Raw genomic sequence first — 72,089 nt, 5'->3', positions numbered from 1 at the left:
TACTGTGATATGACCGCCACTGTGATAAGGGGCGGTTCTGAGGCTTTAAAAATGCTGCATAAATGTTTTTAAACACAAAGCATTGATGCACATGTGAACAAGCCCTAAAGCTGTACATCTTCATTTCAGAATAGTTCAACTTTCTTGAATAGCCTCAGCAACAGACAATGGCAGTACATAGTTGGCTGTGAATTTTGTTTTCCTTTTACAATTAGCTTGGCGTTTATACAGCAGCAGCACCCTAATCTGATTCCTTTCAGTTTAATAAAAAAAAAAGGCTTTCTTTGAGGTAATTGAAAGCCTAGTACACACAATCAGAAATTTGGAAGAAAAATACTGCTTTCAAAGCAGTCGTACGATAGTCTGATTGTCTTTTGAGAGCTAAACACGACAGTTCATCAGAAATTACCTGAAGGGACAAACAAAATTTTTCTCGTACGATACCAGAACATAAATTTTTTTGTTTAATCAGTACAGTATTCATCCAAAAATAATTAGAAGAGCAAGACCACACATGCTCTGAAATGAAAGAATACATTACAATACAATAAATTGCTTCCAAAGTTCTATTATGTCATACAAGAATTTTTGAAAGTTTAGTAACCTCTTCATTTTTGAGATTTTAAGATCAGCATCCCAAAAAAAAAAAAACAGACAATCATTCGTCCGATAATCTCATCATGTGTACGAGGCTTAGGAAACAACACATACTCTTTAATCAATCAGTAATAAACCAGCTTTGGTTAGCAGATAGACATTTGTCATTGGTTTCCTATGGATGTTCCAGTTCTCACTGGTGCAAAAAACTGCCTGCCATTGGTCAATGTCTATCAAGCTCCCGTTTAGAATTAAGAGACTGCAGATGACACAGCAGTATAAAACTGTCCAGAAGCAGAACAATTTTAAATAGCAAAGCTAGGCCAAAATTTACTTGAGACAAAGAGCACAGGCTGGTCCTATTAAGACCGTCCCCTATATCAGGACTACAAATAACACAACACAAGATTATGGGGCTGGTGCATTGGGGGCGCAGGGGCGCCGCCCCTCCCCCCCTATCCATGTGTCCATTCCCCTAATATACATGCAGGGCGCCGGACGCATGGATTCCAATGGTTTTTTTTTTTTTTGTTGAAGCATGTGATTAGAGCCAGAGGCTCTAATAGGCATCAATAAAGGGTGGGCTGGGGGCACAGAGCACTGCGGCCCGAGCCCACCCAGTTGTGTGACAATAGCGAATTAATATTCGCTATTGCCACACGGATTCTACTCCTGGCCAATCAGGAAGCGGGTTTCCCGTTTCCCGATTGGCCGAAAGGAAAAGCCATACTATTGGCCAAGGAGCGGAGGTGGAGGAGACTGAGGGGGAAGCCGCCGCCGCTGCCTGCCTAGGGTGAGTGAGCCGGCGACCCGGGGGGGGGGGGGGGACAGTGTGGGCTGGAACTGGTGTGGTTGGGGGGGTATGGTGTGGTCCATCTGCCGCCCCCCTCGGCCCGTGGAGCACCACCCCCCAAATGATGATCAGTATACAGTATTAACTGGTATGTATGTAGTATAGAGTTTCAAATTTAAAACCTAGGGAAATATTAAATATATAAGATATAAAATGATTTAACCACTTGCCGACCAGCCACTGCAGTTATACGGTGGCAGGTCAGCAGGTTCACGTGAATCGTCATACCTATACGTCGGGTTGGCAGGAACGGTCCAGTGTGCGCGCGCCACTGGAGGTGTGCACCCACTCACCAGCAGGGAAGCCGAGGCACGGGGCCAGCGGCCGCTAGTGCCGCCGGGCACCCACGATGGCTCCCTGTGAAGAGATTACGGCGGTCTGCTGTTGAAAAAACAGCAGACCATGGTTCTCTCTATCAACACAGAGCCCCTGTGTTCCTGCTATTTAGGAACGCAGGTCTCTGTCTTGATATTACAAGCCCATTCCCCCAGAGTTAGAAAACACCTCCTAGGTTCACACTTAACTCTTTGATCGCCCCTGGATTAACCCCTTCCCTGCCAGTGTCATTATTACAGTAACAGTGCATATTTTTAGCACTGATTACTGTAGTAATGTCACTGGTCCGCCCAAAAGTGTCAAAAATGTCAGTTAGGGGGTCTGATCAGTCCGCCGCAATGTCGCAGTCTCACTATAAGCCGCTGACCGCCGCCATTACTAGTAAAAATAAATAAATAAATAAATAAAAATGACATAAATCTTCCCCTAGTTTGTAGACGCAGTAACTTTTGCGGAAACCAAGCAAAATACACTTATCGGGTTTCTTTTTTTTTACCAAAAATATGTAGCAGAATACAAATTGGCCTAAAATGATGAAAAAATTAGATTTTTACATTTGGGGGGGGGGGGGGGGGGGGAGTTATTCAGCAGAATGTGAAAAATCTTGTTTTTTTTTTTTCAGAATTGCCACTTTTTTTGTTTATAGTGCAAAAAATAAAAATTGCACAGGTAATCAAATACCACCAAAAGAAAGCTCTATTTGTGGGAAAAAAAAAAGAAATTGATTTTATTAGGGTACAGCGTTGTGCGACCATGCAATTGTCCGTTAAAGTAACGCAGTGCCGAATCGCAAAAAATGGCCTTGTCATCTTCTGGTCATCTTCCGGTCCAGAAGTGGCTAAAAATAAAAAATAAAGGTTTACAGATCATATAAGTAAAATATACAGTAGATTGCTATATAGATTGAATTTAAAAAGTATCAGTAAATAGAATTGGAAAATTACGAAAATTCATGTACATATATAAGAGCTTTAAAAAAAGGATGGGAATCTGTATATTTTATAGGATTAATAAATTATAGAAGTAGAATACACACAATTATTAAATTGGCACCAGAAAATTTGACATACACTCCATACTTGAATGCTCCTCACATGAAGTACATTCTACAATGGTTTGCGGTCCACACAACTAAAAAATGGTATCCCAGAAACTCTATTTGAAATTTTGGCAACTATGCACTCTGTACGTAGCACATTTCTGAATTCTGCACCCTGTATGTAGCACAACCCTGAACTTTTCACTCGGTTTATAACGCACTACTGAACTCTGCACCCTGTACATAGCACATTCCTGAACTCTGCACCATGTACATAGCGTACTCCTGAACTCTGCCCCCTGTACATAGTGTACTCCTCAACTCTGCACCCTGTACATAGCGTACTCCTGAACTCTGCACCCTGTACATAGCGTACTCCTGAACTCTGCACCCTGTACATAGCGTACTCCTGAACTCTGCACCCTGTACATAGCCTACTCCTGAACTCTGCACCCTGTACATAGCGTACTCCTGAACTCTGCACCCTGTACATAGCGTACTCCTGAACTCTGCACCCTGTACATAGCGTACTCCTGAACTCTGCACCCTGTACATAGCGTACTCCTGAACTCTTTAGTTCATGCAGGAAAAAAGGGGGGGAGATTGGCGCAATCGGATTACACGAGCTGCTGCGATAATCTAGATATGGGCAAAAATGCAGATGATTGAGTCCAGTGGGATTGCTAAACACTTTGATGGCTGCAGGCTTTGTAGGGTGAAGCAACCCTGTATGGATCCAAGACAAAAAGAGAGAGAAGACCAAGCGCCAATCTAAGTGTAGCAATGCAGTTGATTTATTAGCAATAAAAAGAGTATTACTCACAAACGTGCGTTAAAAACAGGCATCTCAAATAGTACAGGGCATCTGGGCGCTATTCATCCAGGGTGTCATTCCGGATCCCTTGTGGAGCTGGCGCTGTGGGGGATGAGCGGCGATCTCCTGTTGTGAGGCAGGGGACGTGCAGATCCTTCAGCGGTGGTGTAGCAGCGTGGGTCCTTGGGTCGGAGGGCTATGACATCACTTCCTGGGGATGCTGGTGCGTAGAACGGCGACGCGTTGCGGAGCATGCACTCCTTCTTCGGCCTATTTGAGATGCCTGTTTTTAACGCACGTTTGTGAGTAATACTCTTTTTATTGCTAATAAATCAACTGCATTGCTACACTTAGATTGGCGCTTGGTCTTCTCTCTCTTTTACTCCTGAACTCTGCACCCTGTACATAGCGTACTCCTGAACTCTGCACCCTGTACATAGTGTACTCCTGAACTCTGCACCCTGTACATAGCATACTCCTGAACTCTGCACCCTGTACATAGCGTACTCCTGAACTCTGCACCCTGTACATAGCGTACTCCTGAACTCTGCATCCTGTACATGGCGTACTCCTGAACTCTGCACCCTGTACATAGTGAACTCCTCAACTCTGCACCCTGTACATAGTGAACTCCTCAACTCTGCACCCTGTACATAGCATACTCCTCAACTCTGCACCCTGTACATAGCGTACTCCTGAACTCGGCACCCTGTACATAGCGTACTCCTGAACTCTGCACCCTGTACATAGCGTACTCCTGAACTCGGCACCCTGTACATAGCGTACTCCTGAACTCTGCACCCTGTACATAGTGAACTCCTCAACTCTGCACCCTGTACATAGTGAACTCCTCAACTCTGCACCCTGTACATAGCGTACTCCTGAACTCTGCACCCTGTACATAGCGTACTCCTGAACTCTGCACCCTGTACATAGCGTACTCCTGAACTATGCACCCTGTACATAGCATACTCCTGAACTCTGCACATAGCATACTCCTGAACTCTGCACACTGTACATAGCATATTCCTGAACTCTGCACCCTGTACATAGCGTACTTCTGAACTCTGCACCCTGTACATAGTGTACTCCTGAACACTGCACCCTGTACATAGCGTACTCCTGAACTCCTGAACCCCTGTACATAGCGTACTCCTGAACTCTGCCCCCTGTACATAGTGTACTCCTCAACTCTGCACCCTGTACATAGTGTACTCCTGAACTCTGCACCCTGTACATAACATACTCCTCAACTCTGCACCCTCTACATAGTATACTCCTCAACTCTTCACCCTGTACATAGCGCACTCCTGAACTCTTCACCCTGTACATAGCGTATTCCTGAACTCTGCATCCTGTACATAGCGTACCCCTGAACTCTGCACCCTGTACATAGCATACTCCTGAACTCTGCACCCTGTACATAGCATACTCCTGAACTCTGCACCCTGTACATGGCATACTCCTGTACATAGCGCACTCCTGAACTCTTCACCCTGTACATAGCGTATTCCTGAACTCTTCACCCTGTACATAGCGTATTCCTGAACTCTTCACCCTGTACATCGCGTATTCCTGAACTCTACACAGCGCACTCCTGAACTCTGTATGTAACACATTCCTTGTAATTAAAACATGCCCCTTAAAGACCCTCATGCAGTTTGGCCACACCTACCATTAGATGTGGCTCGTTCTCCCCCGCGACCAGGGGGTGGCTATGGTTGAGTTCCTACACCTATTGTTTGAGAAAGAAAGCCCCAAACCTACCATCATATTGATATTCTACAGCACCGATACCTGCTGTCCTAAAAGGGCCTATTCACTCATTGCAATTTTCTTTCCTGCAGTAAAAGAAATGAGCTTTTCTGCAAAAAAGAAAATGACTAAAAACATTTTGTTGCCATTCATACTTTAAAAAATTTAAGCAATTACAATAATTCTGTTTATTTTTTTAAAATATGAATCACAAGTATTATGTATATGATTAAAACAATGTTTTAATATATGCAAGCATATGGTAAAATCCATTCAGTAGTGTGTAAAATGTGCATTAAAGGATAAGCTCATCATATTCATTGTGTAACATGTTACTAAAGCAGCAGCCCCACACCCCCCAATTCCTCATTAAGACAGCGGACAGGTGATTGTCTCCCTGCACCCTCTGTCACAATTTAAAAACAGTGTGACTATGCAGGGCTCCACCTACACAGCTAGTCATTTATTCACAGAGTTCTGTGAATGTACGAATCACAAATGCCAGTGGCAGATGGTTTGTTGTTATAAACTAACTTTGAAGGCACTGCGGAGTGCTTTGTTAGTTTAATAATTCTTGCTGCTCTTTAGTAACTTTCTGCCTATATGGGAGGGATGGACAGATAGCTGTACTCAGAGTCTGCAGGATTCTGCACCCGCAATGTGCTGATTATAGGTGCCATGCTCCTAAGAAAAAAGTAAATTTACTTTTTAACCACTTCAATACTGGGGGCTTTCACCTTCTTCCTGCCCTGGCAAATTTTCAGCTGTCACACTTTAAATGACAATTGTGCGGCCATGCAACACTGTACCCATATAAAAAAAATTAACATTTTTTGGAGATAGATGGAGCTTTCTTTTGGTGATATTTAAAGCGAAGTTTCGGCCACATACACATTTTTTAGCTAAAAATGCTCTCCTAATCCTAAACTAACCCCAATTACACTAACACTAACCCCACATTACAGTAGCGTACAGTAAATTAATATAGATAAAATCTTACCTTTAAAATTGATTGAAGAGCGTGGCCATCTCTGGTGTGGGGGTCTGAAGCCGATGTGTCCCTCGCTGTGTACTTCTTCCTGGTTTCAGCTACCCAGAATGCTGGTCGCAATCTCGAGCATGCTCTGTAGATTGCAATCGGCAATCAGAGTAGCGGCCGACCATTCCCATTGCATCCTGGGATTGATGACGCTCATCTCCCAGGACACAATGCAAAGGAGGAAGTGACGTCGGGGGCCGCGGCCGCATAAGGAGGAAGAGGAAGGAAGGTAAGTTAATTTTCATTAAAAACAAGGTAAGTGAAACAAAACAAAAAAAAACATTAATTATCCAATTCTTTTTCAGGTTTTTTTTTACTCTACATGATGCTGCAAAGTTTTTTTTTTAGGGTGGAACTCCGCTTTAATCACCACAGGGTTTTTTTTTTTTGCGCTAAACAAAATGAAAAAATACTGAAAATTAAAAAAAAAAAAAAAAAAAAAAAAAAAAGAACACCACGTATTTCTTAGTTTCGGTTTTAAAATGTTGTAAATAAGTAATTTTTCCTGATGTGTGCTGATGAGGCTGCACTAATAGGCACTGATAGGCAGTACTGATTGGCACTGATGGGGTTGCACTGATAATCAGGGCACTGAAGATCAGTGTATTGTGTGCTGTCAGAACTGCTGGTTACCGGCTCTCCTCTCCTCACGCTGTGACAGTGCGTGAGGAAAGGAATGCAGATAACCGACACGTTTGTGTACATGTGATCAGCTGTGATTGGCCCTTTATTACGTTCTGTGATTAGCACACCATCGAATGACCTCAGTGCAACAAGCCTGTCAGGTTTTTGCCATGTGATCATTTCCGGTCGGCTATGGCAGTCAGCAGTGATCATTATGTTCTGACAGCTGGGTAACCACCCACTGTCAGGCTATAATAGCGCAGCAGGGGAAATTCCCCTATCAACACTAACTGTGCTGATGTGGGGCTGTGTTGTGGTTGAAGAGAAGAAAATTGTATAATGTATGGCTTACCTTAGATAGTTGTCTCAGTAAAAGGTATTCACACTGGAAGACTGATCAGTTCTTGATCTGGTGATGATTGTAAAAATTTTGATTTACTGTCCCTTTCTGATAATAGTCTATTCACCAGGACAAATAGAGAGGTTAAATCTACCAAGTGGGGACAGCAATAACATTTTACAAGGATTGCAATCTTTCCATATTCTACAAAACAAAATTGCTGGTCAAAACTACAAAACAAAATTGCTGGTCACACAAACTAACGCTTTTCCATGAGTGTTGATTCAACCCTCCTGAGTATTTTGTGACTAGTTGGGGAATTTGTAGCAACAAACAGCAGTGGCTGCTGGAGCTGGAGGATTTTGTGGGGGCGAAGACAGGCCCTTCAGGTCCGCACTTACCCTACGGGTGGAGCCCTGCAGAGATCACAGCTCCCCTAGTGACTGGGGCCATGGCTTCTGTGTTGACCCAGTCATCTTTCTGGGCTCTGGGTCTTCGGCCTCCTGTCTAGATCGGGCGGGAAGCTGGAAGACCATGTTGATTCGCTGAAATCGCAGGGTGGGAGGGTTTTAGGCACTGAGCACTGCGCGCCGGGGACAACATGGAACAGGCCAATTGGGGCCCCCGGACTCTGTCCATGTGCTTGTACGGGGGTGACGGACCTGGTAGAGACCTGTTGGTTTTGTGCCCCGCACAGTGCATTGATTTTGCGGGCTGGGGGGGGGGGGGGGCAGCACCTCTTATTGACCAGCCACAGCTGCCAAACGGAAGGGTTTACTCCATGCCAGAAGTGCATTGCAGGGCTTTTTCTGCCCACTTTTATTTGAAACAAAGCAAAATGTTCACACTTGAATAGTTTCCCGCGCAGGGGGTTCTCACCATCAATGCAACAAACCATAGAATTCAGCTTCGTGGCTCTCTTTGCAGCTTCATTGCTCCGGCCATCTGCCTTGGTCCTCCAGACTGTGAAACACACAGTCCCAGTGCTTATGCACAAAATGCTGTACCTTTGTCAGCTTGACTTTCTCCTGCAGCTCCCAGCTGCTACAGCCTCACAGTCTCTGACCTTTGTCTGTCCTGACATGGACAGTACAGTGGGATGTGCACCTCACACACTGACCCCATCTATAGGGTGGGGCCACTGACCTCTTTCTTTAACTTAAAGCGGAGTTCCGGCCTATTTTGCAACTTTAGTGATTCCTGAAATGCTCGCTATGCTGATCAACAATTGGGCAGTTTCAATTTTTTTCTGGGGTCCCTTACCTTATTTTCAGGGCATTTTTTATTGTACTTCCTCCTTCTCCCCTCTCTGTGGCCACGGCCTCCGACATCACTTCCTCCTTTGCACTGCATCCTGGGAGCTGTTTGTCATCACTCCCAGGAGGCTGGAATCAGGAAGAACTCCCAGAACACTCCCTGGAATCAGGAAGAAGGACACAGCAGATTACACTGCGGCTTCAGATGCCCACATCCAAGATGGCCGCGCCCAGACAGAGTGTTTAAAAGTAAGATTTTGACTAAAAGCCAATACCGTACACCTTGTAAGTATGAGAATAGCGGTTCTGTAAAGGACGATGGATTAGTATTATAGGGGTATTTTTAGTTAAAGAAGATATTTGGGGCCGGAACTCCGCTTTAAACCCAGCACACACTTGCATCATTAGTGTGCCTGTTTCCTGCAAAATCTGACCTAGACTGCCATTTTAAGCAGGGGCACGGGCTTGACCTGCCACAATTTATAAGGCATAGAAATTTGAGTAAAACATCTACATCTTATCTTTTTCCTCTGCATCACTACCAAAAAAGATATGATTGTAATACACACATTCTGAATTAATCCTATGTTTAACTACAGAAATCAGAAGGTCATAAGTAAAATACATCAGCATTAAACTATCAGCGACAGATCATAACAGCTTGAGCTAGAGACAAAATTTCCTCTGCAATGAAACTGGATCCACTCTGTGAGCGGGACTGTCTACTAGTAAATCATTGCTCTGATGACATCCTCTCTCCCACCTAAATAAAATCATTTTTTTATATGGGTACTTAGTAGATAATACTTAAATATATTGGGCTACTACAAGGACAATATCTTCCCCGTGTAGATGAAAAGGGATAATCAGGCCAAAGTCACCAGACTGCTTGCAGGGCAGAACTGGTGGCTGGCACCATAGAGGAATGTTAGATTTTAAATTAGACTCGGCTGCAGTAAATTTGGTCTCTGTAACACTACCACTGCTTAGTTATCTGTTTCCTTATTCTTATTTACTGCTCAGCCTAAGTTTTCCACTTTCCCCACTTGCTGCCCCCAGCACACGAGCTGGAAAGTTTAGATTCCAGAAACACAAGAGAACCTTTTATTTAACCCAATGAAGTTAAGTGATCTATACTTCCTTTTTCGAGTGTAAAGAAAATGAACCGTTTTCACTGCTGACATTTTGTTTATATGGGAAAGTGAGAAGGTGTAGCTGGTCAGGAAACTGTATTGACGTATAATAACAACATAGGATGCATTCAATAAGCATTGTGGTTCCTAAAGTGTTCTTGTTGCTCACTTCCAAAATTTCATTTTGCCATGCAAGTGTAAAGTAAGGTAAGACATGGTCGATACATTTGTGCCTGCATTTTATGGGTTTGATTTTTGATGCATGCTTTTTGGGCATTGCCATTGAGGTCTATAGGGATCAAAAAATAAAAAGAAATAAAAAAAAGGACCTGTAGTGTTTTCCCCAATTCACAGCAGCACAATGCAATATGTGAACAAGCCCTATAAAAAAAAAAAAGTGGAAATCCTCTTGTTATACGTCACACCTCAGGCAACACATTAACCACTTAAGCCCCGGAGGATTTGGCTGCTAAAGGACCAGGGGTTTTTTTGCGATTTTTTACTGCGTGACTTTAACGGACAATTGCGCGGTCGTGCGACGCTGTACCTAAACGAATTTGACGTCCTTTTTTTCCCACAAACAGAGCTTTCTTTTGGTGGTATTTGATCACCTGTGCGATTTTTTGATCACGCGCTATAAACAAAAAAAGAGCGTAAATTTTGCAAAAATAACAATATTTTTCACATTTTTTTATATGAAATTCCCCAAAAAAAAAAGTAAAAATCAAAATTTTTTAACATTTTTCGGCCAATTTGTTTTATGCTACCTATGTTTGGTAAAAAAAAATCGCAAAAAGCGTATTTTGATTGGTTTGCGCAAAAGTTATCGCGTTTACTAACAAAGAGAAAGATTTTTGTCATTTTTGGTGTTTTTTTTTTTAACGCGTAATGGCGGCGATCTGCGATTTTTTTTCGGTACTGCGACATTGCGGCGGACAGATCGGACCCTTGACTGACATTTTTGACACTTTTGGGGTTACCAGTGACATTACTGCAGTAATCAGTGCTATACATATGCACTGTTACTGCAAAAATGACACTGGCAGGGAAGGGGTTAACTTTATTGGACAGGGAGGGGTTAAGTGTGTCCTAGGGGCGTGCTTTCTACTGTGTAGGGACATTCCTATTGGTGTAAAAGCAAAGATCAACCGTTCTACATAGTAGAACGGACAGATCTTCACTTTTACACAGGGAGAACTGACAGGCAGCTTGTTTACACAAGCTGCTCTGTCTTTCTCCCTTCACAGGAGCGATCGCAGTGTGACTGGTGGACATCGAGTCCGCCGGTCACACGCACTGACTTGCCTGTGAACGAGCCGCGGCGGGCGCGCGCCTCGGCGGGCGCGCGCCCGCCCGCGATAGGATCGCAAGTCAGTGACAGGCGAGTGACGTACCGATACGTCACTCTGCCTGGCCGGGGCTGACCCCCGCAGTATATAGTCGTGCGGCGGTCGGCAACCGGTTAAATTGCAATAGTGTGAATGTGAACATACTGATTGGAGCAACAAGATTCATTTTTATTAACCTTTCATTGCAATTCCTGCTCAGCACATTTAACCTCAAGCCCCTTTCACACATGGAGTCCGTTCAGATTTGCCTGTTAGTTTTTTTGGGGGATCTGAACGGACGCCCCATGCATCCCTATGGGGCATCGGATATCAGCGGAGACTCTCCGCTGACATCTGATCCGATCCGACACAACCGGACGGATGGAAACCCTATTTTCCATCCATCTGGCGGATCGGATCGGATGAGAATGGACAAATGGTCCGTTCCCATCCGATTCCCCCATAGAGATGAATGAGGACCTGACAGCTGTGTCTCCGCACACAACGCGGAGACACAGCTGTCATCCGCCTGCTCAGCGGGGGATTGGCGGATCGATCCCCCGCTGAGAAAAACGGAGTCTGCCTGGCGGACTCCATGTGTAAAAGAGCCCTTAAGGTGGCCATATCATTTTTTGCTATTTTTTTCACTTTGTTAACATGTTTCGCTATTTTATTATTATTATTTTTTTTTTTACTTACAGTTGTGACAATTTGTATGATAAATCCCCAAAAAATACATTTTCTGAAAGCACAGAACCAGTATATAAAAAGGCAATGCTAGTTATTTTGTACATCCTGCTATAATTGCGCAAATGTTTATCTAAATATTTAATGGGTAGATGTATAGATGCGCTAAACCCGGATGATAAAAGCAGCACCTGAATTCCTGAACCTTTGGAATAGAAAATAAACTGATATATGAAGGTGCGCGTATAGAAAAGGTGATCAAATACATAGACTATATAGTGACACAAAAATTAGTCATAAATTGCTACAAAGCAAATTAAAAAATATATACAAATAAGAGAAAAGTGTTGCAAATACAACATATTTTCAATTAAACCAAAAATAGTAAAGGAATGAAGTGCTGAGTGAGATGAAAAAAGTCCAATGCAGCACTAGAGGGGTTAAATAAGTGAACCACCTTTACCCTGATTGCAGTCTGAAATCCTATGGACTTGCCTGAAGATTTCCCATTCTATAGCTGGATACACACTATACAATTGTCTTTAGATTTTTTCCTTTAAATTTACCAAAACTATATAATATGAGGTCAAACCTAAAGACTTTCAATTTGTATGCAATCAGGCAGACCCTTGCACTACAGAGTTGAAGGTAAATCTAAAGAAAATAAAAAAACAAGCTGTATGGTTACATAGTTAAGGGCCATACACACTATAAGATTTTCTGAAGACTTTTTCCTTCAGATTTACCTTTTCTATGTAGTGCAAGGGCCTGCCAGATTGCATACAAATTGAAAGTGTTTAGGTTTGACCTCATATTATATGGTTTTGGTAAATCTAAAGGAAAAAGTCTTCAGAAAATCTTATAGTGTGTATGGCCCATAAGTCAGGTTGAATAAAGACACAAGTCCATCCGGTTCAACCAAAAAAAAAAAGAAAAAGACACCAGTATTGAAAACCTAACCATACAATCCCATATACACAATCCTATACCCGCAGTTGATCCGGAGGAAGGTGAAAAAACCCCAGCAAAGCATGATCCAATTTGCTCCAGCAGGGGAAAAAAAATTCCTTCCTGATCCCCCAAGAGGCAATCTGATATTCCCTGAATCAATTTTACCTAAAAAAAAATTTTTTAGCACCCACTTACTGTATATTAAGTACACCCAGGAAAGATTCCAGGCCTTTTTTAAAGCAATCTAGTGAGCTAGCCAGATCAACCTCTGGAGGGTGTCTATTCTACATTTTCACAGCTCTTATGGTGAAGAAACCTTTCCGTATTTGAAGATGATATCTGTTATCCTCTAGACGTAAAGAGTGCCCCCTTGTCCTCTGTGTTGACCTTAAAGTGAATAACTCAACACCAACTTCACTATATGTTCCCCTTATGTATTTATACATGTTGATCATATCCCCCCTTAATCTCTTCTCAAGAGAGAATAAATTCAGTACCTCTATTTCTTTTCTCATAGCTGAGCTCCTCCATGCCTCTTATCAGTTTGGTTGCCCTTCTCTGCACTTTCTCCAGTTCCCCGATATCCTGTGTATCTTGCTTAACCACTTAAGCCCCGGAAGATTAGGCCTCTCAAAGACCAGGCTCTATTTTGCGATTCGGCACTGTGTGATTTTAACGAACAATTGCACGGTCGTGCGACACTGTACCCAAACAAAATTGACGTCCTTTTTTTCCCACAAATAGAGCTTTCTTTTGGTGGTATTTGATCACCTGTGCGATTTTTATTTTTTGTGCTATAAACAAAAAAAGAGTGACAATTTAAAAAAAAAAAAGACAATATTTTTCACATTTTTTTAATATGAAATTCTCAAAAAAAATGTAAAAATCAAAATTTTTTAACATTTTAGGCCAATTTGTTTTCTGCTACATATGTTTGGTAAAAAAAAAATCGCAATAAGCGTATTTTGATTGGTTTGTGCAAAAGTTATTGCGTTTACTAACTACGGGAAAGATTTATGTCATTTTTATTTTTTTTTTACTAGTAATGGCGGCGTCTGCAATTTTTTTTTGCGGGACAGCGACATTGCGGCGGACAGATCGGACCCCTGACTGACATTTTTGACACTTTTGGGAGTACCAGTGACATTACTACAGTAATCAGTGCTATAAATATGCACGGTTACTGTCAAAATGACCCAGGCAGGGAAGGGGTTAACTTTATTGGTGATCAAGGGGTTGTGTGTCCCTAGGGGCGTGATTCTAACTTTGGGGGGCGTGGCTTGTGATGTAATCACAGAGACATACAATCCTACATAGCAGGATCATACAGTCTCTGCACTTACATCAGGGAGAATGACAGACGGCTGTGCTTACATCAGCCATCTGCCTTTCTCCCTCTCCAGCTGGAGATCGCGAGTGACTGGCGGACATCGGAGCCGCCGGTCACTCGCGCGGGGATCTCAGTGAACAAGTGGGGGTGAGAGCGCGACTCTGGCGGCACGTGCACACCCCCTACAGGCGGCTGAGCGGGTGACGTACCCCTACGTCACTTTGCCCAGCAGCGGCTGCCTGCCGCAGTATATCTGCGGTGGGCGGTTGTTATGTGGTTAAGACGCTTCTTACTTTGGACTTTTTTCACCTCACTCAGCACTTCAGTCCTTTACTATTTTTTGGTTTAATTGAAAATATGTTGTTTTTGCAACACCTTTCTCTTATTTGTATATATTTTTTAATTTGCTTTGTAGCAATTTATGATTAATATTTGTGTCACTATAATCTATGTATTTGATCACCTTTTCTATTAGCACACCTTCATATATCAGTTTATCTAACTATTGGCTACAAAATGCCTACCAAAATCTTATAGAAAAAACGATATTGGGTTAATGAACAAATATTTGTAAAATTTAAGTTATGCCTTTTTGCAGAAGGGTGAAAATCTGAATGTACGTAAAACTATAAATAAGCAACTTACAGAAAAAATCTGGAGGTTGCCTTCACATTTTTCCCTTGTGGTAATGCCTGATCTGCAGTGCTATTTGTGCGCTGTGTTGATGTGCATTGCAAAATAAATGATCCAGTAATACAATTTATTGCAACACATCAAGCACTGTGAGGTTTTTTAATCACTTGCCGACCACATACTGTATATATACGGCGGCAGAGTGGCTCTCCCAGACAAAAACACCTATGGGTACGTCATTTGCCTGGGAGGAGCTAGGGGGCGGAGGTGGGGTCCCACCCCCGACTGTCAGCTGGGAAGCCGATGCGTGTGTCAGGCATCTCGGATTGCCGCTTGACGCCCGCGATCGCTCCCCGCTGAGAGAGAAGTGATCACAGAGCTCATGTGATCCTTCTATATAGGATCACGTCTCTGTGACCATTTCACAAGCCATGCCCCCCCCCCCCCCACTTAGAATCACTCCCCTAGGCTCACATTTAACCCCTTGATCACCCACAGGGTTAACCCCTTCCCTGCCAGTGTCATTATTACAGTAACAGTGCATATTTTTAGCACTGATTACTGTAGTAATGTCACTGGTACCCCCAAAAGTGTCAAAAATGTCAGTTAGTGGTCCAATCTGTCCGCCTCAATGTCGCAGTCCTGCAAAAAATCGCAGATCGCCACCATTACTAGTAAAAAAAAAAACTATAAAAATAACAAATGTTTACGGGTAGTTAGTAGACGCGATAACTTTTGCGCAAACCAATCAAAATTCGCTTATTGCGATATGTTTACCAAATATATGTAGCAGAAAACAAATTGGCCTAAAATGTTAAAAAAATTTGATTTTTAAATTTTTTTGGGGGGAATGTTATATAGCAGAATGTGAAAAATATTTTTTTTTTTTTTTTTTTTTTCAAAATTGTCACAATTTTTTTGTTTATAGTGCAAAAAAAAAAAATTGCACAGGTGATCAAATACCACCAAAAGAAAGCTCTATTTGTGGGGAAAAAAGGACGTCAATTTTATTTGGGTACAGCATCGCATGACCACGCAATTGTCCGTTAAAGTAACGCAGTGCCATACCGCAAAATAGGGCCTGGTCATTAAGGGGGCAAATCCTTCCAATCTGAAAGTGGTTAACAACTCACTGCAGCACACATGCACAAAGCATGTACACTTTATGGGCACCATTATTCATGTATGCTGTGGGGGGTACTGGCCCTTGGTGTGCATTACCACAATATGTGTGTGTTGTGTGTGTGTGTATTTTTAAACTTTCCCCATCTGTATTTTTTTTAACCAAGTCGGGCTTTGTGGAAATATCAGGGGTCTGAACAAATCCCTGATATTTCAGTTTTGAGATTGAGAAAGAGACTGAGGACACCCAATCCTCAATCTCCTTTTCCTTTGCAGCCCTGCACTTTCAAACATTAAAGCGGAGTTCCACCCTCAAAAATAACTTTTCCCTATCCGCTTGCTCTAAATTCCCTGAAAAAGAATTGGATAATTACAATTTTTTTTTTAATTCACTTACCTTGTTTTTAAAGAAAATATACTTACCTTCCTTCCTCTTCCTCCCTCTGGGGACACGGGCGCCGCCCTCACTTCCTCCTTGCATTGACTCCTGGGAGATGAGCATCATTGATCCCAAGAGTCAATGCGCCTTCAAAGGTGTACCTCGTTACTTCCGGGGCAGGCGCATCATTCCCTGCTAAACAGCTTCTAGGCATGCCTAGAAGCTGTGCAGGGATGACGCGCTTGCACCAGAAGTGACGAGCAGGGCATTTTGGGACTCCAACGTCACCGAAGAGGACGCTCCGGCTTCAGCTGCCCACACCTGAGATGGCAGCGCTGGACAAGAAATTTTTAAGTATTTCTTCTAAAAGGTAAGTGAAACGGGACAGTTCAGAGGCTATTGTTGCTTAAATGCACTAGCCCTGACTGTCCCGGGGGTATTTTTATCTAAAAAAAATTTCAGGCTGCTCTAAACACAGAAATGTTCAGCACTGGGAAAACAGCAGATTGGGGGGGGGGGGGGGATGACAAAGAGAGGAGCTAACTGATGGTGCACAGTGGGGAGGACAGTTGTGTCAACAGAGAAGGGGATTTTTAATGAATGTCTGCAATCAGTTGTATGTTCGCTGCTGATCACAGCTATTCAAAAAATCATACATTCAGGATGAAGTAAACAGATACTATGGGCTATGCATGTTTTCGGCTGGTATCCCAGGAAAATGGATGTCTTCTAGGAGAAGCAAACCTTTCCTACTTTTTCTCAGCCTTCTTTGACACATTATCGAACATGCCTAGACTTGGAGCTACCTGTGTTAGCTAGACCTCAAGTTACCAGCTTGGGTTCTTTAAAAAACCTCAGCCTGTTAATACTTTTCTAGTTAATTCCCTGATCTTGCATAGCAATTTGCTTAACCCAGATAGTGTCTTAACCCAGATAGTGTTTTTCCCAATACAAAATGAGGGAGGGGGTCTTAACATGGCTGTCTCTGAGGAGGACATCTCCATGTTTAAAGTCTTTGTGGCTAAAAGGCTTATCCTCCCTGACAGGTCTTGCCCTGCACTCTGCCATATTGGCAATGTCCATCTGCCAGACCTGTCTGGCCCAAGGTTATGTCTTACGATCCTGGATATATCCTAGCAAGCAGTGTCTTCGGTTCTATAGCAGCTGGAGCTCATGTCTTTAACCCTCACACTTTTCACACACCTGTGCTTAGTTAGTCATTGCAAACTAAGCACAGGTGTGTGAAACACGTCTGCTGATTATTCAAGCTAGCTGCATGTCATGTCATGTCCTCGTTTTTAATGGTAATTGTTCTGTCTCAGCATCGATTGTACCTGTGACCTTCTTGTAGACCCCCAGTCTCTAAGTGTGTGCAGCAGGTTGAATGATGGCTTTAACAGATAGTTTACTCAATGAATAAAGACTCCAGAGGTGTTCTCCAATGCTTCTTTATGCTTCAAGTTAGCAAAGGCATAAACATAGAGGCTTTTCCATAGGTAAATTTACAATGAAGTTACATAGCTTCCACACTCTGCAGTCTCCTCATAACAACTAAACAAAATGGCAGTTACAGCAGGAAAATGGAGATGGGAGAAACCATCTAGCCAGAAACAGCAGGGGTGCTAGGAAGATACCAATATCATAGCATAACGTAACATGTAATAACAACTGCTAGACAGTTAAAGCTGCGTGGCAGCACACTCCCCGCCTGGTATCGTGAGATACCACTACACAATTATTTTCCATAAACATACAATTAACATTGCATACAGTAGAATGCTATGTAGCCCTCTCCTCTAAGCTAACTATGCTAGAGATCTAAGTGACTCCTTCACATAACACTGAATCAGAATTTTTTGGAAGCAGGCATAATTAGGACTGTCTCAGTGACTGGTCTCAGGAATGTTTTTGGGCTCCTGTCCTTTACAATCCTGACTTCCACACTTCGGACCTTTCCATCATCACTAGCAATGGCCTTTGTAATAACTCCAACTGGCCACTGGATCCGATTGGTTTGCTTTTCTTTTAGAAGAACCAGGTCTCCTTCCTTTAAGTTAGGCTTCTGGGTTTGCCACTTTTTACGTCCTTGAAGAAGTGTGAGGTATTCCCTCCTCCATCTGTTCCAGAAACAGTCTGCAAAGTATTGAGCATATCTCCATTGACGTTTATATATGTCCTTTTCATCAAAGATGCTCTTTGGTGCTGGGATCTGTCCAATTTTCCGGCTCAATAATGCAGCTGGAGTTAAAACAGTTGGACATTCTGGGTCTGTGGATACAGCTGTCAGCGGTCTTGAGTTGATTATTGCTGCGACCTCAGCAAGGAATGTAGTAAGTACTTCATGGGTAAGACGTGAAGAACTCACATCAAGCAACATAGAATCCAGTATGCGCCTTGCTATCCCAATCATACGTTCCCATGCTCCGCCCATGTGTGAAGGGTGTGGTGGGTTGAATTTCCACTGGTTTGCAGTGGTGGAGAAGGTGGCCCTTGGAGGTGGCTCTGTCTGAGAAGCTCGCTCCCACAGGGGTTTGTTAATGCTCTGGGACACTTTCTCGCTATAATTGAACTGGTTGGTCAGTTTTCTCTCCTTCTTGTTCCTGGATGGTATTTCCTCACCTTCTGTCCATTCTTCACTAGCCTGAGCATCAGACTTCCCATCTGTATCTTTGTCTCCCGGCTCTGTGGAGTCGTTGGTCTGAGTCTCTTCAATGACTCCCAACTTCGCCATCTGTCGCCGCGCTTCATCAGAGTCTTCGCGTGACATGTTTCCATCCAGGGAGAAGTGTACGGCCAGCTGGTCCACGATGCTAATGGGTTTGTAGGCCCGTTCCTTAAAACTGTACCTCACAATGTTCTGGGGGGCATGAGGGTTGTTTGCAGTCAGGATACGAGTGAATTCCTCCTTAAGTTCAGCGTCACTGAGTTCCAGCTGGTCCGGAGGCTTAACCAGAGTCTTGGCCTGCATCCATTCATCAGCTCCAACCCCCATATCTGTGGAGTCATCTTCCTCCTCCAAATTTCTTCTTGAGCAGATGTTGGAACTCAATGCTACAACTTCAGGCCGGATTTCCGGATCAGTATCTGGATCCTCCAGGTGGAAATCGATATCTTCTTCTGAGTTTGTAGAAGACTGGTCCATTAAAAACTTGGGTTCTGAAAACCAAATGGTTTGTGTGAGGACAACTGCTGGCACTAAAATCTTCTGCATGAATGCTAGAAAGTGCTCTCGCTTCTCAGGTTTGTTACGGAGAGTTTTCTTCAGTGCAGCAAATCTGGTTAAAGCTTGTTCTCGATTGTTAGGGAGAGTAAGCCTTGGTACTCGGAAGGGTACTGGAGCTACCCAATTGTTGGAATTGTCCTTGAAGAACTCTTCATCCGTAATCTTAATGAGCTCCTTGTCTTCGACTGAAGGAGCAATCTTGTTGTCATCACAAGTAGTCTGGTACACTGAATCACCAAAGTCCTTTTGAGAAGTGAGCTTGCAGTTAATGCTTTGGAGTGCTTGATATGGAACTTCGTTCTTAAAATCAAGTCTTTCCTTCACATAATAGTGCGATGGACATTTCATCAATTGACAGGTAACATTAGTGTTGTAGGAAGCTACATCCAAGAGCTTGTGAGATTGGTCTAAGCAGACTTCTCCTATTATCACCCATCCAAGATCGAGTTTCTGGGCCTGAGGAGCATCATCTGGACCGTTACATAACTCTCTTATTTTATGAACTCTAGGAATGTCTCTCCCTAGTAGAATCAAAATCTTAACATCCTTGTTAAGTGGTGGAATGTAGTTAGCAATGTGACTCAAATGAGGGTGATGACGTGCAACCTCTGGTGTGGGGATTTCTTCTCTGTTGTTCGGTAGCTGATCACATTCGATTAGAGTTGGAAGAGGAAACTCTGTGTCCTCATATTCTGATGCAACTACGAAGCCATGGGCTCTTCTTCCAGAAGTATTGACCTTTCCTGCACATGTCTGCAAGGTATAGGACCAGGTCTCTCCTTGAATGTTGAATAGGTCAAAGAATTCTGTACTGGCCAATGAGCGATTGCTCTGATCATCGAGTATGGCATACATTTTTATGGATTTTTGTGGACATCCTTCAGGAAAAACTCTTACAAGACATATCTTGCTACAAGACTTGCTATGAAGCCCTTCTCCACATACCTCTGTACACCTTGTGGTTACGGGGTCTGCATATTGCTCAGTTCTCTCCCCGCCATCATCTGATGTAGTCTTGGGGTTGCTGCCGAGTGAAGGTTTCCTTTTGAACAGATCTGAATGAAGAGCGTCCACATGTTTGGCACTGTTACAGAGAGAACATCTGATGACGATCTTACAGTCTCTAGCTAAATGATCGGAGGATGCACAACACTTAAAACAGATATTATGCTCTTTGAGAAATGACTTGCGTTCTTCAATAGGCTTGTCCTTAAATGCACGACATTTGGAGAGAGAGTGTGGCGCATTATGAATAGGACACTGTTGATTAAGATTGCTAGCTTTAATGTCTGTAGCTAAGACGTTGGATGCTATTGCAGTCTTCCTCACGGCAATAGGATGCCTTAAATCCTTGAATTTACTGTTGGTGGCAATACCCCTTGAAGTACTTAAAGAAGTACTTAAAGGAATGGTGGTTGTATCTGGATAGAAGAAGCTTGGGTCATTCTTGGATCTTGCAACCTTCCGCACGAACTCTGAAAAATAAGAAAAGGGAGGGAAGGAAACACGATGCTCATACTTATACTTTGATCCTACACTAGTCCACTTTCCCTGAAGATAACTAGGCAACTTTGCTACAATAGGATTTACGCCCTGAGCAGTGTCTAAATAGCTAAGACCTGGTAAACTAGGATCTAACTTAGCAATTTCAAGTTCTTGAAGGAGATCACCTAACTCTCTAAGCTTATGATTGTCCTTAACAGAGATTATAGGAAAGTGGTTTAGTCTCTGGAATAAGGCAGATTCAATGACTTCGGGGCTCCCATAGTCTTGTTCTAGACGTTCCCAGGCAGCATCAAGGCCTGCTTTAAAGTTATAAATGTAGACAGATTTAAGTCTCTTTACTTGTTCTGAAGATTGACGCCCCAACCACTTTATTAGTAAGACAAGTTCTGCTTGAGGATCAATGTCCAAGTTCTTGGTTACCGCCTTAAATGTAGATCTCCAACTCCTGTAGTTCTCTGGGCGGTCATCAAATCCAGACAGTCCAGTTGTAATCAACTCTCGTCGAATCATATACTTGCTGAACTCTGCAATGTCAGTGCTTTCAGTTTTTATAGCCACAGGGTCTACTGATGGTGCGCCGTCTTGGACCATGGTTGGTATCTGATGTTGGCTGGTAGGTAGAGAGAAAGGTGTTGCAGATGGGTTTAATTTAGGTAAGGGTCTGTCGTCTGAAGGTCTCTGAGCATTTGAAGTCAAAGAGAGCTGTATCAAAGGGGGTATAGAGTTCATTCTGTAGTCTTCTGCTGTGCCCTTGTAATCTCTATGCACATAGGGTTGTGGTGGCACATGAGCTGCGTAGGTTGATTCACTTGATTTTGTGACGTGCGGTAGTTGTGGAGGGTCTCTGTTAGTAGGTGTGTCTAGTTGACCAGCTTGCTTTGGCGACACATTGCCTTCTGATCCACTTGCTTGATGATTATGAGAAGAATCTCCAACTGTAGGTGGGACTGTATTGTCGTGGTTCTGAGTTAAGACAAACTGTAGGGTCCTTTCCACAGGGTCTTGAAAAGCAGCCAAGCTGGTACAAGCTGCTCCTTCTTCTTCCAATAGGGCTTGTTCCAAGACAGATAACTCTGCTAAAGCTACTTCCTTTTCTCTATTCTTCTGAAGAATTTCTAGCTGAGCCTCTGTTTCTGCTTGTATTCTTGCCTGAATGCGTTTAGCTTCTGCTTCCTTGCATTTAGCTTCTGCTTCCTTGCATTTAGCTTCTTCTTCCTTGCATTTAGCTTCTGCCTTGATGGCTGCTTCTTTTTCAGAGCAGGCGGCTTGAACCTGGGCTACTGCAACCTTTTGGCGAGCTTTGAGTATTTGGTCGCTCAGAATTGACCTTATAGAGCAGGACCGCAATGACTTAGAAGAAGATTTATGATATGAGCGGGCAGACCTAGAAGATTTTCCTGAGTGTCTTGAAGAAGCAGAGTTACAGGATATAGTCTCATATAGCTGTGCCAATCTCCCTTCTATCTGTGCCTTTGCTTCAAGATATGTGCTATGCCTCTGCTGGTCATTAGAAGTAAAGTCCTTTAATTCCAATGCAGCTTCCTCTATGTTGGAATGTGACAATAGGGAATAGTACTTCTCAGAAAGTCTTTTATAATTCTCAAATGCCTTCTTAACCCTTGAGAGAGCAGTGTTCAATTGCTCAGAATTGTTGCTAGTTACATTAGTGGCTGTTATACAACTTAAAGTCTTTTCCCATAATGCAGTCAGGTTACTAGATGTTTCTTCCTTACTTGCTTCATAAACCTCCCTTGCCTTCAAGGATGGATGAGGGGCTCTGACAGGACGAGCAGAATGAAGTAAGGAGTCTGCTTTATCTTGACTAAATGCAGGTAATTCTGTGAGATCTCTGTCAGACATAATAAGTACTGTATTTCTGGTGTCTTGTTAGAAATCTGCCAGAGCTCAGCTCTGTAAGTAGTGACTTCTGTTATTAAGCAGGCTGGCTGAGGTATTTTTTGTTACAATAGTGGCTAGTGCTGGAACTAGTTCAAACTGGATCACCTCAGAAGGCTGTAACAGTAATGAAGCAGTAATAGGTGGCTGGTTTCATATGCAGAGTAATGCTTCTGGTGACTCACAGACAAGTTTGGTACTTACAGTTCTGAAGCTGTATATTACCATGGACATTTACTTCAAGTACTTTTTGGAACTGTACTCTCTGAAGCTGTGTATTCCTGGAAATTTACTTTTTGAAGCTGTGTACTCCTGTAAATTTACTGTTCTGTCTCAGCATCGATTGTACCTGTGACCTTCTTGTAGACCCCCAGTCTCTAAGTGTGTGCAGCAGGTTGAATGATGGCTTTAACAGATAGTTTACTCAATGAATAAAGACTCCAGAGGTGTTCTCCAATGCTTCTTTATGCTTCAAGTTAGCAAAGGCATAAACATAGAGGCTTTTCCATAGGTAAATTTACAATGAAGTTACATAGCTTCCACACTCTGCAGTCTCCTCATAACAACTAAACAAAATGGCAGTTACAGCAGGAAAATGGAGATGGGAGAAACCATCTAGCCAGAAACAGCAGGGGTGCTAGGAAGATACCAATATCATAGCATAACGTAACATGTAATAACAACTGCTAGACAGTTAAAGCTGCGTGGCAGCACAGTAATCTTTTTATGCCTGGAAGTGCCGCCACCTTCTTCCTACTCTGCATTCTTTGGCTCTGGACCAAGGCTGGCGCCTGGCTTGCTTTACATCAGTAGAGACCTCATGGGTTACCTGGAACAATACAACTTCCCTGCTTCATTTTGTTAGTACTGTGTTAATAGCCTAGTAAATGTTACACCAAATATCCACAATAAGCCTGGTTTAAGTACATGTACGGAGGACCCTTTTGCTCAAATGTTGGGCTGTGGAGCATCAGTGCAAATTTTCCCAAATTTTTGGACAGCTTTATTAACCACTTTTAGACTGTCCTAAAGCAGATTTACTGCTACAGAGTGGTCCTCCTGTACAAGATCACGTATATATATATGTGATTCTGCACTTCTGCCTACAGGTGGCACGCGCACCACTGGCGGGCCACTTCTGCTGTGATTAATTACGTCAGGGGGCGATCTGTGTGTGCCAAGCACTGGATGTCTGCCAGGACCTGCTGATTATCGGTAAAACACACAGAATGGAGATCTGGTTATGTAAACAAGACAGATCTCTGTTCTGACTGTTCTCTTCCTCTAGTAAAAGCAGAACCTTCAATACACAAAAACACTGGCTAGGCACACAGTTAATAGTTTTCTCGCCCTAGAGGTTTACCCCTTCCCAGTGTCATTAGTATAGTGACAGTGCATATTTTTAGCACTGATCACTGTATTCGTATTAGTGTCACTGGTTCCCGCAAAGTGTCACTGTCTGATAGTCCGCCCCCCTATTGCAGTCCCACTAAGTTGCTGATCGCTGCCATTACTAGTATAAAAAAATAAAATAAAAACTAGATATATACCATAGTTTGTAGATGCTATAATGTTCGCGCAAACCAATCAATATACCCTTATTGTGATTTTTTGTTTGTACCAATACATATTGGCATACATTTATGAAGAAATTTGATATTTAGATTTTTTTTTGAATATATTTTATAGCTGAAAGTTAAACAAATCTTTTTTATTAGATGGTCAGCCTTTTTTTGTTTATAGCGCAAAGCATTTTTTTGTTTATAGCGCAAAAAAAAAAAAAAAAGGCAGTGGTGATCAACTACCACCAAAATATGCCATTTGTGGGGGGAAAAAATATGACAAACTTTACTTGGGTACAGCATTGCATTACTGTGCAATTGTCAGTTAAAGTAATGCAGTGCCACATAGCAAAAATGGCCTGGTCATGAAGGGCGGTAAATCTTCCAGAGGCCAAGTGGTTAAGAGGGTCACTGAGGTTACGAGTACCCTTTAACACAAGAAACAAAGAGAAATTGTCTATTCCTGATGAGTTCATTTTATTTTTCCCAGGCTGCCAAGTCTAAGGTAAAACCTGGAATTCAGTTCCACCATAATTCCTTAACCCTCAAGTCCTCCAAATTCACAGACAAGGCCTCAGCACAATGAGGGGGCACCCTCACATTTCAGAGTGAGGGGACATTTGTTGGCCTTTGCAGATATCTGGTACCAAAATATTTCAGACACTTGGATCCAGAATGTTGTATCCAGAGGCTACAAGCTAGAATGTCAATCTCTATCTTCACCCTACCTCATGCTGTCAAAGTTGCCAGCATTCCTGCAAATATTGGTGAACCTTCATGCTGCTCAGGCACAGTTCTTCGCTTAAGAGGTCTTATCCATTGTTCAAGAACAGGAGAGGTGCCAGAGATTCTATTTAAATCTATCAACTGTCCTCAAGACCATCCTTAGAGGGGTTGTAAAGGCAGGAGATTTTTTCTCTTAATGCATTCTATGCATTAAGATAAAAAGCCTTCTGTTTGCAGCAGCCCTCCTCATACTTACCCGAGTTCCTTCTAGCTCCAGAGATGTTGTAGGAATTTCTCAGCCCTCCTCATTCGCTGAGACAGCAGCGCGGCACCATTGGCTGTTGTCAAAGTCAGTCAGCCAAAGAGAATAGAAAGGAGGACAGGCCGGGCCGCAGCTCCGTATCTGAATGGACACAGGGAGCTGTGACTCGGCTCGGGTGCGCCCATAGCAAGCTGCTTGCTGTGGGGGCACCCAACAGGAGTTAGGGGCCAGAAGAGCCGAAGAGGGACCCAAGAAGAGGAAGATCCAGGCTGTCCTGTGCAAATCCACTGAAACAGAGCAGGTAAGTATGATATGTTTGTTATTTTTAGTAAGAAAAAAATGAAAATTTACAATCACTTTAATCTAAAGGTTCTTAACATCTTCCCCAGAGTGCAAAAATTCTGTATGCTATCTGTCAGGTCAGTAATTGCTTTCTTCCATCCAGGAGATCTTTTGGCATCTGTGGACATCAAGGATGCCTACTTGCATGTCCCAATATTCCTGGAGCATCAATGCTTCCTGCATTTTTCTGTGGACAAGCAACATTACCAGTTTGCCCTTTTTCTGGCTTCCCCAGTTCACCTCAGATCTTCACCCAGGTGCTAGCCCCTATTTAGCTCTGCTTCAATCTCAGGGCATCTCCTCAGGTGGGATATCTCACGGTTCGGATTCTGACTTGGGCAGAACTTCACGTTCCATCCCTGTCGGTCATGCATATCCAAGAAATTAGCTGGCGAACTTCCTCAGTCATCAATATCTGGACTCCAGAGGATGGTCTTTTCGCTCCAAGGTGTTTCAAGATTTCTGTGACAGGTAGGGGATGCCAGACATTCACCTGCTGGATTCCAGGTTTTACAATCTGAGCTTTTTTTCTCCAGGTATAAGGATCCTTTGCAGTGGATGCCAAGGGATCAATTAAACTTAATCTATGCCTTTGTTCCTCTAACTCCTTTTATTATTCCCGAGATGTTGGGGATAATAAAAATGGCACAGTTTTGAACTGGCAAAAAAAAGGTGCAAATGCGTCCGGTGGAGGTGCTGGAGATGCCAACACAGGGGCACCAAATAACCCCCCTGATGGCATTCTCCACTCCTCTTCTACTAATTTGCAACCTATAAGAACAGGGAGACCTAACCATAGGGATAATCCCCAATAAAAAGGGAGGATGTCATAACGTACATTACCCTAATAATCGTAAGAAAAATCTGTACCCCCTAGAATACCCAACAAGGGGGGAGGGGGGGTCCACAATGGAATGGGGCCAGTAATAAATACATCAATTCACCTAGAAGTGGTTCTTGGGGAAATAGGGGGAATTTTAGGTCATCATCTTCCCCCCCATATAGGCCATTTTTTTTATCAATCATGGACATACTCCACAACCATATAATTTGGGGCGATACCAGGTTGACACTTAGAGAACAATACAATCAGGAGGGTCCTTATCCTTACATGGGTGGTATGATAATCTTAATGCTTCACCATATAATTATAATCAATCAGAGTAACCCAGGTCCCAGTAATGATTGGGGTTTTCCTCAGGAGTCTCACAACAGAAAGAAGGGTCCAGAACCAAAAGAGGCACCCGTGGGGGGTGGAAGATCCAAAGGAAAAAGGAGAAGGACTTAGTAGGTCAAGGTATTTTCAACCTCAGTAAGATTACTCTAACCAGGGAGGAAAAGTTAACTCTAGATAAAGGGTTAAAATATGTCCCTCCTAAGAAATAAGATAACTTCAATGCTTTCACTGATGTTCACAAATACATTAGAAAATTGAGTGTCCAGAGACACTTAGGGCCTAATTCAGTATAAGTTTGGAGTAGAGCTGCTCACTTCTCCAGAAATAACTCCAGCCTAAACTCATTGCATCCTAATTAGGTAAGTGGCTGGAGTTAAACCATCAACTAGATGCTTTAATGAATTCGGAGTTGGAGTTAACTTAGACTGAATTCGGGTTTGGAGTTAACTTAGGCTGAATTTGAGTTTGGAGTTAGCCAAATTCCCTTTGTGTTTTTCATAAAAGGAAATTTGTCTATTCTGAATCACTATTACACAGCAATGTCATTTATTATGGTTTATTTTAATTTTAAGGTATAGTTATGTATCTTATGTGTTTTAACCTTTAGATTTTCTAATAGCAGACTACACAGCTGTCTAATTAGCAGTCTTCATTCTTTATTCATCTGAAACTTTCAGGCATATCTGATTGTATTCAGCACTTTGGTGTAGTGGGCTAAGCTCACAGCTAAAGATTGCTAGGTCATGAGTTCAAGGCCCAACCATGATAACACCCTGTGTGCCATAATTTTTTTTTGGCCACATAGTAATACATTGGCTACATCACCTAAAATTGCATGTCAATGGCCTTGTATATTAAAGAAACAAACATGCATATGTGCAGGGTGCAATTATGCATTTGCCAAGTTTCAGTATTTATTTATAGCTGTCTAAAATTTAAGAAGGTGATGGCACACTTGGGATTTGAACTCATGCTCTCAGTGTTTATAGCCAGGAACACTAACCACTAAACCATTGAGCTGAGCATGATTACCCCTGGAATATTTATTCCCATGTTTCAATAGTTAACCACTTCCTTACAGGGCAGTTACACCCCTTCCTGCCCAGGCCAATTTTCAGCTTTTTATACTGTTGCATTTTGAATGACAATTGTGCGGTCATGCAACCCTGTACCTAACACAAATGTATGACAGTATTTTCATAAAAAATAGTGCTTTCTTTTGGTGGTATTTGATCACTGCAAGGTTTTTTTTCTATTGGCAAAAAGAAGACCTAAATGTTTGACCCCTAAAATAATGTGTTTTTGTTTATGTAATAAAATTTGGTAAATCAATATGTTTTTTGTTGCACTGACGAGCATTGATGAGGCTGCGCTGGCAGGCACTGATGAGACACTAATATGCAGCACTGATAGATAGATAGGTGGCACTGATATGCAGCATTGATAGGTGGCACTGATGGGCAATGATTGGCACTGGTGGGCAGCACTGATGAGGAGGGCACTAAAAGGTTCCCTGAGCACTGATTGGCATCAATGGTGGCATGGGTGGGCATCCCTGGTGGCTCTAGTGGCATCCCCCAAGGGTCTGCACTGGTAATCAATGCTCTGATTACAAGCACAGACCCCCCCCCCCCCCACACACACACACTTACTTTGCATATGAATGCCATTTCTTCACAGCTGAAAGTGGCCCTCACCATGATTAGCCAGTTGATTGTGACCACTTGCTGGAATGTGTGCAAGCCAATTTGGTGTCATTTCTGGTCCAGGGCGAACGCCAATGTGCCATTTGCAATTTATTGTAAAGAGATTTTGCTTTATTTTAAAAATGGCGCACACAGACAACTAAAATGTATTGGAAATGTTTTACCTAGGCCAGTGATGGTAACCCTTAACCCCCCCCCCCAAGATGTTTTTGCCCTACATTTCCCAAAATGCTCATGTACTCTGCAGTGTAGGTGAGCATCATGGGAAATGTTACAAAACACCTGTGTTGCCAAGGTTCATCACTGACCTAAGCCAACTAAAAAGGTGAGTGAGCGCTGTAGCAATCTTTTATTTAGTAATCATTTTTAGTGATTTTTTTATTAAATGTTTTGGTTACATTCATCCACAGCGACTGAATGGAAATTTTGTATTATTCCTTAATTTATATATTTTTAGCTAAATATATACATAAACACTTTAATTTTTTCTTACAATTTAGCCCACACACACACACACACACACCACCCCCCACACACACACACCCACACACCACCCCCCACACACACACACACCACCCCCCCCCCCCACACACACACACCACCCCCTCCCTCACACACACACACCACCACACACACACACACACACACACACACACACCACACACACACACACACACACACACACACACACACACACACACACACACACACACACACTTCGCTGGAGTAAATGGAGAAACCCTACCCAAGTTCATACTGTACTGCCATTGCACACACACAAAAAATACAAGAAATGGATTACATTCAACAGACACAAAAGATATCTGAATTACATCTAGACAAATATGAAGAAAAGAAAACAAAAAACCAGGAGCTGTGTACAAATGAATAAGCTTTATTAAACATGTATAAAACATCAGTAATCACTCAAGCAAGCATGTGAAATGTGAAATGTCCCCCCCCCCAAAACCCCCAAATCAAGTAATTTTTATTCAAATTACAGTGCAAAGATACAACATATGATGGATAGATAGAGCTTACAATATCCAAAAGTCAAGCAAAATAAGTTGTAGACACCTTAGTATTAAGCATAAAACATACCCAACATACTTTTATGTTAATTGTTTGCATGAGCCTGCCTTTTCATTTAAATACTATCAAATCAGTAGAACATACAGCTACACAGAGGCATGAAAATAAAAAAAAAACATGTATAGAGTACATAAAGACACACTTTGCAAAAACTATACCAAACAGTTAGAGCATGAAAAGTATTCATCCAACAGAATACACTTACTGCAATATGGATCTTTAGGCATGCCAGCAAACCCCCACCCCAAAAGCAAATTCGGACATAAAGACCTGTGGCCCTTCCACAGGCCAAATGATATGATCTCATACATCCCTTTATATAACCTTGGTTAAACTACACCCACCCAGTATAGGAAACGCCCAGCAAAGTAATTAATTGGGTCTGTTGGTTCCTAAACCAAAATCACCAGTTCACTAATGAATGAGTGTTTGGCTGGCCATCCATGATCAAAGTTTCTTACAAGTCAACACACATAAGAAATGCTTTCAATAATCTCAGCATGAGCACAAAGTGGCTTTTTCATTTAGACTAATGCCTCGTACACACGTACTGATCGTCGGCCGACCGATCGGCCGTCTTTTGTCCAGGGCTGTCCTGTCTGTTGAAAACTGCAAAAGACTGCACACGAATTTTGTCGGCCAACAACAGACGACTGCAGAAGTGATGTCATGTGATGGTTAACTTTCCGTGTGTTTTTTCTTTTCTGAGCATGCTCAGTCTTGCAAATCTGCTGATTGTCGGCCGAATTCTGTACTGACTGGCGAACAATCGGCCGTTCTGGTGTTGGCCAACAAAAATTTTAATGCCTGCACGACAAATTCTGTTCGGCCGAAAATGCGATGTCGGCTGTCGAAAGCATCATACTAACAAGCCTACAATCGGCCGATCGGTCGTCGGCCGAATATTTACGGCCGACAATCGGTACGTGTGTACGAGGCTTAAGGCTGGCCATACATGTTCCAATTTTCTTACAATTTTCTGTCCAATTTTCTTGAAATTTACCTTCAAGTATGTAGTACAAAGGCCTGCCTAATTAGATACAAGTGAATGTGTTTTTTTAGCTTTGACCTCACATTATGTGGTTTGTGGTAGATCTACCACAAAAGTTGAACATGTATGGCCAGCTTAATGGGCCATACACACTATAATGCCTCGTACACACGTACCCATCTTCGGCCGTAAACATACAGTTGTAGGTAGTTCAGGGATTCGAACACCCAAATACACTGTTGCAAGGCAGCGGTGCTAACCACTTAACTACCTAAAGCTAATGACATTTTTTTCAAAGCATGTGTGATTTGTACTTTAAAAAAAAAATAATGATATATATATATATATATATATTCTATATAAGAGCTAAGTTTACTTCTAGTTTGGCCAATCTATTTATGACCAAATGAGAGGAGGATGTTGTCTATTCTTTGGCCAGGCCTGAAATAGCTCTTTGAGTTAGATATAGACGACATCCTCCTCCTATGGAGAGGGGACCGTACAACACTAATTTCATGTCACAACTCAATTATAATAATCGGGGAATCAGTTAATCATATGAAGCTAGTAATCAGTGCATACATTTCCTCAATTTAGAAATCTCATTGGTGAACAACAAGTTAATCCCTAATACGTATTTTAAGAGCACAGATCGTAACAAATTTTTGCCCACTGATCGTTATCATCAGACATGGCTTCGTTCAGTCCCCCAGAGTCAGTTTGTCAGACTTCGTTGTAACTGTACCCACGGTTCAGATTTTCAGAGACAAGCTCAGGTTTGGAAACAGATTTCTATCAAAGGGTTACAACCCCATTGATTTGGATGCTGAGATTACTATAGCCTCCAATCTAGATAGGAATACACTTTTATTAGACAAACCCAAAGTGAGTAATAGCAATTTTTCTAGGTGTCCGTTTTTCACAGGGTTTTCTACTAAACACAGACAGATTAACAATATCTTTAACAAACATTGGAATGTGCTAAACAGTGTTAATTTTGGCAGCAAACTTCAATTTAGTTTTAGTCTTAGTCTTAGGACTAAAATGGCATTTTAGTTTTAGTCATATTTTAGTCTTCTGCAAGTGTTTTAGTTTTAGTCGTATTTAGTCGATTAAAACTCCAGTATATTTTAGTCGACTAAAACGCCCTACATTTTAGTCGACTAAAACTCATTTTAGTCATCTATAATCAAATGGGTGTAGTTAAATTGTAATTTGTAATGCATTATTTAAGCATTTCTCTACAATTTCTGCTGGTCCTGGAGTGAAAAATCGAATATGTTATTATTTATGCTTTGAGCATGCACCAGTGTTAATTTTTGGCAGCAAATTTCGATTTAGTTTTAGTTATAGTCTTTTGACTAAAATGCCATTTTAGTTTTAGTCGTATTTTAGTCTTAAGACTAAAATGCCATTTTAGTCTTAGTCGTATTTTAGTCATCTGAATTGTGTTAGTCGACGAAAACGTTTTAGTCGGTTTTAGTCGACGAAATTAACACTGGTGCTAAAGAGTGATCGTGTCCTTGGTTCATCACGCCCTGAACGGGCTCAGGTGGTTTTTAGAGGGGCTGCTTCCCTTAGAGGAAAAGTCGCTCCCAATGCGATTAATCCGCCCACGAAACCGTCTTTTTTTAACAATATGAAAGGGTATTATCCTTGTAAAAAATGTAATCCTTGTAGTCATAATGTAAATCTTGGCAGGAAGGTGGAGTCCTTTAGAGCCACAGTTACTAATCGGGTATATCCTATCAAACATTTCTCCACATGTGCCACAAAAAACGTAGTGTGACTTTTCCCTATGGTAAACAATATGTAGGACGTACAATTCGCTCTTTTTCAGTGAGAGTAAATGAACATATTGCCAACTTCAAGAAGGATAAAACTATACACAGTGTCTCTAAACATTATCTACAGTACTGCAATAAAGACCCTACTGGCACTGGTTTTCAAATTATAGACCATTTCATTGCCCCCTGTAGGGGAGTCTCCACCAAAAGGGGAGTTTCACATCTCAAAAATTACTGGATATATATGCTTAAGTCCTACACACTGCACTGCTTAATTAGGAGTGGGATATTAATGCATTTATTTATTCTTTTTGATTCAGCTCTCTATAGTAACACTGGGGTTATTACTATATACATTTATTTTGCTTATTAGATTTATACACGTTCCTCTTTTTCCATTTTTTAGGGGTTCCCCCTAATTTTTGGGAATTTCCATTTCTCCATTTTATATATATATATATATTTTTTTTATCACATACATTTACATAATCATTGATACTGGTTCATTTCCTGTTGGTATCTATGTATGTACACCATGATTTCTGCTTTCATTTGTGTAAGCCAGGGTAAAGTTTAGTGCTCTGGTCAGCGCAAAGCTTTGCTCCTGGTGATCAGTGGCATTGCTTTTGTTTACTTACTACCAGAGCGTGGGCGGCCCTGGCTGGGTACTTGGACGGGCGCTTGCAGGAACAGTTGTTGTTGACTAACCCTTGATCACTTGATGTAACGAACTATATTCTATGGTCATTGAAAGAGAATATATTTGAAGAACCATGAACATAGTACTCTGACAATGAAATTGTTTTACATACAAGGACATCTCCTAACATCTCCTCACAAATCATGAAAAGGGACAGTTGTAAAATGGATTACCTAACAGACCATTGTCTCAACTATGGGAAAGTAAACAACAAAGAAGCCATGGGAAGAAAGCATTTTTTTCTCTCTGGTCATCAACTCATAACTACACAGACATTTTTTTAAATTAATTAAGAACATGATCATAAATATCTACAATCCCATGGTCCATCATATACCAAGAGGGGATGTGGACATTATGGTTATATGGATAATATTAAATTTAAAATGATAGTATATCTTTTATGTAGTAGTATATGATGATCAGATTATATTCCATATTTTAGATCCTATACCAAGTCATTAATCAGGGACGTTGCTAGGTGGGAAAAAGACCAGGGGCTTCAGCCCGAAGATAAATTTGATAACCCCCTCCCACATTTTAAAGTAAGCCTCACCCAAGCTCCTCCCATATTTAAAAGTAAGTACCGCCCAAGCTCCACCCAATGGCCCCCTCAGTCAAGGGTCAGTCAAGGGGTGGTATGGAGAGGAGTACAGGGGGTGAGAAATTGGGTGGTATGGAGAAGAGAGAAGTAAAGGGGGTCAGTCATGTGGTGGTATGGAGAGGAGTACAGGGGGTCAGTCATGGGGTGGTATGGAGAGGAGAGGAGTACAGGGAGTCAGACATGGGGTGGTATGGAGAGGAGTACAGGGGGTCAGACATGGGATGGTATGGAGAGGAGTACAGGGGGTCAGACATGGGGTGGTATGGAGAGGAGTACAGGGGGTCAGACATGGGGTGGTATGGAGAGAAGTACAGGGGGTCAGACATGGGGTGGTATGGAGAGGAGTACAGGGGGTCAGACATAGGGTGGTATGGAGAGGAGTACAGGAGGTCAGTCATGGGGTGGTATGGAGAGGAGAGGAGTACAGGGGGTCAGACATGGGGTGGTATGGAGAGGAGTACAGGGGGTCAGACATGGGGTGGTATGGAGAGGAGTACAGGGGGTCAGACATGGGGTGGTATGGAGAGGAGTACAGGGGGTCAGACATGGGGTGGTATGGAGAGGAGTACAGGGGGTCAGACATGGGGTGGTATGGAGAGGAGTACAGGGGGTCAGACATGGGGTGGTATGGAGAGAAGTACAGGGGGTCAGACATGGGGTGGTATGGAGAGGAGTACAGGGGGTCAGACATAGGGTGGTATGGAGAGGAGTACAGGAGGTCAGTCATGGGGTGGTATGGAGAGGAGAGGAGTACAGGGGGTCAGACATGGGGTGGTATGGAGAGGAGTACAGGGGGTCAGACATGGGTTGGTATGGAGAGGAGTACAGGGGGTCAGACATGGGGTGGTATGGAGAGGAGAGGAGTACAGGGGGTTAGTCATGGGGTGGTATGGAGAGGAGAGGAGTACAGGGGGTCAGTCATGGGGTGGTATGGAGAGGAGAGGAGTACAGGGGGTCAGACATGGGGTGGTATGAAGAGGAGTACAGGGGGTCAGACATGGGGTGGTATGGAGAGGAGAGGAGTACAGGAGGTCAGTCATGGGGTGGTATGGAGAGCAGAGAAGTACAGGGGATCAACCATGGGGTGATATGGAGAGGCGTACAGGGGGGCAGATATAGGGTGGTATGGAGAGGAGCGGAGTACAGGGGGTCAGTCATAGGGTGGTATGGAGAGGAGAGAAGTACAGGGGTTCAGTCATGGGGTGGTATGAAGAGGAATACAGGGGGTCAGACATGGGGTGGTATGGAGAGGAGTACAGGGGGTCAGACATGGGGTGGTATGGAGAGGAGTACAGGGGGTCAGACATGGGGTGGTATGGAGAGGAGTACTGCCGGCATCAGATGGAACATAAATTAATGCAGCCTAAACTCAATCCTATTAAACTCCTTTGGCGTAAATGTAAACAGCCAGGTCTTCTTGTCCAACATCAGTACCTGACCTCAAAAATGCACAAGTTCTCACAAGCTCAATACAAAATCTTGTGGAAAGCCTTCCCAGAAAAGTGGAAGCTGTTTACAGATGCAAAGGTGAGACCAACTCAATATACCACCCCATGACTGACCCCCTGTACTCCGCTCCTCTCCATACCACCCTATATCTGCCCCCCTGTACTCCTCTCCATATCACCCCATGTCTGACCCCCTGTACTTCTCTGCTCTCCATACCACCCCATGACTGACCTCCTGTACTCCTCTCCATACCACCCCATGTCTGACCCCCTGTACTCCTCTTCATACCACCCCATGTCTGACCCCCTGTACTCCTCTCCTCTCCATACCACCCCATGACTGACCCCCTGTACTCCTCTCCTCTCCATACCACCCCATGTCTGACCCCCTGTACTCCTCTCCATACCAACCCATGTCTGACCCCCTGTACTCCTCTCCATACCACCCCATGTCTGACCCCCTGTACTCCTCTCCTCTCCATACCACCCCATGACTGACCGCCTGTACTCCTCTCCATACCACCCCCCAATGTCTGACCCCCTGTACTCCTCTTCATACCACCCCATGTCTGACCCCCTGTACTCCTCTCCTCTCCCTACCACCCCATGACTGACCCCCTGTACTCCTCTCCTCTCCATACCACCCCATGTCTGACCCCCTGTACTCCTCTCCATACCAACCCATGTCTGACCCCCTGTACTCCTCTCCATACCACCCCATGTCTGACCCCCTGTACTCCTCTCCCCTCCACCCCATGTCTGACCCCCTGTACTCCTCTCCATACCACCCCATGTCTGACCCCCTGTACTCCTCTCCATACCACCCCATGTCTGACCATTGTCCCATCATTTTTTTCCCTCCTCTTACATGTTATACGTGGGAACACTCACCTGCCCAACCCAACAGATCCAGCAAGCATTGTCCTGCTGTGATTTGCAGCACCTCTTCCACAGGCCTGTGAATGGAAAGCGAAGCATCCCGGTATATGTGGTGAACACATTTCAAAGTCTTAGAGACGTCATTCTCACCTAGACAAGAATGGCAAGACAGGGTGTACAAAAAAAAATGAAAAAAGGAGAACAAACCAGAGAAAAAAATAACGATGCCAAGTGCATTCAGAGGGTTAAAGTCTACTTTCTTGCCCATAGTTTTTAAAAGGGATGTCCAACAATCTCATATACCATAAGTATGATCGTCAGGTGTCAGACTTTGGGCCACTAGTGATTAGTAAAGGCAAACTGCCAGAGATTTTAATGTTCAATCTCCCTTCATGTTCACTTACTCAACATCCAGTACTTGCACATACATGTTTGCATGGGAAACGTGGCTGTGCTCAATGAGCTTTGAAGTGTAGTTTAAAGTTTACCAGAGCCCTAATATGCACTAAATCTATTTTAAATTCCCTCTGATGCTGTCTAACCCAGATTGATGAAGACAACTGTAATACTTTCTTTGGGCAGCTCAACAATCTGGTGCAGGAGGGTGGGATCTGTGTGCAGCTGCAGCCAATAATTGGATATCTTTTCGCAGCCAATCAATAGCTCTGCCTACAAACTGATACCACCCCTGCTCTACCAGCTCTAGAGCCCAAAGAAACCTGCAGATGCCCAATAAGAGATTTTAATGCTTTCAGAAGCAATAATAATGTTTGAAAGACATTCAGAGTATATCTTAGTGTTTAGGACTGCTTTAAAGTAAATGTATTAAAAAAGTATAGGGTGATATATGCGCTGTCACGTGTGTATCCGAGTAGGAGGATCCCTCTAATGTGTTTTTTTGCAGCTGGTGACAAATATATAACTCTGAGATTCGGATTCAATCCGATTCTACATGCAGCCAACTCTAGTATTTCTCACTAGAGAACAATAGAAGAGATCTCAGAAGAAACTTAGACCGAGTCAACCAATCACAGTGAGACCTCCCAAACTAAAAGAAAGGGGTCTCACCATAAATATGTACCAATGTTTAAGAATGACCAAATAAATAATCTATAAGCAGCTAAAAAGTCAACTGATTGAAGCAAACAACATATAAAATCCAACTCTTGTAGGCTGATCCGATTCCTTAAAAAAATTCTTAAAAAATCCTTAAAAAAATTCCTATATCCGCCTAGGATATATGAATGTAGCACCACCCCCGCAGGAGCTGCTGATTATATTATTGGGTCTACACCCTGCCTAACAACCCAATCAAATTGGCTCGATCCCTCCTCAGGCACAACTGACCCAGAATAGGACTGGACTATCAAATAGATACACAGGTTGGAATACAATACTTCACTATGCAACAATACCTTGTTACCTTCTTGAATAGTAGTCCTTCTGGGTGACACAATGGAACAACGCACAAGATTGTAATTAACCAAACTTAGTTTACTATATATCAAATTGAATAGGGGAGATACAATACAATACAATACAAGTCCATAAAAGGTTATTTAAAACAGCTTTAAAAAGGTAAAAGAATACCCCCACACTCCTCCTGCATTAAGGCTAGACACAGTACCAGGTAGGTGGGCCTATCTGAGTCCCTCCCCCAGAGTTCTCTTCTTTCTTGTTGATCTTCGCTAGCAAGGTTATTGAATAGAGCTCATTTGTAATCCAGATTAGGAATAAAGATCAAGAGAGAGAAAACAACGAGCTGTTAGTTGTCACCGCAGGGTGTCTGCGTAACTGAGCAATAACTTCTGCGAGAGAGATAAGCCTCTGGCGACTCCTTTACAGACCTGATTGTTTGTCTATGAGTCTCCTGAGAGAGTATGGTGATAAACCCCGGGGTTTTATCACCTCCTGCTGCGCTACCGCTATCTGTAGATAAAACTGTCTCTTCAGCAGATAAAGTCAGTTATTGGGCATGTGCCCTCTCACCAACAGAAGTTTCTCCTTCGCGCGCTTCCACTGCGGTCTCAGTCCTTTGGCTATATGCCAGCCGCGCGGGGTCCTTCTGGCGGATGACTTCCGGTCTCGGCAAACAGCAGTATGACCTCCAGGAATGTGCCTCGTGCTTGAGATGGGACGGTTCCACGTCGTCCCTCCAGGCTAAAAGGCTCTGGCCCAATATCCAGTGTCAGTCCTTCACTCTCGCTCGCTGGTTCCTCAGAGTCCAGCGCAGAAAGGCCCCCCCTTCGCGCGCTTCTCTCTTCCTTTAAATAACCTCCCCCATAGTGCCGTGCGGTGCAGCCGTGCACCCTGGATCTTGCAAAGCAGCCTGGGAGATGTAGTTTCTTCATCTTGTGAAAAGGAAGTCACAGCCCGGGAAATTCCATGCAGCTACCACTAGAGGGAGCCTAGTTCCTAGATCTTGCAAAGCAGCCTGGGAGATGTAGTTTCTTCATCTTGTGAAAAGGAAGTCACAGCCCAGGAAATTCCATGCAGCTACCACTAGAGGGAGCCTAGTTCCTTCCCACATATCAAACAGTGTCTTTAGGCATGTTTAACCCCGCTACACACTCCCCCCACTTGAGAAACTTTGGTCCCCAAAGAGGTCAACAGTATGTACCCTAGTGCATAGGTTGACATTATACAACAAAAACATTAACATTTTGCTGAAATAAGTCAATCTGAATACATCCAATTTTGTATTCTAATAGCAGTGCAACAGTAAAACAATAAAGTGCAATTAATAAGCAAATAAGTGATTTCTACAGTGTTACTATAGTGCTGATTTCTAGTGCTTTTATATAGTGCTCCTTTAAAAAGCACATGTGCCTTTGCAATTTCTTAAACACTTACATCTTAAAGTTTGTGTTGTAAAAAAAAAACATCAAAAGGTGAGAAAAAGAAAAAAACATATAGTGAGGTCAGAGCAACAAAATGTGCGCAAACATTAACTCACAAAGTAAACCAGATTGTGAACATCAAAAACTGTGCTTATTATAATGGCCAAACCCAATATCCTTATGTACAACTTAAATGCAAACGTTTTCTACTTCAATACTTTGTTCTCATGATCTCTCACAGACCCCCCGAAACTTGGGTGGCTTGTACAGTTGTGCCTGGGGGTGAGCTAGGGTTGTCCCCCACCAAATCTACAGTGGAGGAACTAGGCTGGTCAGGAGATCTTTTGGAGGTAAAAACAGCTTCTTCCGAACATTCACCCAATTGATCATAGGTCAGTCTCTTAGGTGGGTGAATGACTCTCCTTTCCCTCTGTTCCCGTGGAGGCATGCTCTCAGAGGTACTAGGATCAGGCACTTCTGAGGATTCTTCAATGTCCACCTCCTCATGTTCCAACACAGAGGAACCTGATGGTTCAAGAGCGGTCAGTTCTTCTTCAGAGAAGGGTGCAACCTCCTCCTCAGGATCTTCATCCTCAGCTGCTTCTTCTGGAAGCATATGAAAGGGTATGAATTCAGGGGCTTCTGCCCGAAGGGCTCCTCTATCAGCCAAGTCAGATGAAGACAGGGAGGCAGGTGTGGGTTCTGGCAACTGAGATGACCACAACCAGTCGGGTACCTCCTCTTCATCTTCCAAATCTTCAGATGGAGAACTTCCCTCTCCCTCATCTGGGAGCGTCGTCTGAGATCTGGTAACTGGTCTGGACCGGCGAGAAGTCGAAGGGGCCTCTGACAAGTCTTCCACAGGGGGCATACGAACCGCTTCAGAGAGAGGCAGCAAATGGTTCCGATGCCAAGCCTTCAATGGACCCACACTTCCTTCAGGCCGAATTTGGTACACAGGAAGGTTTGGCAGTTGCTTGCAGATAACATAAGGTTGGGACTTCCAGCGGTCTGCCAACTTGTGTTTTCCCGGGACACCCAAGTTTCTCAACAAAACCCTGTCCCCTGGTTGCAGGTCATGGATCCGAACTTTTAGGTCGAAATTTTTTTTATTCCGCAGTCCACGTTGATCAGATGTGGCCTGAGCCTTGTCATAGGCCGCTTTCAGACTCTTCCGCAGTCGGTCCACATATCCTCTATGCGATGCTGAAGAGGTATGATCAGGCGAAATGCCAAAGGCCAAATCCACTGGCAACCGAGCCTCCCTTCCAAACATCAGCCGATAAGGGGAATATCCAGTAGCATCACTGACAGTGCTGTTGTAGGCATGCACAATGGCAGCTACGTGCTTGCCCCAATGCTGTTTCTTCTCTGAGCTCAAAGTCCCCAACATATCCAAAAGAGTCCTGTTAAATCGTTCAGGCTGGGCATCCCCCTGTGGATGGTAGGGAGTGGTTCTAGTCTTTTGAATGCCTAACATATCTAACAGTCTCTTGATCAGTCTGCTTTCAAAGTCCCTTCCCTGATCAGAATGGAGGCGTTGTGGTAACCCATAATGTACAAAGAACTTCTCTACAAGAACTTTGGCTACCGTTGAGGCCTTCTGATCCCTTGTTGGGAATGCTTGAGCATATCTGGTAAAATGGTCTGTTACCACAAGGACATTCCCCTGGCCACTCAGATCAGGCTCTAAGCAAAGGAAATCAATGCACACCAGCTCCATGGGTCCCTGACTTTGTAGATGGCCCATTGGGGCTGCTTGACGTGGCAGAGTCTTCCTCTGTATACACCGGACACAAGAATGACAGTATCCTTCAACTTCGGCCCTCATACAAGGCCAGTAGAACCTGTCCCTGACAAGCTGAAAGGTTCTTTCGGGCCCCAGATGGCCATGATTATCATGAAGAGCGGCCAGAACTCCCTCTCTGTATTTAGCTGGTAAGAACAGTTGCCACTTCTCCTCCAGATCTTCAGATGGACCTCTCCGGTAGGCCACTCCTTCTCTGATCTGTAACCGGGTCCACTCTCTATGTAACAGACGGGCCCCCTGAGGGGAGTCAGTTAGAAGCAACTCAGGGCTCTGGATCTCCAAGGCTTCCAAAAGAAGTTTTCCCAAAGGGTCTTCCAACTGCTCCTTCCGCAAGTCCCTTTTGGACAGCCGGGGCAAACCCTCCCCTTCAACCTGGGTCACCTGGCAGTAGCATTTGGGTACTCCGATAGCCGAAACCCCAATCTCTTCTGCTCTTGACCCTCCTCGGGATCGAAATTCAGTTCCCTGATATAGGGCACGCACCCCTTCTGGAGCCAAATGAGTCCATTCTTCCGCAGGTTCCTGTGGAACATGCAACCTTCTGGATAGGGCATCTGCATCCCTATTTCCGATTCCTGGCCGATACTTCAGGCCAAAATTGAAGCTAGAGAGGGCAGCCAACCATCGATGTCCTGTTGCATCCAGCTTGGCCGTAGTCAACAGATAGGTGAGGGGATTATTATCTGTCTTGACAATGAATTCAGCTCCGTACAGGTAGTCTTTCAATTTGTCAACCACTGCCCACTTCAAGGCTAAGAATTCAAGTTTGTGAGTAGGATAATTCCTTTCAGCAGGCAGTAGGCTTCTGCTCACATAGGCAACAGGTCGCAGATGACCCTCATGCTCCTGATAAAGTACCCCCCCCAGCCCATCTCGGCTGGCATCAACATGCAGTTCATATGGTTTTGTGGGGTCCGCATAGGCCAACACAGGGGCAGTGGTTAGGGTTTCCTTCAGCTGGACAAAGGCCCCTTCGCATTCCGGGGTCCACTGATCCTGGATGGATTCCTTAGCCTTCCGGGGGCCCATGGTGGACTTCGCCGGCTTTACCAACTCAGGGACATCATCTTCTTCATTCTTCAGGAGCTCATTTAGGGGTCGGGCAATCTGGGCGAACCCCTCCACAAACCTCCTGTAATAGGAGCAAAAGCCCAAGAATGACCGGAGTTCGGTCACATTTGTGGGTCTCGGCCAGGAAGCAACAGCATCCAGCTTGTCCGGGTCAGTGGCCACCCCTTCTTCAGACACGATATGGCCCAGGTAATGGACCGAGGACTGATAGAATTGGCACTTCTCAGGAGAAAGTTTCAGACCTTCTTCATGTAGCCTCTTCAAGACCTTTTCCAACCTCTCCTCATGTTCTTCCAAAGTTCTGCCAAACACGATAACATCATCCAAGTATACCAGTACCTCTATCAAATTCATATCTCCAACGGTCCTCTCCATCAGCCTTTGGAAGGTAGCAGGGGCCCCGGACAACCCCTGAGGCATGCGATTGAACTCAAAGAACCCCACAGGGGTGATGAAGGCTGTTTTCTCCCGATCTTCAGGGTGCATGGGGATCTGATAATACCCACTCTTTAAGTCCATCACACTGAACCACTTCGCCCCTGACAGACTCTGTAGGGCATCTTCGATTCGAGGAGTGGTATACTGGTCTGGGATGGTTCTTCTGTTCAGCGTTCGGTAGTCGATACAAAGCCTCAAAGATCCATTTTTCTTCCGGACTACCACTATCGGGGAAGCATACGGGCTCCTGGATTCTCGGATAATCCCGATCTTTTTGAGCTCTGCCAGCTGTTGACGTAGATCTTCTAAGTCACCTAAGGGGACTCGCCGGACTCTCTCCCTGAAAGGCTTGTCCTCACTCAGGCGGATCTTATGAGTGGCGCTCCTGGCACATCCCACGTCAAACTCGTCCTTAGAGAATATTTCCCTCCATCGAGCAAGTTGTGCCTTGGCCCTCTTCACCCATTCCGGCGGGAGGGCAGCGTTTCCAGAGCAAAGCTCCTCTATAACCGCTTCACCCTGTTCCTTTTCTTTGAAATCAATGGGGGCAACTGGGGTAGCCGGGTTGACTTGGCCCAGGAGCACTCTGGCCGGTACCTTCACTGGTGTAATAGAGGTGTTTCTGACACTCACTAAAACCCTTCCACGGTTTTCCTGTAACACCTTCAAAGGGATCACCTCAGGGATCACTTCTATCCCTCTCTGTCTCTCCTTTTGACCTGATTCAAAGATAATGAAGGGACCCGGCTGTTGCCATGTGAGTTTAACAGAAGCCTTAAAACAGGCCACCTCTCCTGGCTGTAAGACCTTTTCTGCTCTATCCAGCTTCCAGAGTCGTCCAACTCCTTCTGCGGGGGTCTCTTGCTCCAACACTAATCGTTGGTAGGCCTGCCGTAGCATGGGATGGATCCTTGGCGCCTGAGCATCTTGTCCCTGGACCAGTTGTATCAGAAGGCGCCTTACCAGGTCAGTGTTTGTTCCTACGATGAGAGAGCTTTTGTTGGCCCCTGGTGGACGAGGACAGACCACCGCTAAGGTGTCGAAGGTTTCCGCTTCACCAGCCACTGATGGATCAAAGGTCAACTTGATTGGCAGATACCCGTCATAGGGAAAACTTTGGGTCCCAATACCCCATATCTCCAGATCTTCCAACTTCTGCAAAGGTAGATGGGTAAGATATTTATCATAGAAGTCTCTATACAAAAGAGTCACCTGGGCCCCTGTGTCAAGGAGGGCTCTTGTGTAAATTCCTTCCACCTGAACCGAGACCACTGGGGAGGGCCCGACCAAGTTAGTTGGGAATTCTCTTGATGTAGCCTGGTTGTCTGATTCAGTTCTCTGTACCCTGGCCCTCTTCTTTTTCTTCCTTGATCTGGGCCCCCGCTGAACCCGGTGTGCATTGACTCTCCTTCCCTCAGTAACCCGGAGTCTAGAACTGGGGGTGTTATATTGGGGTCTAACCCCCTGACTCGGTTTCCCTGATCCTGCCCCACTCCTGGAGTCCCTTCACCGGTGTCCTCTGAAGTTTCCCGCTGGCTCGCGAGCTCTCGTGGCAACCTTTCCTGAGCTGGGACATACCCTTCTAACATGCCCAACTCCCCCGCAGTTGAAACAAGTTAACAATCTTGCAGGCCGTGGCTCTGGATCTGTGCTGAGACTAACAGGTTCATCTGGCCTCTCCGATATACTCCCCTTGGGTAGAGTGGATACCTGACCAGTCAGGATGGACACCATTTCTATCAACTGAGACACTTGGGTCTTTAGAAGTTCAACTTGAGAGTCACCCTCTTCCACACTTATCACTCCAACCCGGGCAGTTGAGTCAAACTGCCGACTTTTCTTCTTGTTGTCCAACATGACCTCTTCCTCTCTGACCATTCGAATCAGGTCGGGGTATTCTAGAATGCCGCCATCTCGACGAGTTCGTAACAGTATGGCAATGGGATCTAAAGGTTGAGCCCCTTTCAGAACCTGTCGTGCACGAGTCTCATCTATTTTCCGGGGGTCTATTCCTTTCTTTAACAGAATCTGGTGGATAATCCTATCCAGACGTTTAATAAATTCGGACAACTTCTCCCCCTCTTCTTGATAACAGTGGTCCAACTGGTAGAGAAGTTCAGCCGCGTTCTCCGTCCGACCAAACACATCTTGCAGAATGTCCAAATAATCCTGTGCAGTGCAGTTCTTCTTGCTAAGCTTTAGATTACGTACAGCCTCTAATGCAGGTCCCCTTAAACTCTCTGTGATCCTCTGCTTCTTGTGCTGTTCTGGTACCTCCCATTCCTCCAAAGCCTGAGTGGCGGTATCTAGCCACTCTTCGAACCCATCTTCTGCTGAAGGCACAGGCTGTTTCCCAGAGAATGTCCGGAGCTTCCTATATCCAGTCATCAGATAGCTCGAGGAGTCCCTGCTACATTTTGCCACAATCTCCCCAAGAACAGCACACAGTTCTGAGCTAAAAGTCGACAAAGGTGATGACTCAGGATGCCCTTCTTGGACACCTTTTTCTTGGCTGGATACCCCAGGGGTGGTGGATGAGGGACCCGCAATAGGAACTCCTGGATGTATCAGGAAAAGTTCTGTTTGGTCAGTAGTTTTTACACTGTTTCCGTTAAAATAATCAGGGACCCCCTTCCTCCACTCACACAGTGCATACGTGTGTGGGACAGTGGTGTCAGTTTTCATGTCAATCACCCAGAATTTCCTGTCTGTGGATAGTGCCCTCAAAACAGGGAGGAGCTTTTCTTCAGTCCAGGCTTCTCCCTTGATTTCAACCACCAGGCCATTTTCCACTATGACATTCTCTTCCTTGCACCACTCAGCAGCAGCGACAGGATCCATTTCTGCATGGGAGGGGATTCTATGGCTGAGAGGGTTGTGTTGCAGGACTGTAGAGATCCCGGACGAGCCCCCACGTGTAGCACCACCCCCGCAGGAGCTGCTGATTATATTATTGGGTCTACACCCTGCCTAACAACCCAATCAAATTGGCTCGATCCCTCCTCAGGCACAACTGACCCAGAATAGGACTGGACTATCAAATAGATACACAGGTTGGAATACAATACTTCACTATGCAACAATACCTTGTTACCTTCTTGAATAGTAGTCCTTCTGGGTGACACAATGGAACAACGCACAAGATTGTAATTAACCAAACTTAGTTTACTATATATCAAATTGAATAGGGGAGATACAATACAATACAATACAAGTCCATAAAAGGTTATTTAAAACAGCTTTAAAAAGGTAAAAGAATACCCCCACACTCCTCCTGCATTAAGGCTAGACACAGTACCAGGTAGGTGGGCCTATCTGAGTCCCTCCCCCAGAGTTCTCTTCTTTCTTGTTGATCTTCGCTAGCAAGGTTATTGAATAGAGCTCATTTGTAATCCAGATTAGGAATAAAGATCAAGAGAGAGAAAACAACGAGCTGTTAGTTGTCACCGCAGGGTGTCTGCGTAACTGAGCAATAACTTCTGCGAGAGAGATAAGCCTCTGGCGACTCCTTTACAGACCTGATTGTTTGTCTATGAGTCTCCTGAGAGAGTATGGTGATAAACCCCGGGGTTTTATCACCTCCTGCTGCGCTACCGCTATCTGTAGATAAAACTGTCTCTTCAGCAGATAAAGTCAGTTATTGGGCATGTGCCCTCTCACCAACAGAAGTTTCTCCTTCGCGCGCTTCCACTGCGGTCTCAGTCCTTTGGCTATATGCCAGCCGCGCGGGGTCCTTCTGGCGGATGACTTCCGGTCTCGGCAAACAGCAGTATGACCTCCAGGAATGTGCCTCGTGCTTGAGATGGGACGGTTCCACGTCGTCCCTCCAGGCTAAAAGGCTCTGGCCCAATATCCAGTGTCAGTCCTTCACTCTCGCTCGCTGGTTCCTCAGAGTCCAGCGCAGAAAGGCCCCCCCTTCGCGCGCTTCTCTCTTCCTTTAAATAACCTCCCCCATAGTGCCGTGCGGTGCAGCCGTGCACCCTGGATCTTGCAAAGCAGCCTGGGAGATGTAGTTTCTTCATCTTGTGAAAAGGAAGTCACAGCCCGGGAAATTCCATGCAGCTACCACTAGAGGGAGCCTAGTTCCTAGATCTTGCAAAGCAGCCTGGGAGATGTAGTTTCTTCATCTTGTGAAAAGGAAGTCACAGCCCAGGAAATTCCATGCAGCTACCACTAGAGGGAGCCTAGTTCCTTCCCACATATCAAACAGTGTCTTTAGGCATGTTTAACCCCGCTACATGAAGATAGGAAAATATATCCAACTTGTAAACAACTCCCAATCTATATTAAAAAACGTGTATGATGCGAATCCTAAAATTGATCCAATTCCTTAACACTAATCATAAATAAGTAATCTAAATATCTGTTCCCAGTGGAATTATGGCTTCTTTTCCTAAAACAATATGAGATGAAAACAGGCTAAATAGTTGCAACAGCTTTACGATCTTTGGGTACACATGCATCATCACTGATTCATTTGTGAGAATATTGGCTATATTTGTGAATTACGAACTAGTATTGCGATCCAGTCGGCTGTTGCGACTATTTAGCCTGTTTTCATCTCATATTGTTTTAGGAAAAGAAGCCATAATTCCACTGGGAACAGATATTTAGATTACTTATTTATGATTAGTGTTAAGGAATTGGATCAATTTTAGGATTCGCATCATACACGTCTTTTAATATAGATTGGGAGTTGTCTATAAGTTGGATATATTTTCCTATCTTCATATATCCTAGGCGAATATAGGAATTTTTTTAAGGATTTTTTAAGAATTTTTTTAAGGATTTTTTAAGAATTTTTTTAAGGAATCGGATCAGCCTACAAGAGTTGGATTTTATATGTTGTTTGCTTCAATCAGTTGATTTTTTAGCTGCTTATAGATTATTTATTTGGTCATTCTTAAACATTGGTACATATTTATGGTGAGACCCCTTTCTTATTTTAGTTTGGGAGGTCTTGCTGCGATTGGTTGACTCGGTCTGAGTTTCTTCTGAGATCTCTTCTATTGTGCGCTGACTCACTGGGGTTTTTTAGAAAGAAAATGTATTACAGCACATCCAGTCAGTGGCGTACCTAGAGCATTTGGCACCCGGGGCGGATCCTATATCTGGCACCCCCCAACTTTAAAAGTGTAATGTTTTCAAGAATATTTATTGCACACATTTCACAGCCCCCCATCACAGTGCCCCTTGCAGTCTGCCCTCCGTCTCTCTAATCACAGTTCCCCCTTTTGCACTCTCTGCCTTCCTCCCCTGCATAGTCCTACCTTCAGCATAAATAGATAGCTAATACTATTAGCAATGTGTTTAAGTTTGAGTATGAGATTGGAAACTTGCTAAAGGAGATGGCCAGAGACTGCAGACATAGTACAGGAGATGGTCAGAGACTGCAGACATGGTACAGGAGATGGTCAGAGACTGCAGACATGGTACAGGAGATGGTCAGAGACTGCGGACATGATACAAGAGACGGTCAGAGACTGCAGACATGGTACATGAGATGGTCAGAGACTACAGACATGATACAAGAGGTGGTCAGAGACTGCAGACATGATACAAGAGATGGTCAGAGACTGCAGACATTAAACAGGAGAGGGTCAGAGACTGAGGACATGATACAGGAGATGGTCAAAGACTGAGGACATGATACAGGAGATGGTCAGAGACTGAGGACATTAAACAGAAGATGGCCAGAGACTGAGGACATGGTTCAGGAGACGGTCAGAGACTGCAGACATGGTACAGGAGATGGTCAGAGACTACAGACTTGATACAAGAGGTGGTCAGAGACTGCAGACATGATACAAGAGATGGTCAGAGACTGCAGACATTAAACAGGAGAGGGTCAGAGACTGAGGACATGATACAGGAGATGGTCAGAGACTGCAGACATGATACAGGAGATGGTCAGAGACTGCAGACATGATACAAGAGATGGTCAGAGACTGCAGACATTAAACAGGAGAGGTTCAGAGACTGAGGGCATGATACAGGAGATGGTCAGAGACTGCAGACATGATACAGGAGATGGTCAGAGACTGAGGACATTAAACAGAAGCTGGCCAGAGACTGAGGACATGTTACAGAAGATGGTCAGAGACTGCAGACATGGTTCAGGAGACGGTCAGAGACTGCAGACATGATACAGGAGATGCTCAGAGACTGAGGACATGATACAGGAGATGCTCAGAGACTGAGGACATGATAGAAGATAGAAGAGCACTAGGGGGGCCGGGGAGCACAGGCGAAGCAGAGAGCACTGGAGGAGCTAAAGGGCACGGTGGGGTGGGGGTGGGGGACTGGAGAGTATTAAGAGGGGGTTTGGAAAGCATTGCAGGGGGGTTGGAAGGCGCAGGGGGTGGAGAGCACTGGGGGGGGACAGGGAGCATAAGGGGGAGGGAGATGAAAAGCACAGTGGGGAGCTGAAGAGCACCGGGGGAGGGCTAAAGAACAGGGGGCAGTCCAGTGCACTGGGTGGGGGGGTTTTATCTTAGTTTGGGAGGTCTTGCTGCGATTGGTTGACTCGGTCTGAGTTTCTTCTGAGATCTCTTCTATTGTGCGCTGACTCACTGGGGTTTTTTAGAAAGAAAATGTATTACAGCACATCCAGTCAGTGGCGTACCTAGAGCATTTGGCACCCGGGGCGGATCCTATATCTGGCACCCCCCAACTTTAAAAGTGTAATGTTTTCAAGAATATTTATTGCACACATTTCACAGCCCCCCATCACAGTGCCCCTTGCAGTCTGCCCTCCGTCTCTCTAATCACAGTTCCCCCTTTTGCACTCTCTGCCTTCCTCCCCTGCATAGTCCTACCTTCAGCATAAATAGATAGCTAATACTATTAGCAATGTGTTTAAGTTTGAGTATGAGATTGGAAACTTGCTAAAGGAGATGGCCAGAGACTGCAGACATAGTACAGGAGATGGTCAGAGACTGCAGACATGGTACAGGAGATGGTCAGAGACTGCAGACATGGTACAGGAGATGGTCAGAGACTGCGGACATGATACAAGAGACGGTCAGAGACTGCAGACATAGTACAGGAGATGGTCAGAGACTGCAGACATGGTACATGAGATGGTCAGAGACTACAGACATGATACAAGAGGTGGTCAGAGACTGCAGACATGATACAAGAGATGGTCAGAGACTGCAGACATTAAACAGGAGAGGGTCAGAGACTGAGGACATGATACAGGAGATGGTCAAAGACTGAGGACATGATACAGGAGATGGTCAGAGACTGAGGACATTAAACAGAAGATGGCCAGAGACTGAGGACATGGTTCAGGAGACGGTCAGAGACTGCAGACATGGTACAGGAGATGGTCAGAGACTACAGACATGATACAAGAGGTGGTCAGAGACTGCAGACATGATACAAGAGATGGTCAGAGACTGCAGACATTAAACAGGAGAGGGTCAGAGACTGAGGACATGATACAGGAGATGGTCAGAGACTGCAGACATGATACAGGAGATGGTCAGAGACTGCAGACATGATACAAGAGATGGTCAGAGACTGCAGACATTAAACAGGAGAGGTTCAGAGACTGAGGGCATGATACAGGAGATGGTCAGAGACTGCAGACATGATACAGGAGATGGTCAGAGACTGAGGACATTAAACAGAAGCTGGCCAGAGACTGAGGACATGTTACAGAAGATGGTCAGAGACTGCAGACATGGTTCAGGAGACGGTCAGAGACTGCAGACATGATACAGGAGATGCTCAGAGACTGAGGACATGATACAGGAGATGCTCAGAGACTGAGGACATGATAGAAGATAGAAGAGCACTAGGGGGGCCGGGAAGCACAGGCGAAGCAGAGAGCACTGGAGGAGCTGAAGGGCACGGTGGGGTGGGGGTGGGGGACTGGAGAGTATTAAGAGGGGGTTTGGAAAGCATTGCAGGGGAGTTGGAAGGCGCAGGGGGTGGAGAGCACTGGGGGGGACAGGGAGCATAAGGGGGAGGGAGATGAAAAGCACAGTGGGGAGCTGAAGAGCACCGGGGGAGGGCTAAAGAACAGGGGGCAGTCCAGTGCACTGGGTGGGGGGGTTAAGAGCACTGAGGGGGGGGGGATAAGAGCACTGAGGCGGGGATAAGTGCACTGAGGGTGGGGGGAATAAGAGCACCGAGGGGGGGGGGATAAGAGCACTGAGGGGGGATTAGAACACTGGAGGGGGGGGTTAAGAGCACTGGTGAGCCAGCAAAAGAAGTTGTATAGGAGGGGATGGGGCAGCTGCATATAGAGGAATTGATCTTTCCATATTCTTCCTGCAGGAGGGAGAGGAGGAGAATCAGTTATTCAGCAGCTGCAGAAAGAATAGGGAAAGATGAATTCCTCTATATGCAGCTTCCCCATCCCTCTACTACCCAGCACACACACTTGGGCAATGGGCACTCACCTTCTTCCCACCGAGGCTCCGCCCCTTCTTCCCGCCGAGGCCCCGCCCCTTCCTGCCGCGGCTCCGCCCCCGCTAGTCCCCGGACTGAAGGAGCTGCCACTGCCTGCCCTTTACACAGTGCCCTTTACGCCACTGCATCCAGTGATTGGTGGGCGATCTGGGGCAGCCGCAAGGAAGGAGAGTGATTGCCGCTGTCAAGTAGCATTGATTTCGGGTGTGGGCGGGACCGGTATGCGGGGCTCCGCCCCATTGTTCCGTGCATAGAGAAACAGAAGCTGTCTGGGGAGGAAGGTGGGCGTGGCATACCGGCCCCGCCCACACCCGACATCAATGCTGAAACTTGACAGCTGCATTCACTCTCCTTGCGGCTGCCCCGGATTGCCCACCAATCATTGGATGTGCTTTATAAATCTTACACTGCTGAGGTATGTAGCCCGAGTTCTCGGCCAAACCCAGGCTTTGGGACTCGGGCTAATCATTTTAAAAAAGCAACAGGAGACCCGGGGCTTTTGGGGAGCACACTTGGGGCTATAGCCCAGGTCAGCCCCCCCCCCCTGCCGACGCCACTGTCATTAATACACTGTTTACTAGCATAATTATTCCCTAGTAGATAATATTCTGATTGAATATATCCCATGTGTCAAACAGTTATATTTACTGGTTAATGTGTATCAATCTAGAGACTATATAGGTAAATCGATTATTCCTAATCAAGATATATATACATACAAAACACACTGTATTAATAATGCACACTCATTAAACTGCGTTACCAGAACTGAACCTTTCAAAGATATATAACAAAAATATCAGATGGCCATGCCTGTACCATGAGAATATGGACAGATTTTTTAATTTTTTTTTTACTACAAACTAGTGTAGTAATTTGTATCAAATATTTTTGCTCCCTGACATACATGGTGGTTAGAAGAGGTAGTTGCATAATTACACAACCAGTTAATGGTTATCTACCCCAGTGGCGTAGCGTGGGTTGTCAGCACCCGGGGCAAGGCAAGTCATTTGCTCCCCCTAACCCGTGGTATTTTAGCACTTAAGTCTCTGCCACTAGATTAGTTAAAGAAACCCTTACCCCCTAAGCACATGTATTGTTTGCTATGAAAATACTGATGCAATTCAATGCAGAGAGACCAGCATGCCCCCTTTCAATGCAGAGAGACCAGTGTGCCCTCTTTCAATGCAGAGACCAGCGTGCCCCCTTTCAATGCAGAATGACCAGCGAGAGCCCCCTTTCAATGCAGAATGACCAGCGTGCCCCCTTTCAAAGCAGAATGACCAGTGTGCCCCCTTTCAATGCAGAAAGACCAGCATGCCCCCTTTCAATGCAGAATGACCAGCGTGCCCCCTTTCAAAGCAGAATTACCAGCGTGCCCCCTTTCAATGCAGAATGACCAGCGTGCCCCCTTTCAATGCAGAGAGACCAGCGTGCCCCCTATCAATGCAGAATGACCAGCGTGCCCCCTTTCAATGCAGAGAGACCAGCGTGCCCCCTTTCAATGCAGAGAAGACCAGCGTGCCCCCTTTCAATGCAGAGAGACCAGTGTGCCCCCTATCAATGCAGAATGACCAGCGTGCCCCCTTTCAATGCAGAGAGACCAGCGTGCCCCCTTTCAATGCAGAGAGACCAGCGTGCCCCCTTTCAATGCAGAGAGACCAGTGCGCCCCTTTCAATGCAGAATGACCAGCGTGCCCCCTTTCAATGCAGAATGACCAGCGTGCCCCCTTTCAATGCAGAATGACCAGCGTTCCCCCTTTCAATGCAGAATGACCAGCGTACCCTCTTTCAATGCAGAAAGATCAGCGTGCCCCCCTTTCAATGCAGAATGACCAGTGTGCCCCCTTTCAATGCAGAGAGACCAGCATGCCCCCTTTCAATGCAGAATGACCAGCGTGCCCCCTTTCAATGCAGAATGACCAGCGTGCCCCCTTTCATTGCAGAATGACCAGCGTGCCCCCTTTCATTGCAGAATGACCAGCGTGCCCCCTTTCAATGTAGAATGACCAGCGTGCCCCCTTTCAATGCAGAATGACCAGCGTGCCCCCTTTCAATGCAGAATGTCCAGCGTGCCCCCTTTCATTGGAGAATGACCAGCGTGCCCCCTTTCAATGCAGAATGACCAGCGTGCCCCCTTTCAATGCAGAATGTCCAGCGTGCCCCCTTTCATTGGAGAATGACCAGCGTGCCCCCTTTCAATGCAGAGAGACCAGCGTGCCCCCTTTTAATGCAGAATGACCAGCGTGCCCCCTTTCAATGCAGAATGACCAGCATTTCCTCTTTCAATGCAGAATGACCAGCGTGCCCCCTTTCAATGCAGAGAGACCAGCGTGCCCCCTTTCAATGCAGAATGACCAGCGTGCCCCCTTCAATGCAGAGAGACCAGCGTGCCCCCTGTCAATGCAGAGAGACCAGCGTGCTGTGCCCCCATTCAAAGCAGAGTGACCAGCGTGCTGTGCCCCCATTCAATGCAGAGTGACCAGCGTGCCCCCCCTTTCAATGCAGAGTGACCAGCGTGCCCCCATTCAATGCAGAGTGACCAGCGTGCCCCCTTCAATGCAGAGAGACTTACTTGCAGCGGCGGCTTCTTCTCAGTTCCCCGTATCTCCTCGAGTCCTCCCGCCTCCTCCTCGGCCAATGGCATGCGTTCGCCTTTCGGCCAATCAGGAAGTGGGTCTTGGATTGGGTCTGCCTATCTGTTTTTAAGGTGAGCCCAATCAGACCACCCATTGTTTTCTATGGAGAGGCTGATGTAAAATGGACATGTGTCCTTTACACCTGCCTACATTGGATCCGATCCACTAAAAACACACGGATGGGGATCCTATTCCCCATCTATCTAGCAATTCAGATTGGATGGTATCGGATGGAAACGGACCCCCTAGAGAACAGGGGGCTGTGTCCATGTCTGCTCTGGATCAGCGGAGCGGACTTGTCATCCGCCTGCTCAGCAGGGATCAGCGGAAAGATCCCCGCTGAGCAGGAAGAACTGCTTGACAGAGTCCGCTCCAGAGTCCAGACCCCCATATGTCTTTTTTTGGGACCTCTGCATGAGCAGAGCGGACACGGACCTGTCATCCTCCTGCTCAGCGGGGATCAGCAGACAGATCCCCGCAAAGCCGGCGGATATGCTTCACATTTTTTTTTTACTTTTTACATTCTTTTACAATTATATATATATATATTTTTTTTTTTTTTTGGGTGAGATATCAGAGGTCTAAACAGACCCTTTCTCTGCAGCACTTTACATGAATGATTAAGTAGTCTGTATAGAGTTTCCTTATCCATTCATAAACTGACAGTTTGACATAGTAAACTCTCGGTTTACTATGATCAGCTGTCAGTGGACATAGGAGCCATTGGTAGCAAAGGCTGTCTAGATCCACTGTACTACAGGGAGGGGACTGGTAAAAACAAGCCCCTCCAAGCCCCATCTTCACCACCCAAGACCCCCCCCCCCCGACAAGAGGGAAAGGGAGGGATGCCACCGAAGCAGGGATGGATCTGGGGTGTGGGGGCCAGTACAGGGGGGGGTGATTGGACAGGCTGGGGGGACATATTGTGATCCCCTCCAAGCCCCAGCAGCGCCTGAAGCCTACAGGAGTGGCAGAGGAGGGAAGTCGGCTTCTAAAGGTAGCTGCAGGGTATCAAGTTTGCACGGGGGTGGGTTGGATCTGGTGTGGGGGGGGGGATCAGTGCTGGGGGATGAAGGGGATAGGAAAGGAGAGTGTGTGGTGGGGGGGAGTAGATTTAGGTGACAGGGAGAGGGTGGGAGGTGGAGAGGCTGGGGACAGGGAAACGGCAGCATGGGGGGGGGGCAGTCACATTTTAGGCTAATAACTCTAACCAGCAGATTGTAATCTGCTGATCAGAGTTAAAGAATTGTTCAGCGGAGTCTGCTGTGAACAATTCTGTTATAAGTCCATGGTCATTGAAGAGACCGTGAGCTTATAGGAGAGGGAGAAATGAGGTCAGTACGGCAAACGGACCTGGCCAGCTGTAGGCAGTGCTGTAGGACCGAATGTATATACCAGGCAGTAAAAGGGTTAAACAGAGGCTGTTATGTATTTAGTTCCAAGGTACTCAGGTTGCAGTGCCATATACTCATTTGTGATCTGTTATGGTCCCAAGCAATCCTGTGTTCAATCCTGTTTATTTGAATGGGCTGCAAAACCCACTGGAACACAAACTACTTTTTCAGATCGTGCTGCACCAAATAGCATTTTTGAAAAATGCATTAGGGGTGCCAATTTATTGGCATCTGCATGCCTTTCGCAGGAGGAAGTGCATTCACCTCAAGTGTGGGAAACGTGCATGAAGTGCGCCTTTCCCACACCACATTTTGGTGTGAACCGACCCTTAGAGTACTGCTAAGTTCCAAATTTCTCTATATTTGAGATGTCACACAACACTTTTAGTATAGGAAATCATAGTCTCTCACTGGATAACACTCCAATTACAGTATATGGGCGTTGCTGGATGATTTTGCATTTATTCCTGTGAATTTTTGAATTTTCTGTCTTTTGACTTACAGTATAATCCTTTTCTTGGAGTACAGAGGAAACTGGTCCCTCTCCTCTGTACTTATGATTCATTCATTCTATTGCTACAAAAGGCATTAGTGAGACCTCATTTAGAATACTGTACCCAGTTCTGGAGACCTCACTTACACAAAGATATTGATAAGATAGAACGAGTCCAGAGACGGGTAACAAAAATGGTGAACGTTTTGAGGGATAAAACCTATTGAGAGCGACTTAATTAATATGTACAGTTTGGAGGAAAAGAGGGAGAGGGGAGACATTATTGAAACCTTTAAATACATCATGGGGGTGATAAGGTTCAGGAGGGCAGTTTTCGCAATATGAAACCAAAATCAAGAACATGAGGACATGACCTCAAACATAATCTTAGAAAGTATTATTTTATATCATTTTTCTATGTTTCTATTCTGGAAGTGGGAGGGTTTTACTTAGCTGTCCTTACAGATTTGTTTGCCAGTGTTCAGCCGTATAACCCAACATACCTGAACACTTCATTCTATTGCCCTGTACACACTATCAGATTATCTGAAGACTTTTGTCTTCAGATTTACCTTTTCTATGTAGTGCAAGGGCCTGCCGGATTGCATACAAATTGAAAGTGTTTAGGTTTGACCTCATATTATATGGTTTTGGTAAGTCTGCAGACAAAAGTCTTCAGATAATCTGATAGTGTGTACAGGGCATATGTCCCTTAATGTACTCCAAGGATGGGATTTTCTGGGAAGTAACAAAAAAACAATTTTTGTCCCCAGAGCTACAGAGTGAAGGGCATATCTTCAAATGTTGACACCTGTTCCAGCGACAACCATCTAAAAGGGGATTTCTCTCAATTTGGTTGCATCTCTGGAAAAGGAAGTGAGGGGAAATGCCCCCAATGGTACACAGCAAAAAATAAACAGGGGTTTAAAACCTTTCCTCTTCTATCAAAAAAAAAAAAAAAAGCATTTTGGTTATATTAAATAATCTTCACCCCATGTCTTTTGTGTCTCTTTATACTACTTCTTCTTCCATCTGTCTATTCAGGTCTGTATCTATATCTCCAGGGTTTTCTGGCCCAATGCCTATTGCTAAACTTCTGTTGCACACTGAGCATGGATCACATTAGAGACAGAAAAATAATAGTTTTATTTCCGTATAGAAGCAAATATTTTCTACTTTATTTCTGTGTGAAAAAATGCACATTTACTCCCTTGTGATTTATAAATGGACACATGCACACAATAGGTAATTCTGGAAGTTAGCCATGTATCGTGACTATATAACAGCTGGAGTCACAAATAGCTTCAATTATCCCTGCTCCCAATCTCCGTTTACCACATTTGATATTTGCTGTTGTGCATCACGTTTAGATTAGGTGGAAGATTAAATGTCTTATAAACATGTGTTTTGTCCTTGACCCCCCCTATTTGATTGGTCCAACAGCTGATAAAACATGTTTGTGATGCTTCTTGTAAATAATTAGCATTTTGTGGATTCTCTCTCTCATAGTCTAACCTCAGTGGCCCCTACATTCCGGTCACTGAATATTTACACTCAGGGAGGTGTTATGATTAAACAGGATCTGATCTAAGGCAGTCCATACATTAGTGATTTTTTTTTTTTCAAACAGGTTAACCACTTGCCGACCGCCGCACGACTATTTACTGCGGCGGTCAGCCCCTCACAGGCAAAGCGACGTAGTACTACGTCGCTAGCCTGTGAGGCTCTAGGGAGCGAGCGCACGCCGCCGGAGGCGCGTTCCCGCGCGGTCACGGACCCCCCCCTCCCCACGCATGTGCCCGGCGGACCCGGTGTCCGCCGGGCACTCGCGATCGTCTGTTACACCGGAAGAAAGGCAGGCGGCTGATTTAAACAAAGCCGCCTGTCATTCTTCCCTGTGTAAGAATGGAGATCAGACCGTTGATCTCTGTTCTTACACCAGTAGCCATGTCCAATCACAGTTAGAAACACACCCATAGGACACACTTAACCCCTCCCTCTCCAATACAGTTAACTCCTTCACTGCCAGTGTCATTTTTACAGTAACAGTGCATATGTATAGCACTGATTACTGCAGTAATGTCACTGGTAACCCCAAAAGTGTCAAAAATGTCAGTCAAGGGTCCGATTTGTCCGCCGCAATGTCGCAGTCCCGCAAGAAAAAAAAAAATCGCAGATCGCCGCCATTACTCGTTAAAAAAAAAACAACAAAAATCTTTCCCTTTGTTAGTAAACGCGATAACTTTTGCGCAAACCAATCAAAATATGCTTTTTGCAATTTTTTTTTACCAAACATATGTAGCATAAAACAAATTGGCCGAAAATGTTAAAAAATTTTGATTTTTACATTTTTCTTTTTGGGAATTTCATATAAAAAAATGTGAAAAATATTGTTATTTTTGCAAAATTTACGCTCTTTTTTTGTTTATAGCGCATGATCAAAAAAATCGCACAGGTGATCAAATACCACCAAAAGAAAGCTCTGTTTGTGGGAAAAAAAGGACGTCAATTTCATTTGGGGACAGCGTCGCACGACCGTGCAATTGTCCGTTAAAGTCACGCAGTGCCGAATCGCAAAATAGGCCCTGGTCAGGAAGGGGGTAAAATCTTTCGGGGCTTAAGTGGTTAAAGGAAAGGTTAAAGAAAAGGCCGGTTAAAGTAAAAAAAAAACAAAAAAAAAACCCAACCCAATTCCCTCATCCACACATTCGAGGTGGAAGGGGGAATCACCCCCGCTGAGCTATTGTGCTCTGATGGCGGGGAGACTTCCCTGCTGTCAGAATACACAATCAGCCCTCCTGAGCTAGCGGCACTAATTGTTCAGAAAGTTTCCAACAGGCTGGTTGTACTGAAGTGAACCTCATATGCGTGTGCTTCTTAACTCCTTCATTTCCGTACCTTGTGACCAAGTCATGGATCTCAGTTACGTGAGTTCGGTTCCAGTTGCTACTGGAAATTGACCATTAGGGAGAAACCCAGAACATCGACCCCCTCGCTACGGGAGAAACCTTCACCTTTACCAGGTACCACACCTAATGGCTGGTTGCTTTGTGTCTTGACCTTGTACTTTGTTACTCATAGCAACTACATTCTTCTTCCTTGTCTTGCCAAGTTAACCCTTTTTTGTAGTGGTGTTACTTCATACCCTTTGCTTTACAGACCCTAGTTCTTTTGATACGCCAGATTCCCGTATGAACCCTTTTAATACCATCAGACCAAGCTTAGAACAGTTAATGCAACTTTCCTGAAGAGACTTTAACATTACAGTCCAATATGAACATTCCAAACTCTAATCCCTACTATACTTGTGTGGCTGCCGGAGCTTATCTCTGTGAGGTGGTAGCCACTGCTGGTATTCTCCATGACTTGGATGTCCTCTGGAACCCCAGTGCCTCAAACCAACTACAAGGGACTGCAGTCCAAAGACTGGGAGTCAAGCCTACAGCCCTGAACCTCAGCCATCTTCATTTTTATACTACAGGTGGGCTGGCTGGGACCGAAAAGCCTGGGAACTTAGCACACATTACTAAACCCTGATACACAGAGTTTTTTTTTGTTCAACCCAGCAGGCTGAACAAAAAAAAAAAAAACTGAAGAGTTCAGGAGAGGCCAATGTATTAACAATCCGATGTTAGTACAGCAATCTCCCCCGCTGAGCTATTGTGTTCTTACAGGGAAACTGCCCATGCCAGAACACACCGGTCAGCGGACTCAGCCACTGGTGCCATTTGGCAGGCCTGTTGTAGTCATGCCCCTTCAACAGAATTTGACTAAACAGCCTGCTTTAGTTGAACTGGCTGCCGTACACATAGGCACAATGTCGGCTGGTTTCAATTGAACCGGCTGATGCCGCCTGATATTTGGCCTGTGTGTACGACCATTTAACCCATTTCCCCCCAGTCTAGGCCAGTCTCTAACTTACTAAGGCAGACATATTACAACCTGCCTACATGCTACTCATAAGAGAAGTTGGCTCCAGGGATGACCTCCTGCTACTTTTTCCTCCTCCAAAGCCATATAAATGCAAGTTTGGATGATCTGAGCACATTTATTTTATATGAGAAAGATCTCTCAGCATTTACATTGTGATAAAACCCAAATGTCTATTTAAAGGCTTTAATGTAGATATCATCCAGCTGCAGGAAAAGCCATGTGCGTTGAAAGTGGTCAGTAATGAGAGGTGTGCATTATGACAAGAAAAACATATTATATAATCTGCTTAGCTTGACAAGCATGTACCAATGCCAAAAGTTAAAGTGTTATTAGAATAGCAACATTTTGTAAGATACATATGGTAGTATTTCAGACTTTATAGATATCTTAAGTAACCTTTAGATTTATGTGCTGGCAATACACTGAAGAACATAAACCAACTGATGTTATTAAAACGTATTGGCATCCATTCAGGATCAATACACGGTCGGTGCCTGTGACTTTTGAGACTTGAACAAGCTGTGAAAATCTGTTAAGATTTTATTACCTACACAAGGAGAACTTTAACAGAAGCAGCAACAAATTACCACAAACATAAAATGATTTGTACTTTCAAATATACATCTTCAACAATTTTTTATTCTTTCCGTAAGGGACCAAACACCTATCATTGGAGATATTCCAACGTATATGGGGCACCAGCAGACACCACCAGTGGAGGCTTTTTGGGAAGCATATGTTGTAAGTTTGTCTGATCATTACCCCCCTCCCCAACACACACACACAGATAAGCTAATACTGGAGGGATCTGCAGTGTTCTTCTGTTGCCTTTCTCCGTAACCTAGGCAGAAATGGTCATAATGAGCTGACAACACACTAATGCACTAAAATCTCTAAGTCTTAATAGCCTTGTCCAGGTTAACCTGTGAACTACAGAACAACCCTGTTATGAAGGCAAAGAAAGTAGAGGTTCTGTAGTTAAAATCATGAGCAAGCAGCCCAAGATGACAACCCTGGATGCATGTTTAGCACCCTCTAGTGTGCTACTTGTGCCAGTGTAGGCAAATTTAGGCTTACGACTCAGTCATGGTAAGTTATGTGAGTCAGAAATTGGGTCAGGGTTACTGTAGGTCCGGCTGGTTGACTTCACAGGTGTAGGTCTCTGGTACCTCCCCTGGATCTAGAAGCTTCTGGAATTTAGTGGGCTGGACTCTGGCTGGCTTGGGAAGATCCTATCAGCATGACAGTTTGAGAAGGGATCTTTTCTAAGGAGCAGCAGGGAGCATTAAAGACAGAGTGAGTACATCAGCAGACTCAGGGATTTTCCAAGGGAGAGATTGCTACATGTAGCAAGCTTTCAGAAGGACAGCGCAGAGTTTAACTCTTTCTATCCCTTGCCCTGGGAGATCTTCAGAATAGCTGGGGGGGCTGGTAGACAATCAGCCAAGAGGGCTGGTAGTTCCTGCAGGCAGTGGAGCTGGGAGCAGTTCACAAAGGAGAGGAGATACTCCTGCATGAAGTTTACAACATACTGTGCTATTTTTCTAAAGGGGACTAAGACCTCCTTGTCCTGAAGAGACTTTTGCCACTGATTCTTAAGGACTGAGGGTGTCTCGGAAGGAGAACAGTTGTTGTGGAAATTTTATTAGGACTAGTGTGGACATTTTTCAGGATGTGTTTTATTTAGATTGTCATATATTATCTCCTGTTGTCGGCTTGCTTGCAATGCAGTCATTATAGTGTGTACGGGCAAACCGGCATAGAGGAAAGACTACTGGCAGTGAAAACCTTCCCTTAGATGTGTAGACGCATTCGCTCTACATAGACATCTCCGCCGCAGAACACTCCATGCACAGGCCTGTTTGCCGGTATAGATCTATGTGTATTGCGGTGAGGAGTTAATATCTTTTTGATATTTATCTGCCTTTATGAAGGGATAGACGCTCATGTCTTTCTACCATTCCTGATCACCATAGTGTAAACAGCATGGCTCTTTCCCTGTGGATAGCCTCACGTCTAAGGGAACAGTAGTATAATCCTATTAAGCATTGTCCTCTGAGCTTTGCTGAATGGGATTCACGACATTAGTAGTGGCGGGAATACATGCACGAGTTTGATCAAAGCAGCATTCGCGGTTCTACACGTTGGGTTTATGGTGTAGTGTTAGGCAGGAAGCCATGCACTCTGTTCTGCTCATTCACGATGTGTATTCCATCTTTTCTATTGTATATTTTAATGTATACAAAAGTGTCATTGGCTGATTCTATGTGAATAACTTGTGTCATGTGACTGTACATTTGGAACTGATTGGCTGATGTTGTATAGCCATCACTTCCTGTTGTCTCATAAATAAACAGAGCTCCCTGCCTTAGGCAGGACATTCTTGTGAGCATCCAATGTGATAGCAGCCTTTATGTACTGCTGAGTGCACTCAATTACCTTATACAAAAGAGCTGAGAACTGTGCATTTAGCACAATGGGATTGATTGCGCTTGAGGTATATTAATATCCAAAAGTGCACTTATTAGCGCAACTGAGTTATTTGTGCATCAAGCATATATTAATTTCCAAGACACAGTCTAGAATCCTTACTTTGTACAGGTGATGAAAATTGTCCCCATGCATAGTTTTCTGTCAAGTTGGGCATCCTATAACCCCTCTATCCCATCCAAATCATTATCCCTAATAAAAAAAACAAGCCCAGAGACTTCTTAAAAATGGATGCAAGTATAAAAAAAAAAAAATGCGTAGTGCCCGGCTGTGCAGCAATAGGGGAGACAGTTACCAGCATGTTACTGAAAGAGTAACCTGTAAAAATAAAGAAAAAAAAAAGTCTGAAAAGAAAGACCTAATGCAGCCACACCAGCTAAGGATACGTAAAGTGCAATATATTACATTTTTGTTCTTGGGTTTAGATACCCTTTAAGTAATATAGGCCAGTAAAACATGATATTTAAGTGTTTACTATGCCTTACATCAGGACTCCTTTTGAGCTGTAGGGTTCAATAAAGTATATAAAAGAGAAGCCACAGTTCTGCCTTTAGCAACAAGTGAGATTCCTAAATTAGTGTTCTGATCTGTTCTGGAAAGATAACTCCAGGGATCCATCTGTGCGATAGACAACAATGGCACTTTTTATGATACATCTTATTATAAGCCCAAAGCTATAAAATACTGTATTGCACTTAGACAAAATAATATCTAAAAATAATAGTAAATGCTTTGACAGTTAAATGCTTTATGGCTAAGCAATGTAAACCTTAGACATTTTTTTTATATATATGTCCCATGGGTGGCACTGTTCTCCTGTGTCTATAGACAATCTTCATCTTTGTCTCAACAGCAAATGTAGTGCGGTTTTACTTTTTTTTTTGTTAGTGTACAAATAGTGTTTAAATGCTACTGGAATAGATAGAATAATATCTAATAATTTCTAAAACATAAAGCACAGGTTAGGGATGCATTTTCAATCATTTGTGACAGTTGTTTTAGACTACTTGATTTGTTGCTTGCAAGTTAGCATATATTTGTTTGGAAAGGGATATTAAGAACAGTGGCCATTGTTTGCTGGTACTGAAATTGTGGGAAAAGGAGAAAAAATGTTAAGAGGCATCCAAGGCAAGTTGTTTTTTTTTTTGCTACGAAAAGGAGCAATGCTGGAGGCAATTTACAGCAAACACTAATTTTGGTAGCATAAATATTCATGTGAAATGGATGTTCCTTGCTAAAGAACATTTTTTTTTATCAAGTTGTTGTGGGTAAAGTTCTGCTTTAAGGTAGAGCAGAGAATTAGGAGTGGATACTTTTGATCACGAAGCTGAATAGGGGTGGAGAGTATGTGATATACAGCAGAACTGTCAGAATAAAGAAGTTTAGTGTATGCAATGTACAGCAAAATGTACATTTACATAGTACTTTACAGAATAAAGCAGTCAGGGGCTTGGGCTTGGCCCCTTAGTTCCAGTGAAAAGAAATCTTAAGGCGTCAGCATAGCGAGACATTTTGGACAATTTCATGCTCCCAACTTTGTGGATGGCCCCTTCCTGTTCCAACATGACTTTGCACCAGTGCACAAAGCAACGTCTATAAAGACATGAATGAGCAGGTTTGAGGTGGAGGAACTTGACTGGCCTGCACAGAATCCTGGCCTCAACCCGATAGACTACCTTTGGGATGAATTAGAGCGGAGACTCTGAGCCAGGCCTTTCCCCTCCAATATCAGTGCCTGATCTCACAAATGCGCTCCTGGAAGAATAGTCAAATATTCCCATAGACACACTCCTAAGACTTGTGGACAGCCTTCCCAGAAGAGTTGAAGCTGGTATAGCTGCAAAGGGTGGGCCAACTCAATATTGAACCCTACAGACTAAGACTGGGATGCCATTAAAGCTCATGTGCGTGTAAAGGCAGGCGTCCCAATACTTTTGGTAATGTAGTGTATGTGAAGCCTAGAATGATGCGCATAGTAAGGTAGTTCCAAGCATATAATTTTCAGCATAGTGTACAGAAAGCAGTCCAGAGTATGTCATGTATAGAACAGAATGCAGTGTAAAGCAATCCAGAGTATATGATGTACAAAAGAAAACGCAAAAGCTGTAGTTTGCATTTTGGGTTAGAGAATAATATATTCGCAAAATTAACTGGGCACTGACAGACTATTTCCTCTGCAATAAACTCTGAATTAAAACTGAAAATAGAAGCCAAAAATAAAAAAGCAATACTATTTCCCAGATATGAATTGTAATATATTCAATCCTAAACAAATGTAACGCGGTACTTGCAGAATGAAGAGGGAGGAATGTAGAACACACAGGATTAAGTCAATTTGTAACAACTGCTGAGCACAACACATGGAGATCAAAGTAGTTAAAATACCTAATGCAGAAGATATTAACAACTGGCTTAGTGCACAAAAGATCTCTCCTTTTCTGTAGTATTTACATCATTTAAACAAGGTGATGCATAGATTTAGAGGACGCATAGAGAGAAAACAAATTGCTAAAGAAGAATTCCAACAAGTACTGTCTGCATTCAAACTGGCCATAAAGGTTTCAGCGTGATTTCATCTATAATATGGAAAAAATTAAAAAACATAACCTATGTGTGGCCACTTGTCCTCCTCCCCATGTCATAGAGGAAGTCTAAAGCTGGCAAAAAGATAATTCTCATTTCTGGCAACATTACAAGAAAAGTAGTTCATCATCGGCTTATGATCCAATGACAGAACTCCCAGATATCACGATTGATGGTTTCCAGCCCTAACATATTTATACAGCAGAAAAATTAGCACATTATTGCTAGTATAGATAAAAATTCACATTTATTTTATTCCAATAAAAGCACCTAGGCAAAACTTCAAATCCATCACTAATCCATTATGACCCTGTCTTGTTCCACACATTATTTTTTTTTTTGGTCACATCAAGCAGCAGTCTATTCTCCATGGGGTCATATACAGTGAGGGGAAAAAAGTATTTGATCCCTTGCTGATTTTGTACGTTTGCCCGCCGACAAAGAAATAATTAGTCTATAATTTTAATGGTAGGTTTATTTTAACAGTGAGAGACAGAACAACAACAAAACAATCCAGAAAAACGCATTTCAAAAGTTATTAATTGATTTGCATTTTAATGAGCAAAATAAGTATTTGACCCCTTCGCAAAACATGACTTAGTACTTGGTGTCAATTCTCTTGTTGGCAATCACAGAGGTCAGGCATTTCTTGTAGTTGGCCACCAGGTTTGCACACATCTCAAGAGGGATTTTGTCCCACACTTCTTTGCAGATCCTCTCCAAGTCATTAAGGTTTTCGAGGCTGACATTTGGTAACTCGAACCTTCAGCTCTCTCCACATATTTTCTATGGGGATAGAGGTGCGCATCTTCAGTGGTCTCACGATTTGAATACGATTATCCCGTCAATGATTCAATTCCACGATGCAGCACGATTACTGCCCATGGCTTTCATCAACAAATTCAAGCAGAAGAACTGAAGGATGGAATAATCAAAAGAAGGATGGAGGAGTCTGGGGATGGGGAAGGAGGAATCCATGAATAGGAAAGGGGAAGGAGGAATCCATGAATAGGAAAGGAAGGATGGAGGAGTCTGGGGATAGGAAAGGAGGAATCCATGAATAGGAAAAGAAGGATGGAGGAGTCTGGGGATAGGGAAGGAGGAATCCATGAATAGGAAAGGAAGGATGGAGGAGTCTGGGGATAGGGAAGGAGGAATCCATGAATAAGAAAGAAAGGATGGAAGAATCTGAGGATAGGAATGGAAGGATGGAAGAGCCCAGGAATACTATTCGATGGAGGAGTCTCGGGAGGGGATGATAGGAAATGAAGAGTGGAGGGGTCAAGAGATAAGAAAGGGTGGGACCTCAGATTGTTCAGGGTTGCATGGGGGGGGGGAGAGAAGAGACTGAATGGAGGTGTGTGGGGCTTTGCTAACATAGCAGTGTCATTTATTCACAATTTACAGTAAATGAACGAACTACAAGTACTGTCAGCCACAGCAGCAGACAGCTTGTAGTTCTTAATGAACTTTGAGGGCGCTGGTGAGTGCTCTCGTAGTTCATTGATCCTTCCTGAACTTCAGTAACTGTCTGCCCGTATGGGAGGTATGGGCAGACAGCTGACTAAAGGCCCGTACACACGTACCGATCGTCGTCATACAAACGTCGGCGGACGAAAGATCTGCCGATTGTACGCGTGTTAGTATGGTGCCTCCGACAGCTGTCTGCGCACAATCCGCGGACAAGAGTCTTTCTTGCAAACATGAAAATTTTTGTATGCCGACACCAGAACGGACGATTGTTCGCCTGTCAGTACAGAATTCTGCCGACACACAGCTACAAATCCCAACACGCATGATCAAACCAAATGAGTTCCCGGAAGAATTTTTTCTAGTAAACTCAACATTTTATTCAGAAAGAACTTTCGGCTCGCGGCAGTCCAAGAAATAGGTGAAATGCGGAGCACATGCTCATCTTGATAAATGTGAGAAGAAGGAAGATGCTGCTCATAATGCCATACTTTTCTAATAAAAAGGCATGTGTTCTGTTATGATGAAGATAATGTTTGTCTATTCTATCTGTTCTATCAAATTTTATAATTAAATAATTAGAACTCTTCACCATTATTTTTTTTTTTTGCACAGCAAAGATCTAACTATTGATATGACCCTTTATTCTTGTCTGAATTAATGTCTAAAACATATTTTTCAGGTTATGCACAATATTAAACATGTTAACAAATTCAGATAGGCCATTTTTAATTTACAATTTTCTTTATTTTTTGGATCTCAGAAAAAACAAATGAAAACATTAATACTCTCCGTATAAAAAAAAAAACATAAAAAAGGTCCATTTGGACTAAATTAAATTAGAAACTGCCAAACAGGGGTAAAATAAATAATAGGGGGTTACACAAATTAAAGTTGGTGATAGCTATAATCAGGCTGCCATGAGGGCAGGTTTGGATCCTGCTGGCCATATTGCCACTGGCCATGTGGCATTTGGCGAGGTGGTGGGTGTTGTGGAGGTGGAGGTGGAGGGCACGGGTGCTCCTGGCATGCATGGCTGTGCTCAGTAAGGACGCCGTTATCTGCGTTTTGCAGCACATCCAGAATAATTTTTCTGGCATACTGACACAGCCTGAGGTCCACCTTATCCAAAATTTTGGCCGTCATGTTGCCGAAGGACTCATTGGCCTCCGGTTTCCGACGTAGGGCTATGGTGGCCTCCTGGATAAAATCGTCTGTGATATCATCCACGTGCTTCCTCTTTTGCCTCCGTTTGGCAGGAGGAGGTGGTGGTGGAAATAGTTCCACAGGCTCCTCAGGCTCCTCAGGCTCCGCAGGCTCCCCAGGCTCCTGGCTGCAACCTGGCTCCTCCTCAGTGACACTTCCCTGTTGATGAAATGAACAATTGATTAGAATGTTATAGTGTATATAAAAATGCATGTTTGTTATATTATTGTGAACAAATAGCAGACTTTAAATACAGTGGCGTATCTAGGGTCTCCAGTGCCCTTGTTGAGGAGCTGTATTTGGCAACAACCCCCCCCCCCCCCAAGATCAATGTAAAAATGTAACCCACCCCCCAAAAAAAAATTAAAGGGCATTAAAAGTTTCTCATTTGCCCCTTGTTTGCCCAGTGTAGAGCTCTCTAGTGGGCAATCATTGTCTCAGGTGTGAAAAAGAAAGAGAGGGTTGAGAGCTAGAGAGAGGGAGAGAAAGAGAGGGGTGAGAGAGAGAGAGGAGGGGGGTTGCAGAGAGAGAGAGGGGCCTGAACTTTCAGAGGGCTTGATGTAGGGCATTGAGGGTGAAGCAGTGCAGGGAAACAGGAATAAGGGAGCCACCTGCCTTGCTGACCCGGAGTGAGAGACCAGAGACATGGAAGCAAGGATGGATGGATCATTTGCAGGAGCTGTTTTTTTTGTATTAAAAAAGGTTGAGCCAGAGGAATGCTGAGGCTCCAGCACTGTTTGTAAGACCGGAGGTGTGCTGGGGATGCAGTGAGAGGCAGTCTCAGTCTTCTGGTTTTTTGGCTCAGCTGCTCTCAATGTTTTACACCTGCATGAAGCAGCTCTCAATGTTTTACCCCTGCATGAATCCGCCTGCAAACTGGGGGTTCTGGGGTGTGCAGGCTGAGTGGCTTGTAAAAAAAATAAAATAAACCAATGCCAATGTTTTTGTGACCCACCCCCCTTGGCCTGCGCCCCTGGCGGTTGCCTGTCATGCCAACCCCTTGCTATGCCCGTTTACATAAAGGGTCAATTATGGTTTAGCTTATAATTTTGTTACATGATTAAATTTTAGCAGACAATATATTGTGAAATGCCATACCTGAGTAAAACTCTCCTCCAGGAAATCCTCATCCTGGCTTGGATCTACAGACACTGAGCCCTCTGCCGAAGTCGAAGGCAGCGTAGAAATTGACGGCCTGGATTCCAAGGTGTCTGCCAGGAATCGCATGTTATCATAGTACCACAGCCGTGGTACATGTACATTCCGTGCACCTGCTCCAGACTGGGTGGATTCTTCTATTTTTTTTACCTCCCGCCTGTAGGCAGTGCGAATACTGTTTATTTTTCGCCTTACATAATCAAAATTTGCCCCAGGACAGACGGGCTTGTAGAAGGCCACCAAATGTTCCATGGCCTGTTTTTTTAGTTTCTTATTTTTATATTCTGCCGACTTGACTTGCCACAAACACGGCAGTTGCCTGTACTCGTCAATAAAACTTATTAGAAAGTTGTGGGTGGTGTAATTGTCCACCATATTGCAGGACAGTATATGCCTGCAAGACACAACACAACACAAAACATATTAAAATAGCATGTATTTTGGGACATAATAAAGATATTCCTAATAAAAGCTGTATAGGGCCCAAAACACACACTTTCTATTAAAATAGTCGTACCTTTGTTTGTGGGGAAAAGTCGTGATTCGCCGCTCGATCGTGCTCCAACCCTCGATATGTCCGCTAGCGAATCGTCGGCCGAACGATCCGGCGTCCTTTAAATACAGCGCAGGCGTCAACTCCTCCTCCAGTGGCGGGCTTGTGCAGGGGTGTGTACGTGCCGAAGATCAGGCCTACATGCGACACACACACCTGAAGCAGTGGAACAATCGTTTTTTAATTACGAACCATGTCTCAACAATCTGGGAGCTCAATTAGTGTGGGCAGAAGTGATTGGGCCACCCGAAAATCAAGGGCTACACCCATGTCAAAGGCAGAAATGGTGGAGATGGTCTCCATTTTAGAAAAAATGGATTACGATGGAAAGTTGGCAAATTACGAGCGGCCCAATGCCAGGAAAGATGGCATCATGGATAAGGTGGTGGCCTGTTTGCAAAAAAAATTCGGTGTGGAGCGATCGAAAGATCAGATTCGTAAACGGTGGTCCGACCTGAAACACCGTGAGCAGGATCAGCTTGCCCAAATCCATCGGATTTTGAAAAAAAGTAAGTTTTATTTTTTCTTTATTTTTTCTAACATGCAATATGTTTTTTATAATTTGGTGTATGTTGTATTAACATGTCTAGATTATAATGTCTATGTAAAAAGTTAGATTACTCATTTTAGTTGTCATGTCGTGATTAGATCGATCTATTGTTGATTTTTTAGTATATGACATTAAAAGTCAGGAAGCCATAGTTAAAAATATATGTATTGTGTTCCAACGAACGTTCTTTCCTGCACGAATCTTCTCAGCAAACATTCCTATTAATCACAGATTATTATTCAAACCTTTAAATAGGAGAAAAACGTAAACTCCGTGCCAAACAATGGGAAAGGAGGAGGAGAGGTTTGGCAGCTCCATCTGCAGTTGCGGAAGAAGAGGAGGACATGGGCCCAGATGGTGGCACAGATTCGACTAAAGGTAATTGGTTCCTATGCACTGTCAAACATTAATGTACCATATTTTTCGTAGATAACCATGTACATGTCTTCATATTTGTTACTAAAAGAGCTATCAAGCAGGGCACCATGTCCTAACAAATGTACCTCTTGTGACTTTTATGATATGGCCAATGTTTTGTATTATGTAGATGAAGACATTATGCCTGAGGTGATTCTGGTGGAGCCAACAAGTGACCAGACACCAGAGCAACAAGAAGGTTGGTAGGCACAGATTTCTGGGTAGTGGGATCATAGAAATATGTGTATTTGCAATGATTGTTTAACCTTATATTCTTGTATTCCCTTACAAATTTACATTGCAGATGTTGCATCATGCCAGGATGTGGCATCCCCAGCCAGCTCAGAACCCAGATCTCCTGGCAACTTGCCAAGCAGCGTGGAAGCCACTTCCCAAAATGTTGAGGATCCAGGACCAAGTGTCAGAGAGCCAGTTGTGTGCCCACGTAGGTTTTTTCAGAATGATTTTTATCAGTGTTATTTTTAGCCTCCAATTGACAACACTAGTTCCCTATGGGAGCCTCTTTATTTGAATGGAAGTCGCACCGTAAGTCGGATCAGGATGCTCTGACTTGCGGGGCCACTTGCGTTGTGAAGATTTTTGAGGGGGAACTACACCAAAAAATTGAATAAACCACCGTGGGTGTCCCCCCAAGTTCACAACCCGGCCTTTTGTGTGTGGTATTGAGTTTGAGGGTATGCCCACAACAAAAAGACAGCGTGGGTTACCCCCAAAACCCCTACCAGACCCTTATACAAGCATGCAGCTTGTCAGGCCAGGAAAGAGAACGAGCAAGCGGACAAAACACCCCCTGGACCACAGCAGGACACATGCCCTCAACATGGGGGGGTTTTGTTGCTTTGGGCCAGGGGGCCTCTGCACCGCACACCCAAAAGCACCTTGCTCCCATGTAGAGGAGGACAAGGGCCTCATCCCCACAACCCTGTCTGGTGGTTTTGGGGGGTCATGCGGCCAGGGGGTTCCTAGGACTTTGGAAGCAACCTTCAACAAAGGGTGGCCCCCAGATCCCAGACCCCAATCACTATGTGAATGTGTATGGGGTACATAGTACCCCTACACATTAACCACGTAAATGGAAGTGTATGTGAATAACGACAGGAGACGTTTATGAAATGTTCTTACATATCTTCATCCGGTCTTCTCCACTCTGCTCTTTGGATCTGCTCCTCTCCACTCTTCTGCTGTCCAATCTTCTGCTCTTATGTTGTCTGCTCTTTTGCCCTAGGCTTTTCTTCTTCCTCCTGTCCTCCTCCAATGCTGTTGCCGTGCATTTTGCCCGTCTCTGTTCTCTGTAGCTTAATATATATACATTACGACCATGCCCTCACAATGACGTCATCATGCGTTCACACCCCTAATGAATATATAGTAAGCTCAGGAGACCGGCAGAATCATCAGCAACAGGATCAGAGGAGGACAGGAGGAAGAAGAAGAGCCTAGGGCAAAAGAGCATAAGAACAGGGTAGGTATTAACTCGAGAGTAATTAAAAATAACCTGGACACCAAATGTTTCTCTATTATGACCTCATGTAGGTGATTCACATTGACTCAGTTGTATATTTTTTTACAGATCATGATTTACCTACTTGCACTTTAGCAAAACTAACCCGTGAGGCTCTCCAATGTTGCTCAGACCTCGAGCAAATCAAGGAAACAGCAACGGCATTGCAATCAAAAATGCAAGATTTTGTCGACATGATTGCCAAATTTTAAAAAGTTTTAAATACATTTTTTATGTTTTTATTGGTTCCTTTTATTACAAATGTTTTGTAATCTTTTATGATATCTTGATGGCACTCAGTTGTTAAGAGTGTACCCACGTTTGGGAAAAAAACTTAAACACCCTAACCCTAACCCTGTGAATGTTTCTTAAAAAAATTTTTGTACATTCAACAATGTGTGTTCCATTCTTTATTTTACTTTCGTTGGGGGGTCGAGATCTAAAGCTGTGTAAAGAAGCATTACATGTATGATGGCTGTCCTATTCCCATATTTACATGTTAATGAAAGCATTTTGGACACTGCCATATGCGAGTTGCTGGAGGTGTCAATGAAATGTTAAAGATCCCAACCGTTTATACTCATATCACAGTGCGATCTGACATTTCATACAGGATCAGATCATACAAGTGGGAACGACTGTGCAATCCTATCCTGATGCAGCTGAATAAATGCATCATGTGCGACTTTTGTGCGAGTGCAGTGCGAATTGAGACATACACTTTGTATGGCTACATTCACACTGAACACGCACACAAGTCGCACATGACCCTTTATTTCTGATGTATCAGGATTGGATGGCACAGTTCTTCAGACTTGTGTAATACAATCCTGTGGAAAAAGTAAGTGGCGGGTCACCCTTATGCGATGCAGGAAGGATGCAAAGTCGCAGACTTCCCACATTGCATAAGTGTGACTCAACACTCAAGGTACTAGCAGTCCTAGGATTCAATATGGCATTGATATTGGCAGTAGAAATCAG

Source organism: Pelophylax lessonae, assembly GCF_965119305.1.
Source record: "Pelophylax lessonae genome assembly, chromosome: 9".
Taxonomy (NCBI): Eukaryota; Metazoa; Chordata; class Amphibia; order Anura; family Ranidae; genus Pelophylax; species Pelophylax lessonae.
This window is presented reverse-complemented; position numbering follows the sequence as displayed.